The sequence below is a fragment of the Dipodomys merriami genome, unplaced genomic scaffold (assembly GCF_024711535.1).
Source record: "Dipodomys merriami isolate MVZ:Mamm:240054 unplaced genomic scaffold, mDipMer1.0.p SCAF_987, whole genome shotgun sequence".
Classification (NCBI taxonomy): Eukaryota; Metazoa; Chordata; class Mammalia; order Rodentia; family Heteromyidae; genus Dipodomys; species Dipodomys merriami.
The window spans coordinates 140,543-212,631 of NW_027206609.1; the positions used below are offsets into that span (position 1 = coordinate 140,543).

Genomic DNA, 72,089 nt, shown 5'->3' on the forward strand with positions numbered 1-72,089 from the left:
ATTCCGAGGTATTTTATTTTTTGAGGGGCTATTACAAATGGAGTTACTTTCCTAATTTCAGCCACACTTTTTTCATTGTTGGCATACAGAAAAGCCATGGATTTTTGAGGGTTTATTTTATACCCTGCTACTTTGCCAAAGTTTTGAATCAGCTTGAGTAATTTGGGAGTGGAGTCTATTGGATTCTTTAAATACAAGATCATGTCATCTGCAAAGAGGGAGAGTTTTATTTCTTCTTTCCCTATTTGGATCCCCTTTATGTTTGCATCTTGTCTTATTGCTGTAGCAAGGCGTTCTAATACTAGATTGAAGAGAAGTGGAGAGAGTGGACATCCTTGTCTTGTTCCTGAGTTAAGATGAAATGGCTTTAGTTTTTCACCATTAATATAATGCTGGCTGTAGGTTTGTCATATAAGGCCTTTATTGTATTGAGAAATGTTCCATGGATTCCTAATTTTTCCAAAACCTTCATCATAAAGGGGTGTTGGATCTTGTCGAATGCTTTTTCTGCATCTATTGAGATAACCATGTGCTTCTTATTCTTGCTGCCCTTGATGTGATGAATTATATTAATTGATTTGCATATATTGGACCAGCTTTGCATCCCTGAAATGAATCCTGTTTGATCGTGGTGTATGATTTTTTGGATGAATTGTTGAAGTCGATTGGCCAAAATTTTGTTGAGAAGTTTTGCATCAGTGTTCATCAAAGAAATGGGTTTATAGTTCTCTTTCTTGGATGAGTCCCTGCCTGGTTTTGGGATGAGGGTTATGATGGCTTCACAGAATGTGTTCGGTAGTGAAATTTCTCTTTCAATTTCATTGAACAGTTGGAGGAATATTGGTGTGTGCTCTGCTTTGTAGGCCTTGTAAAATTCCGCTGTAAAACCATCTGGTCCTGGACTTTTCTTAGCTGGGAGGCCTCTTATTGCTTTTTGTATTTCAATGCTTGATATGGGCTTGTTAAGATAGTTTAACTCATCTTGGTTTAGTTTTGGCATATCAATATTTGCTAGGAAAAGGTCCATTTCTGTCAAGTTCTCAAACTAATGAGCATAAAGTTTTGAGAAGTATTCCCTTATAATGTTCTGAATCTTGGTTGTTTCCGTGGTGATGTTTCCATTCTCATCTCTGAGTTTATTAATTTCAGTGTGTTCTCTTCTTTTTCTGATAAGATTTGGTAGGGGTCTGTCAATTTTGTTAATTTTCTCGATGAACCAACTCTTTGTTTTGTTGATTCTTTTTATAGTTTTTTTGGATTCTAATTCATTTAATTCTGATTTAATTTTAATCATTTCTTTCTGTCTACTGGATTGGGGTTTATCTAACTGCTCTTTCCAAGGAGGTTTAGATGTGTCATTAAATTGTTGGTTTCAGATCTCTCCAATTTGTTGATGTAGGAGCTCAGAGGTATAAACTTGACTCTGAGTACTACCTTTGCTATGTCTCAGTGGAGCTGGTAATTTGTGTGTTCATTTTTGTTGAATAGTATGAGCATTTGAATTTCCTTTCTAATCTCTTCCATGACCCACTCGTGATTCAGCAGTGTATTGTTAATGCATTCCATGAATGCCTTTAGTGATCTTTTTTATTCTTTTTCTGCTCTCTCAATTCCTGTATTACTCTTTGATTAGCTTCCTCCCATTCGTGGGATTCCTGTAGTTCTCTTTGAGTGTTCTCAGCCTGCTCACGCCATTCCTCCCTTTCTCTTTGAGTATTCTCAAGCTGCTCAGACAAATCCTGTATCAGTTTTTGAGTAGCTTCCTCACACTTATGATATTCCTGTATAAACTTTTGGATTGCCTCCTCTCTCTCCTTATCATGCTCATACAGAGTCCTTTGTAAGTTTTCAATCTTTTCATTTATCATGTTTGCCAACAGTGTTTGTAGAGCTATTTGGGAACTCTCCTCTTGATTATTCATTACCTGTTCTATCCCCTCATTATCAAGATTGGGAATTGAGATACCCGGACTTGCCATTTTTCTTGTGTTTTTCTGGCTTACTCTGCCCATTTGAGATGAAAATAGCACCAGTTTTGTGCTAGAACACTCTCTTAAGGCAAGCATCAACCAAATTCTGAATTTGCACAGTCAATAGTCTACAGATACAATAGTTCAACAGATACAATCTAGTTCAACAGATAAATCTATTCAATATCAAACAACTATATGTTAATGGGCTATGAACCGCAAAGAAGAATTTGGAAAACCAGAAATTATTAGGGTTAGGGAGCGATGTGGGTAAAAAATAGGAATAGATTGATGTCGGAAATCACAGGGAGTGTTAACTAAGTCCTAATCTCAAAGCAGGAAATAGGTTGGGTAGGATGAAAGTGGAGAGAGAGCAAAAATGAAGAAAGGGAAATGGAAAAGAAAAGAAACCAGAAAAAATAGAAAAATAAAAATTAATAATATTATGCAGGAATTCGACAAGAATCTATTTAAAGAAGACTGTGAATATAATGAGAGAATGGGACGGATATAAAGGAGATGTGAAAACTTAAAAATAAAATGCTTAAAATATTATATAGGTATAAAGAAGTATTACTGCTATTAAGGAATTTATGTCTCAGAGGTATTGAATATTGAATTGAGTAATAAATTTGTGGATTAAGTGTGTACACAATGGAGGATAGGGTCTAATATTCAACTCCAGGTTTATCTGAGGATGTGCAGGACAAGAGGTACATTCCATAAAGAAGAACGAAAGAGAGGAAAAGATGAAAAGGATAAGAAAGGAAGAAAAAAAGATCCGAATTTCAGTAGAGCTAAACAAAAAACAAAAAGATAAGTAAAAAAGAGAAAGACATCAAAAAAGAAGGAAAAATGCACACATGTATCCCTAAAATAAAAATTGTAAGAGGGAAAAAAAAGTTACTGGAAAACATTTTTTTTTCAATCAAGACAAAAATTAATGATTTAAAAAAGTTTAAGAAATGAAAATTTTTTTAATATAAGGTACCAAAAAAAAAAAAAAAAAAAAGGAAGAAGAAGAAGAAAAAAAAATCTTTGATTTTTTGCAGAGGGGTGGGAAAAAATCCTGGATCTCCCTTGTGTCCATAACCAGCCTCTTGTTGGAGTCTCTTGTCTGCTTTTGGTCCTTTGGCTTGGTTGGTTTCTTAAGTCAGTTTATTCTAACAGTCAGAAAAATGCTCTGCTTTACCCAGGATTTTGTGATCCTCCTCCCAGGCTAGTTCAATGGGAGTCAGATCTGCTTTGAGTATCACAAAAGTGGGAGATGCTGTGATGAGGCTAGGTTCTGGGTAGAGTTGAGGCCTTTCAACAAGCAGTAGCTTTTTCCTGGTGGCTAGTTTGTGAAAGACTCACAAAGCCCAGCCTGGAGCCATTCTCGGGTTTCTGTTTACTGAATTTCAATTGATTGTCGAGGCTTCTGTAGGGAGGGCCAGCCTCTGGCTCTGATTACCCAGTGAAGAATGCCACTACTAGGGCTGGCACCCAAGCTGGGTGACTTTTCCCTGGGTGGAGCTGAGTCTGGCAGGTCACAATGCCGTTAAGTTCTTGTGACCTGCTAAATGATTCATTTTATTCCAAGGCTTGAGTTGGAGCTCTTTGTCAGTATCCAAGATGGAGATCTCCAGTAGGGGGGGAGGGGTGGCATTCCCTCCTCTTCTCCCTGAGAAGGAGTGAGGACATCAGGCTTCTACTCACGCTGAGTCTTGGTTCCTGGGTCGTCTCTGGTCTGTGACCTGCAGGATGAAGATATCTGCTCCTTGTCGGTTCTTGCTGGTTTTGAGTAGAATCCGCTCACCTGCTGCATCTGGCTCCTTTGTCCCGGACTTTGTATGGCTCAGGTATGGCGCCTGCAGTTGCAGCTGCCACTGCGGCAGCTGCTCACAAGAGCTCAGATCTGTCTCCTTGCCTGGATTTTCCCTCTCTAGCCTGACTCTCTGTCCTGTGATGGCACACTTGGTGTGATTCTCTGGCTTAGGACTGTTCACTGGAACTCTAAAAGTGCTTTCTATGTGAGAGCTCGTTTAGACTCCAGCTTCTCCACCATCTTCCCAGGTCTGACTTTCTTATATTCAAGTACAGTGATCTTCTCCTTCATCCACATTGCTGCATATTTACCCAGATCCTGAGTACAAATTTAAAGCTTGGAAGATTAAACATCACGAATTGCAAGCCAGTGAGTTAATTTTTTATTTTACTTTTCTCAGTATGGGCTTGAAGTCAGTTTGTGGCAACTCTGCCTCAACTTGGATCACCCTAGGCTGGGGTGCAGCGACTAGACCTACAGCTGCTTCTGGGATCCTAGACCCTCAGGTCTTGCAGGGAAAGCAATGCACAGAAAAATGTGGCGTTTTTATGTTTCCTTCCTTTGCAAGGTGACCCTCATGGGTCTGAATGACACTGTTGCAAAGGGTACTTTACCTTGCATTGCTGAAGGCTGCCAGACTATCTGGGAACCCATAGGCCCACTTGGCAACATAGGCCCTGATTTCGAATCCCCCTCCTAACACCAACCAATGGCAGGATATACTAAGAAAATTGTTCCCAACCATAGGAAGAACAATGGAATGTTATCAATGTCAATGTTCAATGAGTTGATCATGAATGATGCTACTATAAATTTAGGCAGCATCATTTCAGGAGGCTAATTGATTTTTATTTAGTATTTATGAAGCATAAAAAGAATATTATTACTTACAGGAATGCAATAATTTCAGGACACTGTTTCATTTCATTAATAGTATAAGGATGAAAACAATAACATTAATGACATGGACGCATTATTAATACCCAGGAATTGGTAGGAATGTATTCTATATAACTGAGTAATATATAGACATCTTTAACACTCTATATAAATACATAGAAATATATATAAATACATATAAATACTTCCATCTGCAGGTCAATCTGTTCTTATTTTGCTAACACCTGGGGCTTGATCTCAGGTCCTGGTTATAGCCTTTCAGCTCAATTTGCCCCAGGATGGCGTACTGACACTCACCCATTCATGAATTGGGCCTAATTGGCTTGTGGCTGTGAGATCAGTTGCCAGCATTCCCTAAAAATGAATTGTGGAGTAAGAAGTTGATGGCGATGCATGTTTTCCTTTTCTGTGAAAGTCCTGAGTGTCGGGTATGAAGTGGAATACATATGCAGACCTATATCTTATGTAATCAATGTTTTATGTGCCATAATAATCAAAATAAATGGTCAATACATGAATAAAACAAATAAAATAATTGCACTGAATGCAATATGGAGTCAACATATGTATGTAAATATGAATCATATATGTAAATTGTACATGAATAGGATGTTTTCTAGTGGTGGGGATCTATTTCAGGCCTAAAGAACCGACTTGTATTTCTTGACTTCAAGGAGGCCAGCTTCCCCTTCCCACACAGTGCAAGAGAGTTACCAAGACCATAGGTTCCAATCCCAGTCCTGGCAGAAAAATGTCACCTTTATATTATGTAATAGTATAGTAATTCTTAGGTATTTCATTATGCCTCCATTTTATGAATGTGATTGTTTAAATGCTTCATAAAGCATTAACTAACATCGATCAGTGTCCTATAAAATAATTCTATATAAATTTATCCTAGAATCATTCAAGGACTGCTCTTTCAATCATGACATACATCATATTCTATTGGTAATCATATGGACAAGAATATGTTTCTTAGGATCTCCTTCCATTTTGAGGTGGCTGGACCAGGATTCCAACTGTGGGCTATAGCTCCTGCCACTTAAACAGGAGGATAGGGAACTTATCAGTCTGTCCAAGAACATCAGTAAGATCAATGATTAGGCAGGCACCAGTGGCCCTCAACAGTCTTCCTTGATACTTACAAGGCTGTGATGGGTGGATCATGGTCGAAGTCACACTAGGCAGGAAAGTCCAACTTCAGTGCCAATAAAGCCAGAATCCCTGTGGCTCTAGTGTGGATGGCCAGCCTTGAGCAAAAGCAGCTCACAGACTGTGCCCATATCCTCAGTTCATGGTCTGGGACTGGGAACAAACAGCCATACACAATGATCTGTGCAGCCATGCGGCTAAAGCAGGTCACCCTATTGTCTCCAACTGAATTGGACATTGTTCCCTGGGAAAAGGGCTGGGGGAGCTGCTATCTTCTTGACTCCGCCCATGCTGTTTGCATCACAGGATTCTGGCCACACCCCCATTCTTTCATTGTTCTTTCTGACCAATGAGATACAAGAATGGCGGCCACGCCCACATTCCATGCTGCCTGGTAGCACCAGGATTCCCTCTGTTAGTTTACAACACTACCAGCAGTTGAGGAAGGTATAGATGGTTGAGTGGTGAGAAGAGCCTCAAGGCGACTGGAATAGAGAAGGAAATTGAGATGCCTGCCTAGTCCCCAGCCCCCCGCCCCCCGCCTTCCCAAGGTTCAGAATTTCAAACCAGGCAATGGCACCCTGCCAGGCTGTGTAAAGCCCCAACTTGGTCAAAGGCCTTGGTTCTCTGAGGACATGTGTCTGCAATGCCACTGCCATTCCCATTCGCCCCACCTGGAGCAGCCTCAAGCAACTTCCCCCAGGAGCACATGTGAGTGGCTGCCCCAAAACCACCCCTACACTGGGTCAGACACCCCTCTGAGGGCACCAAGACCCGCTATTTGTTTCCTCTCCCTGGCTCTGAGGAGCCACCTTTCTGTTTTGGGCATTTCTAAAACAGAGCCTCTATATGCTCTGGCTGGGCTGGATTGATGTCCTCCTATCTGTGACAGGTATGCTCCACCGGGCCTGGTCATCTGTAGTTGGGGTGGTAGACATGTAGCAACATGCACAGTCATCAATTTAGATGGATTATCTCAAACATTTACTCCACAGCAGCCGAGTTTTTTTTTTAATTGTGAAAATACTGTCCAGAGGGGTTCAAATTACATGGGCAAGTTATGAGGACATATCTTATCAAGCATTGTAGCCTCCTCTTTTGTTTCCCCTTCCCATCCCATCCTTCCCCCACCCCCTTTCCGATCCTCCCCCTCCCCCTACCAGAGTTGTCAAGTTCATTTTCTACATACCACTTCTATGTCTCATTGTTGCAATAGGTCCAACTTTAATCCCTATTTCAACGATTTGTTTTTTCCCTTCCCCTCCATAAATTATAACAACATCAAATACAGTGAAAGCAGGGATTATACCGTGGGGGAGGGATATAAAAAGCAACAAATAAATAAATCTTATGAATGTACTAGAAAGAATCGTATGAAAGAAAAAAAATTGAATAGATATCTTAGGGTTCTTTTCACTGATATGTATTTATCTGAACTTTTATGCTTGACTCAGATATATACTAGTTATTGCAAATAAGGGAAACCATGGGACCTATCTTTCTGTGGTTCTGGCTTACTTCACTTAATATAATATTTTCCAAGTCTTTCCATGTCCTAACAAATAGAGCAATGTCATTCATTCTGATGGAGCCTTAGAATTCCATTGTGTATATATAACCCAATTTTTTGATCCATTCATCTACCGAAGGGCATCTGGGTTGCTTCCATATCTTAGCTATGGTAAAAAAGGCTGCAATAAACATAGTTGTGCTGGTAGCTTTAGTGTGGTCTTCTTTGTAAATATTTGGGTAAGTGCCCAAAAGTGGGATTGCTGGATCATAGGGGAGCTCTATGTTGAGTGCTTTGAGGAACCTCCATAGAGCTTTCAAAAGAGGTTGAACAAATTTACACTCTCACCAACAATGAAGTAAGGTTCCCTTCTGTCCACATCCCCTCCAGAATCTGTTATCAGAGTTCTTCATTATAGCCATTCTAACTGGGGTGAGGTGGTATCTCGATGTTGTTTTGATTTGCATTTCTTTTATGGCTAGAGAGGTTGAGCATTTCTTCATTTGTCTATTGACCATCCTTCTTTCCTCTTCAGAGAAGTTTCTATTTAAGGCTTTAGCCTTATTTATTGGGCAGTTGTTTCTTTGAGGATTTGTTGTTGGGGGATTTAATTTTTTGAGTTCCAAGTATATTTTAGATATGAGACCCTTGTCTCTAGTATGGCTAGTGAAGATTTTCTCCCAATCCGTGGGCTTTCTATTGATCTTGCTAACTATGTCCTTTGCCATGCAGAAGCTCTGCAACTTTGTGCAATCCCATTTGTCCAACCTTTCTTTGATTTCTTGTGTTTCTGGGTCTCTATTAAAAAAATTCAACCTGTGCCAAGGAGACCTAGGATTTCTCCTATTCCATCCTGCAATGTTTTCAGAGTGTCTGATTTGTCTCCGAGGTTTTTGATCTATTTGGAGTTGATTCTGGTGCAGGGTGATATATTCGGATCTAACTTTAGTTTTCTATAAGTAGTTAACCAAATTTTCCAGCACCCTTTACTGAAGAGGCTGTCTTTCCTCCATTCTATTATTTTAGCTCCCTTATTGAAGGGTAGTTGGCTATATGTCTGTAGGTTCATTTCGGGGTTTTCAATTGTATTCCATTGGTCCTGAGGTCTGTTCTTATGTCAGTACCAAGCTGTTTTGATTACAATTGCTTTGTAGTAGAGTTTGAAATTTGGTATGATATTCCTCAAGCACAGTTTTTTCTGTTGAGGATCGTTTTGCTATTCGGGGTCTTTTATTATCCTCTATGAATTATTAGATTGCCTCTTCTCTTTCTTTGAAGAATGAGGTTGGAATATTGATAGGTATCGCACTGAATTTGTAGAGAGCCTTGGGAAGGATTGCAGTTTTCACGATGTTTATCTTTCCAATCCATGAGCATGGGAGTTTTTGCCACTTTTTAAGATCTCTTTTGATTTCCTTTTTCAGGTTTTTAAAATTTTCATCATAGAGTTCCTTCACTTCTTTGGTTAAGTTAATTCCTAGGTATTTTATTTTTTGTGGGGATATTACGAATGTAGATGCTTTCCTAATTTCAGCCACACTTTTCTCATTGTTGGTATACAGAAAAGCCATTGATTTTGAGGGGTTAATTTTATACCCTGATACTTTGCCAAAGTTTTGAATCAGCTTGAGTAATTTGGGAGTGGAGTATATTGGATTCTTTAAATACAAGATCATGACATCTGCAAAGAGGGAGAGTTTCACTTCTTCTTTCCCTATTTGGATCCCTTTATGTTTGCATCTCGTCTTATTCCTGTAGCTAGGCATTCTAATATTAGATTGAAGAGAAGTGGTGAGAGTGGACCTTCTTGTCTCATTCCTGAGTTAAGAGGAAATGGCTTTAGTTTTTCACCATTAAGTATAATGCTGGCTGTAGGTTTGTCATATATAGTCTTTATTGCATTGAGGAAAGTTCCATGGATTCCTAATTTTTCCATAACCATCATCATAAAGGGGCGTTGGATCTTGTCAATTGCTTTTCCTGCATCTATTGAGATAACCAGGTGGTTGTTATCTTTGCTCCTGTTGATGTGATGAATTATATTAATTGATTTGCGTATATTGACCCAGCTTTGCATCCCTGAAATGAATCCTGTTTGATCAAGGTGTAGAATTTTTTGGATGAATTGTTGAATTTGATTGGCCAACATTTTGTTGAGAAGTTTTGTATCAATGTTCATCAAATAAATGGGTCTATAGTTATCTTTCTGTGATGTGTCCCTGCCTGGTTTGGGCATGAGGGTTATTATGGCTTCATAGAATGAGTTCAGTAGTGAACTTTCTCTTTCAATTTCATTGAAGATTTGGAGGAGTATTGGTATGAGCTGTGTTTTCAAGGGCTTATAGAATTATGCTGTAAAGCCACCTGGTCCTGGGCTTTTCTTAGATGGAAGGTGTGTTATTGATGTTTCTATTTCAATGCTTGATATGGGCCTGTTAGGATGGTATAACTCATCTTGGTTTAGTTTTGGCATGTCAATATTGCTAGGAAAAGGTCCATTTCTGCCAAGTTCTCAAACTTATTAGCATAAAGTTTTGAGAAGTATTCCCTTATAATATTCAGAATCTTGGTTGTTTCTGTGGTAATGTTTCCATTCTCATCTCTGAGTTTATTTATTTGGGTGTGTTCTCTTCTTTTTCTTATAAGATTTTCTAAGAGTCTTTCAATTTTGTTAATTTTTTGGAAGTAACAAATCTTTGTTGATTCTTTCTATGATTTTTTTTGGATTCTAATTCATTTAATTATGATTTAATTTTAATTATTTCTTACCATCTACTGGATTGGGGATCATCTTGCTGCTCTTTTTCAAGGAGACTCAGATGTCATATTAAATGGTTGGTTTCAGATCTCTCCAATTCGTTGATGTATGAACTCACAGCTATAAAGTTGCCTGTGAGTACTGCCTTTGCTGTGTCCCAAAGGAGCTGGTAATTTGTGTTTTCATCAACATTTGAATTTCTTTTCTAATCTCTTCAATGACCCACTCGTGATTCAGCAGTGTGTTGTTCCAGTGTGTTACAGGATTTTCTCTGGTGGCTTTTCCTTTTGAGTTTTAATTTTTTTCCCTTGTGGCCTGAGAGAATGCAAGGTATTACTTCAATGTTTCTGAAAAGTGATAAAATTATGAGAGGAAGAAAAAAATTAATAGAAAAAAATTAAAGTAAAAAATTAAAAATTAAAAAAAAACTTTTAGAAAAAAATTGTAAAAGGTACAAAAAAAGAGTTCTTTGATTTTTTTGTGGGGGATGGGAAAATCCTGTATCTCCCTTGTGTTCTTAACCTGTCTCTTGTTGGAGACTCTGGTCTACTTGTGTTTGATTTTCCTGTGGTTTAATGATTTCTTAAGTCAGTTTGAGCAAGCAGAAAAATCACAGCAGACGATTCTTGAACCACTGGTGAAGGTCTGGGTCGGTTCGTAACAATCAGACCTCATTCTCCTCACAGCACAGTTGTGAGGAAACAAGGGATTTATACAGAGGGATCTCTGGAGCATGGCTAGGAACAGAGGGAGTAGTCTTCAGATAAGGTTCTCGGCAATTCTGTGAGGAAATGACAGGAAGATAGCCAGAAAGGGCTCAGGCAGGGCCTGTTATTAATTGTGCAACAGATGTGGGATTATGAAACAAAACATGGCTCTCTCTCATCATTACCCTATCCCCATGAGGAAGAGGATCCTTCACTGTGTTGAGTTTTGCAGCTGGAGATACCAAGGCAGAGAGAAGCCAGGTGACCTACTTATGACTTCAACTTCAGAGGAAGCTCTGCCTGACTTTGCTAAAATGCTCCCTAGGACAATGGGTGCTATTCAGTCCGCTTCTTGTGGTAGGAAGTCCACTTCTTGTCAGTCGTGGGGCTAGAACTCTAGGCATGGGCGATGTTCCCAAAAGCCTCAGCAAAAGGCTAGTGTTCTACCACTTGTGCCCACAACACTACTTTTGATTTTCTGGTGGTTCTTTGGAGATAAGAGTCTCACAGACGTTCCTGCCTGGGCTGGTTATGAACCATGATCCTCATATCTCAGCGTCCTGTGTAGTTAGGATTAGAATTCTGAGCCACTGGCACCAGACTTAATTGTAATTCTGACTTTTTTTCTCTCTCTCTTTCACAAGAACTGGTCAAATGGGTGCTGGAGGAGGGGGCCCAGCATCCCCATGTGGCTGGAACCCAAGGTTGGCCCTCTCATTCTGGAGGTTGGCTGTGGGTCAGGAGCTGTCTCCTCAGCTTGTTGAAACAGCTCCATGAGATAAGCCCTTCTGTTACCTGGATAGACGGTAACAGTTATTCATTGTCCATCCAGCCTTACTAGACTTATTGTATTGCATTGCTTTCTACAACATTTTCTAGCACCTGGCCAAAATTATGATATGTATTTACAGAATGAAAATGTAATGCCATCTTAAGAAAGTTATTTAGGGCTCCGGGAATGTGGCTTCATGGTACGGTGTTTGCCTAGCATCCATGAAACCCTGGGTTCAATTCCTTAGTAACACATACACACACACAAAACCACTGGAAGTGGTGCTGTGCCTCAAATGATAGAGAGCTAGCATTGAGCAAGAGAAAAAAAGCTCAGGAAAATTCCCTACCCCTGAGTTTATGCCCCTCTACTGGCAAAAAGAACAAAAACAAATCAAATCAAAAGAACACAAAAACATTCAGTTAGTAAATGCAAAATAAATAACCCACACTTGGAATATATAATTGCTCCTTCCATACTGACCCCTGACAACAGTTCCTAATTCATGTCCTTTACTTATATGAGGATACTGTGTTGAAAAAATCTTGTTCATTAAGTCACAGCAATTAATGCCAGGGATGTGCTTAGATGTCAGGTAACGTTTAATTCTGGAAATTCAACCATTCCAGGATTTGTGTCGTCACTGTTAATCACAAAGGGAATGGTAGGCTATGTGTGATTTTGAAATCTTTTTGGACAGTTATGGCACCAAAAATGCAGAGGTTAATTAATAGTTGTGAAAGAAAATAAGGAATAACTCCAGATAGAAGGAATAAATGATAGTAATTATGGTATACCAGAAACTGTTCTTGAGAACCATTTTTGGTTATTGTAGAACTAATTGTTAGCTAGGCTGTTCCTCATTGCCTTTAGCATTCTAAATCTCTTAGGCTAGCTCTTAATCTCTGTGTGATAAATGTATCTCCTTCTAAGCTATTCTTTCATACCTTATCTCCTTTGCTTTCTAAAAATCTTATTCTGTCTATATTTCTCTATGAACATTTCCTGATACTAAATACACCTATACAGATGGCACAGGATGCTAATGTAAGGGTCCCATAGCTCATCAGTCATTAATGTAACAAAATGGAAAGGAGGACATATTTATTGCTACTTCAATTTTTCTGAATTGCTGCAATATCATTTGGTTAAAATTTCCATTCTTTTTCTACACAGTGTCATTCAGTGCACATAAATGCAACTATGAGCCAGGTGCTGGTGGTTTACTCCTGTCATCCTAGCTACTCAGGAGGTTGAGACCAGAGGATTGTGGTTCAAAGCCAGCCTGGTCAGGAAAGTCCACGAGACCCTAACCTTCACTTAACCACAAGAAACCCGGAGGTCATGTTCTAGCTTAGCACCCAGGATCAGAGTTCAAGCCCCACAACCAACAAAAAGGTGAAATATGACTTTAAGTTTCCCCAAAAGGAATGACAAGTTCAATAATCTTCCCAAACAAAAAAATTCCAAAATGATTCAGTGCACCTACTTTTGCTGAGTTATGTTATGGATTCTTTTCTGGACATATGCTCTAAAAACAAATCATTTAACTAGGGATACAGGTGGACCCATTTCAACAATGAGATTTACAAGTCATTATGTCGAAAAACGAACTTTACAACATTGGTGGGGGGGAGGATCGGGTTTGGGGAGGGGGGAATATGGGAAGGGATGGGAAGAGGAAACAAAGAGGAGGCAACAATGATTGATAAGAAATGTACTCGTTATCTTGCCCATGTAATTGTAACTCCTCTATACGTTATGCTCACAATAATAAAGAAAGAAAAAAACTTGTAAAATATTAGCTTTACAATAAACTTCATCTAATATTTCTCGTTTGAAAAGAGAAGTCTATACAGTTGATGTCACTTGGCTTTCTTACTATCTTAGTTTAAAGCCAAACCAGGCAGGAGAGGCTGTCAAACTCTTATTTGTAATTACACAGCAAAAAAGCCAGAAGTGGAGTTTTGGTTCAAGCAGTAGAGTACTAGCTTTGGGGGTAGGTGAGCAGGAAAGAAAACTGTTCAGGGACAGGGTTCAGCCTCTGGCTTCAAGCCTCAGAACCAACACAAGCTAAACACAAAAGCAAACAAAAAAACAGATATTTCATTGGACCCTCCTTAAAGGAGTATTGGTCTGAGAAATGGCTCCTTTTGCTGATCATACTCACTGGATGCTTTTTTGGAATCCTTATTGCTCTGGAGAACTCAGGACCAAACTAAAGTAATTGATAACTGACTTCTGCAACAAAAGAATCATCTCGGGGTGAAATATCCATCCAAAAAACACTATAAAACATCCATGTCTTTGTTTCATTGCAGTAGAATTTTTTTTGGGGGGGGGTCCAGTCTTGGGCCTGAACTCTGGGCCTGGGCGCTTTACCTCAGCTCTTCAACTCAAGGCTAGCGCTCTACTACTTGAGCCACAGCACCACTTCTGGCTTATTTTTGCTTATGTGGTGCTGAGGAAGTTTACCCAGGGCCTCAGGCATGCAAGGCAAGTGCACTAACACAGAGCCAACTTCCCAGCCCCTGAAGAAGAACATATTTAAAACAATGTTATTTCTTTTTGTTCTATGCTGGCCATCAAATGGCACATTATATCTTTTTGTAATACTCTCAACTAGAAGTTTACAGAAAAATTATATATAAGTAAAAACACACTAGAAAAATTCAGGGACAAAGTTTCCTTCAAGCTTTCAGATTCTCTTCATTTACAGTATAAAGGAAAGCACAAGTTAACTTGAACTTTGTCAATACTCTATGTTCCATTCCTCTACTGGGATCAGTTTCCATATCCAGTAACAGTTACTTCCAGGAACAATCTATGGTGCTGCTTGAGGTATAATGAATGATTTCTGGCTTCACCGAAATAATACAAGAACACATTTGGACCTGATGTAACACGTATTTCAGAGACAACTTAGTAAAGAGAAAATATGAAATTTATATTTCTTATAAATACATTATTCATGAGTATATTGAATTCAAAATTTGTAAATTCTCTGTAAATTAAGGCGCATTTTAAAGAGGAAGAAGGTTCCTAGATCATTTTTTTTGTGAGTATATGTGCTGCACATTATTTCCCAAGTGTACATGAATTTGTTAACTCGTGTTAACTATAGCAATAATAAGAGAAAGAGAAATTCTGTGTTTAAGTATAAAGGTTCAATACACTATAGAAGACTCTACAAATAAGACCACATTGAAACAATAAAGCCAAGTCCAATATGTAGATTTATGAGAGTGATATAGAGAAAGCATTACTCCTACGTGGAACCCGAAGTATGAGGCCACTCCCTTCCTAATCACGCTTGCTAATGACACAACTTTGTAGAAATTAGAATGGAAGAATAATTCTGTTTCCAATGCAAGTCAGATATGGATTTAATAAGGAAAAAATTCCATCTTGAGAGAGCAGGGATTATACTAGCCATCAACTGGTGGATAAGATCACATTTTTTTCTTTCCTTTACTTATATATTTTTTGTTGGTGGTGGTCTTGGCACTTGAATTCTGGGCCTGGGCACTGTCCCTCTGCTATTCCGCTCAAGGCTAATGCTCTACCACTTTATCCACAGTGCGGCTTCCAGTTTTCTTGCAGTAAATTGGAGAAAAGAGTCTCCTGGACTTTCCTACCTGGGCTGGCTTTGAACCCCAATCCTCAGATCTCACCACCACCCAGCTTAAGATCACATTTCTAACCGTGTACATTCAACATATGTAATGTGTATGTTCATCTATCTTTATATGAATTCTTGAGTTAAAAATCTGGGTTACAGCTTAGACTTTACACTCACAAAAATGTTTGTAGTTTAAAAGTTGTTTCTACTGGATAAATGAAACCTAAGTATGTAAAGGAGTCTGGGAAGTTCAGATTGTATCCAGCCTGGGCGGAACAGTGTTTGAGACACTATCTGTAATTAACCAGCCAAAAGCTAGATTGGAAGAATGGCTCAGGTGATGGAATAACAGTCATGAGCAAGAATGATGAATAAGAGCTTGAGGCTTTTGCATACATACATATAAACATACACATACACACAGAGGCACTTATATGTGCACACACATATACACAAATGAAGCAACTCTCAGAATATGTAGAAAAGTTAGAAAATAATAGAAAGTATGTCCTGAGTGAGACTAGAATCAAGTGGTAATTTTTAAAATTAGAAATTAATTTTTAAAATTAAAATACTAAAGTGAACTTTCTTCAAAAAAGTTTGAGAATATTACATAAGTAGGGACCAGAGATAGTAAGAGAGTCAAGTAATCAATATTAAAGGGATAGGATCCATGGAGGAATGAATCAGAGACCCGGCAGGTGCATTTGAAAATGTTCATACCCTGTGTCAAATGTTAGAACATCTTTGAAAATAGTGCATGAACAGTCTGAGAAGTCTAGTGGATAATATCACTGGAAAAGTTCAGAATTGATAGTCTGTATCTAGATTAAATAAACCAAGAAGGGGCTGGGAAGGTGGCTCAGTGGTAGAGTGCTTGCCTTGCATGCATGAAGCCCTGGGTTTGATTGCTCAGCACCACATAAGCAAAAAGAAAAAAGCCAGAAGTGGCTCTGTGGCTCAAGTAGTAGAGCACTTGCCTTGAGCTGAAGAGCTGAGGGACAGCATTCAGGCCCAAATTTCAGGCCCCATTACTGGACCCCAAAATAAATAAACAAACAAACAAACAGATAAAGAAATAAACCAAGAAACTATGGTGGGGCAATGTGATATAAGCCTTGAATTCTAGCACCCAAACTGACAGGAGATTAGAGACTGGAATTACTACTGAGAACTTCGCTGGACCAGGTAGTATAATTTTGTCTTAATGAAACAAACAAAACAAGAAAGGAATACACAGTTGGAAATTTGGGCTAATTTTTTCATTATGTTTTGAGAAGCCAAGTTTTCTATTGAAATACAACTAATCCTCAGTTTTGTTTTATTTTATTTTTTATTTTTTTACTCTTTTTTTTTTTTTTTTTTTTGGTTCCGGTTGTGGGGCCTGAACTCTGGGCCTGGGCACTGTCCCTCATCTCTTGAGCTCAAGGCTAGCACTCTACCACTTGAGCCACAGCGCCACTTCCAGCTTTTTTTCCTTTTTCCTTATGTTGTGCTGAGGAATTGAACCCAGGGCTTCATGCATTCGAGGCAAGTGCTCTACCACTAAGCCACCTTCCCAGCCCCTCCTCAGTTGTGTTTTAAATGCGCTCTTCATTACAGAACATTCCTAGATGCAAAGTGGTTCATGATTCCCATCCAAAATTTGAAAAAGGAAGTAATCATCATTCTGTTAGATTCCAAGGAAAGGATGAAGGATTACAAAAGCTTAAGCCTGGAGGAATAGCAAAGATTACCTAATGTAGGTCTTTATAGATCTTGCTAAATTGGAGTTTAGACTTCAAAAAATACTTTGGTTTCATTTGTAATTTCATATTCTATAGGATACTACAAAATTCTTTTTAGGTAGAGGGTTTAATTGACAAATTTACAGATGTTTCTTGCATTCTATTTACCTAGCATATTGTTTCAAGCGAGTTATAATTAGAACTCAGTTAATAGATAATTCTAACTTCATGTAGAAAATGATAATGTGAATAATTTAGACAGAGTTGCCAAGAAATTGATGATATTAATTTATAAATTTAGAAAAAGCAATTTTTGAGGCTTTAATATAACATGGTATGAAGAGAATAATTGTGTGACATCTTCTTTCTTCTACCTGTATGTAACCCAGGAAGCAATTTCCTTAATTACGTGCCTCTGTATACAGTGAGAAAAATGCTAGGATTTGGGTTTGTTTTTATTTTTGTTTTTGTTTTATTGCTTTGTCATAGGGCTTGAACTCTGGACCTGGACACTGTGTCTGAGCCTGTTAAGCTAAAGGCTTGTGCCCTACCACTTCAACCTCAGTACCACTTGTGTCTGGCTTTTGCTGAGAAGTTTATTGGAGATAAGAATCTAGGGAACCTTCCTGCCTGGGTGGGCTTTGAACTGTAATCTTCCAATCTTTAGCATCCTGAATATCTATGATAGTAAAAAAGTATAAATATAAATAATATTTGCAAGAATACCAGTGGAGGAAAAATGATGCAACCCAGTATGTTGTGGTGTTCTTTCCGGAACATGGAGGGCACCACATTAGCAAGGTGTAATATTTTTCCCAATACAGATAATCTATTTGTGATGTGAATTAAGGGAATTTTGAGGTGCACCCTACAAGTTGGAAACTGTTGGTCTAGGATGACTTTATGGCATAAATTTTGGGATTGATGTTCATAGAAATAATAGCTTAATCTGATAAAAAAAATTGCTTACTCTTGAAGAATTAATTATAACCGGTGCTTTATAGTTTTATCCTATACCAGAATGTGGCTATTTTTCTGTTCACTTCTCAATCTGTAACACCCCATTGGAAAATGCATCTATTGCAGAATTACATAACATGGAAACAGGAACTATTTTGAATCTCTCAGGTATGGAATGTTGAGAATTTGAAAGTGAGTAGTTATTAGTCATAGGAATTTTGAAGAACACACATATTCTGTCCTCTTAACAACTTATTTACTTTTAAAAGTTATGGGTTTCCATAGAATTAAATGTTTTCCGGTTTTAGTATGAGAAAGTACTAATTTATTCTTTTTTGAAAATATTGGCAAGTATATTGTGAAAAAATTTTCTAGTTGGATAACATTCAAGTTGATGGCCTCTGATAAAGAAGGGGTAATTAATTCAAATTATATGCCAAATAACACTGAATTTTTAGAAAGTTACTACATAAAGAATAATATTTACTATACCAATACAGTGAAATTTTATTTCATGCAGCTTATTTTTTAAATTTAATTTTAATGTGAAAGTGATGTGGGTTAGCAATTGTAAGGCAGTGAATACATAACTTTTCAAACTTGTTATGCCCTCTCTCATTTTTTCTCACGTTTTTCCTTCACACCCAAACCCCTCACAGGTTGTAATGTACATTTCCAACATATTGTCTTCTGAGTATTGCTATTGCATTGGTTTGCTTTTTGTCCTTTATCTCGCCATTTTGTTGTTTCTCTTCCCTTCCCTAATTAAGGTAAATGTATACACAATACACAGGGTACCAAAATCAAACACAGTAGGAGTTATACCATAGGGGAAAAACCCAAGGAAAATAGAAATCACATAGTACATTAAAAACAACAACTGCAAATAAATATCTCTTTACATATCTTGGAGTTCATTTTGCTCCGCATCAGCTTATACCTTCATATATATGAGTAACAAAGCCACTGGAAAATAATAGTTTCATGGATACTATATCATGAAAACAACATGTTAACTGTTTTTGATGATAAACGTGGAATTAGGATTGGTAAATTTGAGATTCTGATAAAGGAATTTCAAAAGTGTTTTAAAATTATGACAGGTAAATTTTAATTGTTCTAACTTTTAACTTAGCCTATTCAGAAAATTTAAAATTTCCTGGGAAAATAGGCTTTCATGCAAAGAAATCCATGGAGACTTAGCTGAGAGGGAGCAATGTGGGTAAGGTGGCTCATTTTCACAGTAAACAAACAAACCTCTCAAACCTTGCTGTAAATCCTGTATAGGTTCCCATGAGAATTGTCCTTACCCAGGAAATATACTCTTACTGTGTGAAACAAGGTTGTAGTGGAATTTAAATTCAAAGTTTTTTTTAAAATAAGACATCAAAATTTGTGAATTGACCTTTAATTACTAAACAGTAATTCTCTTAAAAAGCTTATTTGGGTCAAAATATTTAGGGAGAAAGTGTCCTGCACAATGAAAGAACGTATTGAGTTTACACTTCTCTGTTTTAATACTTTCCACAATGTCTTTGCACGTGAAGCACTGAAACACAGAAAAAAATCTGATTGGATACTTTAATGATTTCACATTTCTAAGTAGCTCAAAAATATAATATCCTTATTAACATGAGATAGTGAAAACTTCTCCTATTTCATAAGCCCAAAAGATCGGGGATCAGAAAAGATTAGAGCAAATAGAAAAGGTAAGAAAACACGATATTAGAAGACCTAGCTAAGCGTTTTGGTTTCAGCAATGGAGGGGGCCAAAACTATTCTATATAGTGATATAGATTGTGTTAATCTTTTTGCTACCTAAAGTAATTTTACAGAGCTTATTTGGTTCAGTATAATGCAGAATAAATTGAATGAAGACATGAAAATAAATTCCACCTCCAAATAAAAGAGTTTTCAAAGAGAAACCATGAAGATGTAGCAGTGGGGGAAGCCTTATGGTGCTTCAGCTTCTCTAGAATTGAAGCCAATAACCTGTGATTAATTGGAAATCAGGCAAGAGCTAAGAAGAGGACATAGAAGTAGGACATAGAAGTATTGTCCTTTGTAACAGACAATATCATCCAAGGAATTGGTGATTTAACTCTATTCTTCTCATACATCTTGTTGAGCAAATACAAGACCAAGAGGAAAATAACCTATTGAAATAATTTTGCAAAGAATAACTTCACTGTTCCTGATATGGTATCTAAGGAGATTCTTACGAGAGAAGATAAAAGTTTTAAGAGAGAAGATAAAAGTGGAGTATTCTTAGGATTCCTCTAAGCATCTTGTTAGCAAAATATCTTTGAGGTTAGAAGTGATTGAACCAAAAAGTGGTGGAATACTTATTTTTGCGGGCACTTTAGACACAAGAAGATTTCAAGGTAAAAAAAAAGAAAAATTATAGCTAAATATTTGTGATTATAGGTTCTTGGACTGGATTTTTGGAGACAAAGTTTTGCATTAGCGTTGGTCCGCATTAACATAGTTGTTGGATTTTCGTGGCAACCAAATGAAAAGGGGAAGTTTAATGGACTCGCTTGAACAAGTAAACAGCATGATAGAAAATAATGGCAAATAATATTTAATGAATTATTTTGAACAATTACTTTGTGAGAACAAAGAAGGAAAGATATAATTCAAAATTACTTGACGTTGTTAAAAGTATGAAAATGGAGTAGTGAGGAGATTGAGAGAAAACAGAGAGGACTGTTTTCTCTCCAGTGGAGAAATAGGTTCTTGATCTTGTTTCTTCCATTCTGTCTTCACAAGCTATCAAGTGTGACTCAGGACTGGAGTATCCAGTTCAGACAAAGAGCACTCGCAGAAGAAAATATTTGCAGAAGATATAGGTGATTTATAACCTTAGACAATCTTTCTAAATCTGGTCAAAATTCTCCCCTACCCCAAACTGCCCTCTTTGAACAGATTGTTTGCTTTTCCAAAGACTGCCCTTCATTAACTGCTTAAAATTTTGAGAGGTCATATTCATACTCTCTAGAGATTGCTGTTTGGTTGTCATTTTTGTGTGTTTTTGTTTGTTGTTTTTTTAACTGAATTTCAAAAGGTTGTACAAGTGTTTACAATTAAATATGTCCATCTGATTGTCTAATGCTCCTGGATCAGAGTCACTCCTTCTATCAATGTCAACCAACTCTTTCTCCAAGATTGAATTCAGATTTAGCACTTCCTTCATTACATATGTACATTGAGTATTCTAGCTGTACTTGCCCCGTGTTCCATTTTTCATTCATTCTATTTCTTTATTATTGTTCCTCTCTGGTTTCAATTTCCTGATAGTCATTCTGTTAAACTGCCTGTTAATACTTTGAAACGTTTATATACATTCCATGGAGTTTCACTCCCACATATACTTGAACTGATGTCAGCTTATATTTCCATAATTCATTCATCTGCAATAACAACTAGCAAGACTGGAGATGTGAAGCATTTAGACATGATTTTATATCTTTAGTCAACAAGAAAATTTAAAAATGGCTTAGAATGTATTTCTAACTACCAGTTTTTATAAATTGCTTTGTAAAATGGTGTATGATTATTTTATTTTACATAGGATAATTTTTTCTACTACCTATAAGTTTTGGAAAAAGAAGAAAACTAAAATTTACTACTTAGAGGAATATGATACAAATAAATGACAGATTTTATTTTTGTCACATTTCTCATTAGTACCCATATTCAAAACTTAAAGTCATATTTCTTACTATGTTAGACAGATAGGGAAAATATAAAACAACACATGATAAGGCAACTATTAGTGACTTTTTAAAATGTACCTTCTTATGTGATAAAATTTACTTTATTAGCTAATATTTGGGTTTGAAATATGGGAGGCTGATCTATTTAACACATTTCTGGAAGGCACCTACTGAACAACACAAATGGTGGGGAGTACTATTTCTACACTTTGATGAATGGTTGAACTTGTTTGCTATTGGTGCTGGGTATGTAAATCAACTCTATTGTAACTAGCTCCCTACACTTGAAATCCTGGTAATGTCACTATCATCTACTTGTCAAGTGCTATTTTGGCAAATGTGATTTTAAATAGTTTATTTGAAAATGAATATACTTTCAGGAGATTAAATATAGGTTATCTTTGGTTTGAGAATGACAACATTTTTTTATACTACAGAACCTCATTTTACTGAAGTACCAGTGTTTTGAAGCACTAAGGATCTTCTCAATTAATGTTTTTCTAAATTATATTTGACCTCTAAATCAAGTATTCCTAGCCTTGTTAGGCCACTTATGGATCTATCATTACAGAATCTATTTTTTGGCTGCACTAAAATCTTTCATTAATCATTAGGAGAGGGGTATTAAAAATAATCTTGTTCATTTGTAATTTTGTTGACTCATATGGGCTGATCATCTGTAAATTGAAAGTTTGAATTATAGTACTTTCTCTCAGATTTTGTGATCTCATCTTTCATTTTAACTTGCCTTGCATTTCACAATTGAATTCTGCTAATTCTTGTAAGGAAGTGGGGTCCTGAAATATTATAGGAAATGAGAAATTGAGATGTCTTCAATTATTTTCTGTTGGCATGTTGCATGGGCCTATGTGAGAAGTCTTGCCCTTGTTATCTGATGATACAGATAACTAGGAACTGGTATCCTCGGATCCGTGGGTCCTTCAGAAAAATAATAGATTTTAGACATCATATCAGCAAAATTTGGGTATAATCTGTAAGAATGCTTCAGAAATATGGAGAAAAACACTTTGGGACCAGCGAGTTAAAACAATAAACAGAGCATCAGAGTAAAATCCGTTATAGATTAGCAGAAAACAATATTGTTATTTTACCATGTGATTTCAGAAGATCACGAACACATAGAACGTATCACAAGTTTATACTGAAGATATTGCATTGATACTTTTTATATTCTAATATATATCCTAAATCTAATTATTTATATTCCATTCTATTTATCAGAATAAGTGTCAATATATTTGTCAAATTATCAATTCTAGTAATATTCATTGTGTGAAATTTAAAATCAGCACATACTTTATATTTATAAATATAAAATATATAAGTATATATAATATAAAAATTGTTTTGCATTGTTGTGTTGTGGTTAGGGAATCAAAGGCAACTCTATTTTAAAGTTTTCTTCCATTATCTCCACCTCAGTGTTTGGTAGAGTTAGACTTAAAGCTTTACCATTTGTAGATTTACAGCCTAGAGGCAAGAGGAAACACTGTGATTAAAACATTACCAATTTAAGGGCTAATTTCGAGGAGAAACATATGGACTTTTCCAGGAGCTATGGAAATATTTGGTGATAGAGAGTCAGTAGTGTAAGTTCCTGCCTGGTTGGATGATAGACAGGCCAGGACAGTAGGTAATCATGCATATGAAAATTTTTTCACCTTCTTGGCTTTAGCTACTTTTGAAATGATAAGTATAATAAACAATTATATTTTGATAAAATACCTTCTATTCTGAACAATTCTGTCTGAACTGTTCATCTCTCTATGATCCCTTGTAACTAAGATTAATTTTGTTCCAGTAAGACAATCTATGGTGTCAGGGTGAGATATTCTGGTTGGTCTGTTCCTACAAGGAAGAAGGGTAAATGTTCAGGTAGACATTTGTCCCAGCAAGACCTAATTTGGGAAATTTTAAGCTGCAGAAGTTTAGAAGTAGCTCTCAAGCAAGGCTTACTTTGAATCAATTAGCTCTACAAAGCTAACTCAGTTGATAAATAAGTACTTGAAAAGCCATCACCTTTGGACTTAGCTTTAAAGGCTTCAAAGTATGATCAAATTTAAAATGAAAACGACAAAATAGTCATTGACAAAAAAATTGTAAATATGAGCAATCGACCAAATGATATAAGCTTTTCCACTATACACAGAATTTTAGAGAAATAAGATCAATCGCAATTTAAGGAACAATAAGTGTTCCTTGTTACAAATAGGCAACCATGGATATATGCCTGTATAAAGATTGCATCATTAAGTATTTAAATTTAGAGGGTACTTCATGCTTCAGCAGCAGGTCTACCCAAATTACAATAACACAGAGATGAACATGGCACTTGCACAAGGATTATATGAAAATTTGTGAAGTATTCTATATTTGTCATTCTTCTTATGCAAGAAATATAAAAACAGTTATTAAAAAGTTGATTACAAAAATACAAGTGTAACAATACATGTAATTCATAGAATTAAAGGTTAGTTTGACATCAGTATATTAAATCTTCACCTTAGAAAGGCCTTTACATAGCATAACCATTACAAAACTGAAATTAGATAACATTGTCATGTAATCCCAAAGAAATAAAATAATATAAGGACCTAGGATAAAAAGGAATTTTAAACTTCTTCTATATGGAATGCAATCTGAAAGGACACATTTATTAATGAAACTATACATTATATAAAAATGTAGAATTCAAAGTATTATATCTAGGAGCGAATGAAATAGATTATGGATATTGTACAAACATAGATATACTTGTTTCCCAAAAGCACCATTTCAACAGATAAGTTAAAATTATTTCTGATAAAAAAAATCACAAACTCTGCAGAAATCATTATAGATGTATACAAAAAACTCTTGAATGCATTTTGACATCAGAGTCAGGCAATTCACTTGGAAGAATACCATGGAATAAATGAATTTTAAAAGTAAGATATTGCTGTTGCTTTTTATTGTGAAAAAATGTGTAGGGCCACAGAGGATGGACTGGCATTTTTGAAATTTAATAAACTTAACCAAACCATTACGACTTATGAGAACAATTTGTACAGCCTTCCACAACTTCAAAGAGGTAGTGATACATACTTATTCTTTTGGCAATATTAAATGCAGTTTCTTCCAAGCTGTTCTTCAAACCTGGTTTGATATAATGGTTCAACAGAGTATCATTTCGATTTATATTCCCAGCAGCAACATGCAAGGAGGACCAGAGGCCTTTAATTTGGGGATTGGTATCTGCCACTCTGGTATTATTCCACATATAAGCACTGTGCAGGGGTGTCAGCCATTCAGAGTTATTGCATGAATATCTGCCTTGAGCTACCAACTCATGGACAATGTCTAAATGTCCACTCTAGGCTTCCATATGAAGAGGGCTATGCTCATCCTCATCCCTAGTATTCATCTGGGTGGCCTTTTTGGAAAGTAGTCTTCACACCATAGTAAGAAATTTGCTTGGATCCTACTCCATTTTTTTCTTGAAATTGATACCATTCCTCACTTTTTCATCTTGTTCCTTGTCTGAACATGAGGACCCTTGGTGTCTTCATGTGCAGCTTATTCTAGGAATGAGAAAATAGGAAACAATGCCTTCTTTGTAAATGATTTGGGAAATATCATGTTATAGTGTAAGAGAACTCACTATTCAACATATGGGCTTTAAGAGCTTACTAGTAGCTTTCTAATGTTGGTATCCAACATTAGAAAAAATGTATAATGCAGTAGTAAAATAGAAGTCCTTGGTATGACTACCTAAATTCTTGTTTTTTTATGTTTTTTTATTTTTATTTTTTTTAATTTAATTTTATTTTATTTGAGAACATACTGTACAGAGGGGCTACAATTACATGGGCAGGATAATGCATACATTTCTTACCAAGCATTGCAGCCTCCTGCTTTGTTTCCCTTCACCTCCCTTCCCAGCCTCCCCCCTCCCCCCACCCAATTATACCCCCCTCCCCCCCACACCGACATTGTAAATTTGGTTTTGACATGACATTTTGTACTTCTCATTGTTGCAACAGGTCCACCTGAATCCTTAAACGACTTGTTTGTCCCCATCTCCTCCACATGTTATACTGACATCAAATATAGTGAAAGCGGGGGTTACACTGTGGGGGAGGGACATACAAAGCAACAAAGAAATAATCTTATAAAAGACAGTTGTTTTCATCTAAAAATAGGCCTGTCTATTGCATTCAAGTTATTTTGATTATTGAAGATGCTTAATGAGAAGTCAAAATGTATTAATAGTCCTTTACTATCAATTAAATTTCACTTTTTCTTCTTGGAAAATATAATGATCAAAGCAATAGTTCAGAATCAGCAAGCAATAGTTCTGATTCATGCTTCAAATGCAAGTGAATCACCAGTAAGTAGTCCTCGATTCCATTTTCCACAAAGTTTTGTCACAGATACATTCTGCCTGCCTTTTGTAGCTGCTTTCCTAGCCTGGACCTATTCCTTCATTGTACAGGAAAAATGTGATTCAACTGATTTCAGTCAGATCTGTTAGTAGAATTATCAAGTATTTAGATTCTTTTTTTAAATTAGTTGTGGGGCCTGAGCTCAGCCTGGGCACTCTCCTTTAGCTCTTCAAATCAAGGCAAGCGCTCTACAACTTGAGCCACAGAACCACTTCTGGATTTTTCTGTTTATGTGGTGCTGTTCTGGGAAATGGCAGAGCAGAAAGTGAAATGATGAAACTAAAAATATAAAAGCAAAATAAATTAGGATAATTATGGAGCAACCATATTGTCTATGAGAACCATGAAAGAGAAAGAGGAAAAGAGATACATATGTGAAATGACATAGCTAGCCACAAAATCCATGCATCTAATCAATTTACAGAGCAAACAATTTTTTTTATTTTTTAAAAGAGATGGAAATAGAATTTATGTATTTACTTGAAATTAGTAAATACATTTTTAGTCGCCTATGTAAAGAGACATAGCTTTGACCAAATTACAGGCAAGAACCTTAATCCTTGGGCTGGGAAGGTGGCTCAGTGGTAGAGTGCTTATCTTACAGCTTACTACAGTGTGGAGAGTACTTTCCAAAAGGGCCACTTATATGAATACTAGGGATGAGGATGAGTATACCCCTCTTCATCATGAAGCCTAGAGTGGACACCTAGACATTGCCCATGAGTTGGTATCTCAAGGCAGATATTCATGCAATAACTGAATGGCTGGACACCGCTGCACAGTGCTTATATGTGGAACATATTGCAACAGCACACACACACACACACACACAAACACACACACACACACACACACACATGCACATATACACACACAACATCAGGTTTCTTCTTAAGTATTTTTTGTGTATGGTCTTAAGAATAAATTTACATTACTAACTTGAATTTCTGACAGGACAATATCATCACTGTACATCTTGCTTCTATGCTCTCAGTTTTAAATTACTATCTAAGTATGTGCATTACATATGTACAGGAAAAATTAAGATCCACACGGGTGGTTCAGGTCTTTAATCCTACCTAATCAGAAAGACGAAATCTGATGACTGTGCTTTGAAACCAGACAAAAAAGTTCATTAGATTCTGGTTTGAAAGTAACCAGCAAAAGCTAGAAATGGACCTGTAGTATAAGCAGTAAAATGCTAGCATTGAGAAAACTAAAACAAAAACATAACAAATTCTGGGACAGAGCCAAGCCTTGAGTTCAAGCTCCAGTATTGGCAACAAACTAGTGAATGATGAATAAATGAATGAACTAAAAATAAATTAAGTGGTCACATGTGGAGAGACAGGTAAAATGTAACAACCGTGGTGATTAGATTATGTATTATTTTGTAATAAGTCAAATTATCATTTTTCTAATCACTAATATTTTAATTGAACTTTTATGTACAATAAACCCTGAATTTGGCATTCATGTATATGTGTGTGTACATGTGCGCACATGTGTGTGTGTGTGTGTGTGTGTGTGTGTGTGTGTGTGTGTGTGTGTGTGTGCGGTTGCAATGTTGCTTGCCAATGTGGACAGTGAGGCTGAAAAGAGCTATGTTGCAATATTGTTATTTATCAGTGTTCCGTCCTGTCATTTCAGTGGAACCACCCTTCTGTACATTTTATTTGTAAAATAATAACATCATCATAATCAAAGCATTTACACCATTAAGTTAGATAAAAGAGATCACTTTAAGCTCTTAGCATATGCTAGGAAAGAAAATACACATATAATTATGTAGTAAGTCATTGCTGTAATATGACTCTCAGTACAAAATATGTATTTGACCTCTTAAATTGGATATACTTTTAAGATATACTCATAGAGTAATTTTGACCAACTTGACCAAACAGTTATTACTCTCCAGTTATTCCTGTGAAACTCAAGGTGGATAAACTCTTTCCGGATTTCTGTTGAAAATAACTTTCTTTGTAAGTTTGAATCTATTCACACTAAGATAATAAACCCCGTATTTTTAGGTTTGAATATCCCATCATATTTACTGAAAATCAGTATTGTGGATATGTTTGTTAGATATACATTGCAAAAACAAACAAAAAGCATGTGGATGCATTTGAAGTTGTATTATACATACAAAGGTTTCTTCATTAATAGTACTTTTGTGGGAGTAACTATCACAACTTTAACAAATAAGGCTTTTTGAATATCCTTTCCAATCTAAATAACATCACAGAGCGAGTCTTGCAATTTCTGAAAACCCTTTGAATATTTTAGTGTTATTTCAGTTCATTGACTATACAGCTAAAGACATTTCTGAAATAAACATTGTTAAAATCTGAAAATGTAAGTGGGTATATAGGCTTTTTATGCATCATTTTATGAAAAGCCAGTTTTTATGAAAATAAAAGATATAGAATAAAAGAATGGAAGTGAATTGGCTGAGATAATTATTAGTATAAATTTATTTTCTATTAGCAAAGTCCTTTGAATGTATACGATGCAGTTAAATTATGTCCTTCGTTACACTATGCTTCAGTTATTTTTAGAATCTTTGTAGTTACGAGAGTGAATTTGTAGTATAAATAAATGTCTTTGAATATGATTAGGATTAACCTTGTGTTTTGTTTCCTACTCCCAAGAAAATGAATTATTTTCAAGTGTTAACAGTTTACAATTGAATCTTCAGTATCATAAGAAATTTTGAACAAATATAGTAGTATTGATATCTTTTTTTGGGGGGTGGGGGAGTCTGGTAGTGGGGCCTGAACTCTGGGCCTGGGCGCTTTTCCTCAGCTCTTCAGTTCAAGGCTAGTGGTCTTCCACTTGAGCCACAGCACCACTTGCGTTTTTTTTTCTTTTTGCTTATGTGGTGCTGCGGAATCGAACCCAGGGCTTCATGCATGCAAGGCAAGCGCTCTACCACTGAGCCACCTTCCCAGCCCTTAATGTCTTTTTAAACCAATTGTATTCACAAGTTGGAGAGGCTTTAATTCATGCTTAGGCCTTCTTGTCTATGATTTTTTATCCCCTCATTCCTAACATTAATAATAGGTCAGACTGCATTTTTGGGTACATGAAAGGCAAATTATTTATCTGGGGTCAAAGGTGATTTTTATATCAGTGTTGCTTTAATAGCATTTTAAAGTAGTACCTTTGTCTCAAAATGTTGGGTATAAAAAACTATTAAAATACTTCTAATGGTAAACAACTTACTTGAGCTACAATGTGGAAATGATTGGTCCAGAAGACCTGCAGTCTGTTTCCATCAGGAATTGGGGAGGTCATTCTTTCAGTAAGACAGTGTTAAACAAAGTTAGGCTCCCCAGGCAGTGCAGTGTTGAGTGAAGGGATAGAATATGATTTCTGCTATTTTGACCTAGAAATCAAGAATGTTATATTTTAGCAGTTCCTTTCACCAGGGAGGTATACATTGATTCTGAACTTCAAGTTTTCATATTACAGTTCCCTATTTTCTAACAAAGATAAAATGTAATATTATGAGTGTACACAAAAATTCTAGGAATTTTTCCTAGAATTTTAGTCATAAAATAGAATGAGGTTAATTGATACAGTCGGGGATGGACCTCAGGCTAACACTTACATGTGTGCAATGTTGTACTAGTAATTACAACTCTGAAGACTTCAATATCATCATCAGAGAATTAAAAATGTAAGTAGTTCCACTTTATGGAATTATTCTGAGGATTAAATTAGATACCATAGGTAAAGTACTTGGAAAAATAATCAATTAGCATTTGGCACATTCTACCTGTTATTTTATCATGTGGTGAATTCTAACATTTTTACTGTGATTTTTATTGTGTCTCTTTCTGATGTGCAATGTGATGTATTGATATTCATTGCATTGATCATTTTTCTGTCACTATGAGGAAAATACCTGCAAAGAAAATTTCTGAGGAGGAAACTATTATATTGACTCATGGTTTAAGAGAACACAGTTTAAGATCAGATGTCTCCATTCTTTTTAATTATATTTTCATTATGTTAACTAGTTGTACAAGGGAATTTCCATTAAATAAATCATGATTTAAGTGTAATGGATCTTTATATAACCTTTCCCTATACTTTTTTCTTTTTTATTTCTTTTTTATTTTATTTTATTTTTTTGTGAACATACTGTACAGAGGAGTTACAATTACATGGGCAAGATAAGGAGTACATTTCTTATCAAGCATTGCAGCCTCCTCCTTTGTTTACCTTTCACATCCGTTCCCAGCCTCCCCCCGCCCCCTCATCCAATACTCCCCCCCACCAAAGTTGATTGAAATTAATAGCAATTATCCATTTTGTTAAAGTAGAGATGGTTTTCCCAAACTGATTCTCACAATTCATCTTCCATTCAACAAGTAGTAACGTGTAAAAATTCCCTTTGTTTTGCTCCTTATTAAATTTGTTTCCATTTTATTTTATAATGAAGGATGATTTCATAAATCTACTGTAGATGCAAAAATATGTCAATGTATTTCTAACTGTATGCATTGATCTATATATACACATATATTACACAGGTTACAATGATAATTTATAACTTCTGTAACTATACAATTTACTGAATTATTAAAAACGTCAACGGCTCATGCCTGGAATCCTGGTTACTCAGGAGGCTAAGATCATGGTTTGAAGCCATCCTGGGCAGGAAAGTCCATGAGCCTCTTATCTCAAAACAACCAACAGAAAATCAGAATTGGAACTGTGGCTCAAAGTATTAGAGAAGTATCCTTGAGAGAAAAAGCTCAAGGACATCACCCAGGCTCTTAGTTCAAGAACTACAATCTACCCAAAAATTCTAATTTACACCTCTGTAAGTAGAGTATTTCCATCACCCAAATGTACATCCATGCTCATTTGCAAGGTAACTCTGTTTTGTCTCAAGTACCACAAAATATTATCACTAAAGTAGATTGGAACATGGGTTCATTCTATCTCTCTAATGGATTTTTCTCCACTCAAATACTCAAGTATTACAATTGTTCTAATTATTTAAATCATAGCTTTTTTTTACCCCTAATACTAGAGTTTGATTGAGTGTTTTGTGCCCCTTAAATGGATGTTCTTACCACTTTGTCATGCCCCCAGCCCTAAGTTATCCTGATTATTTTTCAGCTAGAAACTTGCTTCCTACTTGTGTATGAACTTGGTCTCAGTGCACTTCATGTTATTCTTCCTGGAATTTAGAATAACAGGTGCATGGCATTGTGTACAGAACTTTCTGTTCAGTCTGGGCTTTAGCCACTATCCTCCCAACTGCACTCCCATGTAGTCACGAATTTCATAAGCTTGTCATAGCTGATTTTTTTAAATCTTTAATTTCCTGCAGGTTCTTGAGTACTGAATTAATTTTTGTTTTCTTGGGTTGTTTTGTTTCATTTGAATCTATGTGTTGAGTTGTTCCTCACTTTTCCTTTTGTTTCTTTCCCTCAAGTTCTTACTTAAAGTGCTAAGAAACCAATGCTTCTTTTTCAAGATAGTCAGGGTGAACATTATTTATTCCAAAGCAATTTCAGTATCTATGAATGGTATACACATGCTAAGCGCAGACTTTGGCATACACAGAGAGATCATGAAATATATGAAGAAAATAAAACTACAGATGAATGCCAGGAGGAGAATAAGCTATTATTAATTGTTTGACAGAGGTTTCTGTTCTAGTAAAAGAAATATATTGCTTGATGCAGAATTTCAAAAAACCATATTGCTAGGAGGAACCTAAACAATCAACTAATACTATAGACTTGAGAGTGATGAATTGACTTCCTGAATAATTTACTTTTGGGACAAATAAAAGCAGGCTTCCAAAAAGAGAGTAGATTTTAGAGAAACATGATGAATTTTATGTAAATAGGTCCTTAGCTGATTTTGTTAATTTGTGAACTAATACAGGGAAATAAAGTACAGCAAGGTAAAAAAATAAATAACTTCACATTGAAATATTCATTTGTGTTTGTATATGTATGCATGCATGTACAAGTACGCACACGAACATGTGCATATGCTCATGCTTGCATTCATCATTCTTGAGGCTTGATAGTCCCTGGGAACTATTTCTCACCTTTTGTGCCCAAGGATAGTGGTCTACTACTTCAGCCACTGCTACAATTCTGTTGTGTGTTTTTTTTTTAGATAATCGCTTGTATTTTCATGATTGAACAGTGGTCTTCAGATCTCAGACTCCCGAGTAGGTAGCTAAGCTTATTCAGCCTCTGAGTAGCTAGTTAAAATTCTACCTATCCTCTGTGCTTCACTGCTCTTTTATTCTTTTCCTGAGGTATTCACAAGCCTAAGTCATACATATATATGTTTACTTGCTTTAAAAATATTCTTACTGCTTGGCACCAGGGTATCACATGTATATTCTTAACTACTTAGGTGGCTTGAGGACAGAACCCAGGCCAAAATTTAGTGGACTTATTTCTCAATCTATAGCTGGGTGAATTGGATCATTTCCATCATCCTGCGCTATCTAGAAACTAAGATTGGAAGGACTGAGGATCCAGGCCAGGCAAAGTAGCAAGCTAGAAAAGTTGGTGTGCAACTCTGATGCCATTGATGATGGGAAGGCTAAAAGGACAGATCAGGTGCATGTTCTTGTGGAAAGGGAACTACTATCCTAAAATTAACCACAGATATGATGCCGGCCTGCAAGAACAATATACCCCAAGTTGAAATCCCCACATTTTCCACAACCAAAATAAGTATATACATTAACATCCAAAATCTTAATAAATCTGTTCTTTGTTCTAATATCAGCTTTGATTATCATATGATGTGACAGAATAATTTCTTCATTAAACTTATGATAATTTTAAAAGACCTAGAAAATTCTTTTCACTTATTAAGTGCAAATGAATGGCAAATTGCCTCATTTCTTACATATTTGACTACCACTATAAATTCATCATATGATTATTATTAATGGTAATATATTCTGATTTATTACTTTACTTTGTAACAGTTTTTAAACTTTTTGCTTTTCTGCTGAAGTTGAAGCGTTTAAATAGTATCATCAAAGTATATTTCTTGGATATTTAGGAAATTTTTTACAATGTTTTTCACCAATGGCTTCTAAGAATTCTTAATTGGTATATTATTTGGTTTATTTTTAATTTCAAATTAATTTTATTGTAATGGTAATGTACTCAGTGGTTACAGTTACATAAATGAGGTAATGAGTACATTTCTTCGGGAAGGAACATTGTTATATATTTCAACGATATTTTTTTACACTCAAAACAAGAACTATTGATGCTTTTGCTGTTGCCATTGATCAATGGGTACTTTTGCTGTTTTTGTTCATTTTTTATTATAAAATTGATATACAGAGAATTTACACTTAATTAATTCAACTAAAGAGTATACTTCATTTTCTTTACTTTTTTTGGGGGGGGCGGGGTCCGGTTGTGGGGCCTGAAGTCTGGGCCTGGGCCCTGTCCCTCAGCTCTTCAGCTCAAGGCTAGCGCTTGAGCCACTTGAGCCACATCACCACTTCCGGCTTTTTTCTTTTTTCTTTTGTGGTGCTGAGGAATCGAACCCAGGGCCTCATGCTTGCAAGGCAAGGGCTCTACAACTGAGCTACCTTCCCAGCCCCTACTTCATTTTATTTTCTAAATTTCAAATTTTGAGCTTAAATATTTCTTTTTCTTTCTTTAGAGTAATTCTTTTTTCAAAGTTTAGGATCAGTTAATTTAATTTTGCATGATTTTTACCCATGTAAATTATTCAGACACATATATTTTGCTTTTATAATATTTAACATGTGGCTATTTAAAAATTAATTTCTTAATTTTACATGGTTAGTGAATCTAAATACATTTATTTTCTTATAGTATAAAAATATTTGTGCAGGTAACAAATACTTACAGTATTTTCAAGAAGCACATACTTTACTAAGAAAGGCTTCATTACTTGGTCACTTTTTGGAAGTACGTTTACTTTGAATTAAAAAAAAAAAAGCTTTGAGCTAGGCATGGTGATTTGTGACATCCATTTTCCAGCTATGGTGGGATGTGTAAATAGAGTTTGTAATTTGGGAGAGACTGGTAAACTATGAGGCCTTAGAATAAAAATATTCAGAGTGAAATAATTATGGATATAACCATCCCTAGCGTTATATACAGCACCTCGCTATCATATTCTAAATCTTGAGTTAAAACACCAGTAATATCAATCATTTGTTAAAATAAAAGGACACATGTTTCAAATGTTTATTGTTTAAAACTTATTTGCAAAAGTTCTCATGTCTTCTATTAATTCTCAATTTACTTAATCTATTAAAATCCAAGTATATTGCGACTATTTTCTTTCTACCAAACTTTTAAATACTACGAGCAATATTATTATTTCATATATTAACATACTTTTACTGTTTGTGATAATTTCCTCCGTTTAATATGATAATATCAATATTGCAAATATGTGTAGGTGGTGTGTGTGTGTGTGTGTTTATGTGGTTTTTGTGTGTTTGTGTGTGTGCTTTCTGTGTACTTTGTAATGCTTGGGAGTTCACACCGTTGCTTCACATATGCAAAGCCAATGGTTTACCACTGAGCTATACTGTCTAGTTATAATCCAAATAGTGTTTTAAACCATGACTTTCATTCCTAGTATGCTTTTTCAAAATTATATATAATAACATGTCATCCATATTCTATCCACGCTAGCAATTTTTATTGTAATTTAGAATATTTCCACTTCCAAACTGTTGTGTGTGTTATTGATAAAGGTTTAACTTTGCTTCTTTTCTCTCTTCATTCCTTCTCCCTTTAGAGTTTAACTATTCTCTCTTATTTCTTTGAAAATTATCATATTCCTATTACAACATGTATATACAATGCTTTAATTTCTATTTTAATTTTTCCCATTTCCACTGATTTTAGTACAAGCTATTAGATGGATTGAAAAGAAACTTGTCTCAGGACACTTTATTTTTCTCCTTCTCTACTCTGAAGTCTTTCTGGTTTTTGAAACACAATAGCAATCACATATAGCTCCTACGTGGTCCATCATTTTTTCTCCTCTCACTTTCCTCTGTTGTACAGCTCAAGTTGTTATCATTCAGCTTTGTTATGCTACAGTGTTATCTAAATCTTAACTAATTCCTGAGTTAATTTTAGTTGTTTCAAGTATACTCTGAAGACATTTTTCTATATATAATATCTGGGATCTTGTGTTTTTTGAAGGTACAAAATATGAGTGACTATCAAACATCTAGATATCTCTGTAGAATATTGGTCCACCTGCTCAATAAACTCCTATGTAAATTCAAGGAATACAGGTCAGTCAGAACAATCTTGTAAAATGGTGTAGCTTCACCCTGCATACTAGCTTTGAATCTTTTTATCATGTTTAGTAGTGGAGGCAACATAGTTCTACTACAACAGCAGACACATAGAAGAATGTAACAGATATGTTAAAAATAAATTCTCAGTTGTATGGTCAATAGATTTTGAAAACTATCCTATGACTTTATGAAATAAAAATAGAATCTTAAATGGGTATATTGGCACTATTGTCTTTCGGGATTTACAGAATGATCTTAGACTACTACCTCAATCCTTTTTTTTTTGTTTCTTTTTTTTTTTTTTTTGTCACTCATGGGGCTGGAACTCTGGGATCAGGAGCTGTCTTTGTGCTCTTCAGCTCAATGTGAGCACCCTACTACTTGAGCCACTGCACCACTTCTGGATTTCTATTGGTTTATTACAGATAAGAGTCTCATGGACTTTCCTGCCCAGGCTGGCTTTAAACCGTGGTCCTTAGATCTCAGACTCCTGCCTAGCTAGGATTACAGGAGTAACCTACAGGTGGCTGGCCTACCTCAATCCTTATACAAAAATTTATAATAAAAAAAGATTATCAAACTAAATGTGAGATGTAAAAACCTATAAGAGATAAACGTAAAAATTCATGACATTGTATCAATAAAGGTTTCTAATGGAAATCATTAGTGGCTAAAGAAAGGCAAGAATATACTGGATTATATCAAGTGATAGTATTTCATAATTCAAAGGACACTGTACTCATAATTCAAAGGACACTATAACCGAAGTGAAACATATCCAACAGATAGAGGGAACATATTTGTTAATGCTACAATGTGAATGCTACAATGATTCCGAATCTTAAGTATTATTCTTCCATTCTTGTTTTTACAAATTTGCATGATTAGCTACCATGATTTAGAGCTAGTAGAAGAAAGGGAGTGGCCTCATCCTTCATGTTCCATTTAGGAGTAATGCTTTCTCTATGTCCCTCCCATAGGTCTAAATACTGGCCTTGGCTTTATTGTTTCAAAGTTGTCTTATTTGCAGAGTCTTCTACAGTGTATTGAACCATTATACTTAAACATAGAACTTCTCTTTCTCCTATTCCTATTGTTTATCCTTCTGTTAATTTATGTACACTTGGGTAATAATGCACAACACCAACACTGACAAAAAAATGTTTCTGAGAACCTACTTCCCACTTAAAATTGGTCTTAATTTACAGAGCATTTAGGAAATTTGAACTTAATGTACTCCAGGATAATTTTTTTTCATGTTTTTTTTAATTGTGAAAATGGTAGACAGAGGGATTAGAGTTACATAAGTAAGTTAGTGAGTATATTATCTAACGAACATTGTTACCTTCTCTTTTGTTTTTCCCTGCCATCCCTTTTCTCCCCACCGCCCCAACTCTCACCTTTCATTCCCAACTAGTAAAGTTCATTTTCAACATAGTGTCTTGTTCATCTCATTGTAACAATGGGTCATACTGTGTACTTCTTTCAGCATTTTATTTCCCTTCCCCTCCCCACATTAGAAATTTGTATATGCAAGTTGGAGCTCACAGACCTCAAATACAGTGGAAACGGGTTATACCATGGAGGAAGAAAATAGAAGAGAAACAAAAAATCACATAATATATGGTAGATTGGCAGTTAGGGTGGCTTTGCTAGGGCATGTTAGCTTGGTGAGGAGAGGAAGAAGTCTCGAGTCCCACCCAAACCGATAATGAAAAATGAGACAACCAATGGCTAAAGAATTTCAAGAACAAAGGCAGGGACTTATAGGTAACCTCTAGGGGCAGTGAGGGCAGCAAGGCTGGGCCTGTGGTTGTCATGCCTCTCTCGATGCCTTTGGAAGTGAGGGCCAGCTCTGCTGTGGGCTAGCCCTGGCTCTTGCCTTGAAGCAGGCACCAGGCAGGAATTGTCAGCACAGCTTCAGCCTGCCCCAAGGAGGTGGCCTGTTGTGGGTGCTGTAGCCTGGGCAGCTGCTAGGATGCTATACTCAGCAGGGCAGAGGAAGCATGGCTGGTAGGCTCCGCTCCAGCCCAGCCAAGCTCAGGGCCACTTTGGAAGTTCCAGCTCTGGATCAGGACCAGGAACTGCTCCCCAGACAAGTAGGGCCTCTGGGGACCTGTGCAGTGGCCACTACGTGTGGGTTGTGAACCTCCTTAGAATGACCGAGGAGTTTCAATGGAGAGGTGCATTTGCTTCTGTGCCTCTCACATCTTCTGGATTCCTGCTCTCCTCCTGCCTCCTGCCATGTGCAACTAAAGGAGTCAATTTCTCCAAGCCACTGAGAGGCCATCCCGGAGATGTTCACAGGGCTTTCCAGGCTGCTTCACCATGCATGCAGGGCTCACAGGGTGCCACCCTCCAGGCAAAGTTTACCACCATTTCAGCTTGGCTACCACTGCCTAGAGGATCACAAACTGCTTTCTTACACATAAATCCAGGGGTACACAAGGCTGTCCTGCAGTCTAAGGCATCCTTTCCTTCCTCCTGCTCAGGTGTGGAGCAACTGTGGAGCCAACTGCAACATCATGATTGATTATCTAAAAAGAAGAGGAAAAAAGCTTCATTTTTCCAGATACAGCTGCCCCTGGGGTTCTCTGTGTACACTAGCCTTGTGCTTAGATAAGGATCCCCAAATACCACCATGGATCCAGTTCTCATGTGACCACATTAGAGTCATTTATTGCAAGGTCGAGCCTGGACTCACAACTGTCACCATTGCAGTGGGTCAGAGTTGAGATCCCGACCCTTCTGTTAACTGGGTAATCATATAAAAATCTTATGGGCTAGCGAGTGCAGGCTAAGCAAAAAGAAATAATTTGTGGAGGAGAAGGGGAAAAAAAACAAATCGTTTAAATAAGGATACAGGTGGACCCATTGCAACAATGAGATGTACAAGTTCTTATGGAGAAAAACGAACTTTACAACTTTGGTGAGGGGAAGTGGGGAGCAGGATTCGATGGGGGGGCGGGGGGGACAATGGGAAGGGATGGGAGGGGGAAACAAAGGAGGAGGTTACAATGCTTGATAAGAAATGTACTCATTATCTTGCCCATGTAACTGTAGCTCCTCTGTACAGTATTTTCACAATAAAAAAGTGAAAAAAAAACATTAAAAAATTAAAAATAATCTGTAGCTTTAGGTACTTCCTGTCATCCGCTGATGGCTGTTGCTAGGGGAGTTATAGGCAGAACTTTATTGTGACATTTCACGGTTTTTCCAGGAACCTGAGTTCTAACTTTCAGTAAATGTCTACTTACAATGGGTACTTTCAGTAAAGGCCCTCACAGTGGATAGTTTCAGAGTATTCGGTGTCTAAGTCCAGAATGCCTGTCCTTTGGCAAAGATTTCTCACTAGGTGTGTGTGTGTGTGTGTGTGTGTGTGTGTGTGTGTGTGTGTGTGTGTGTGTGTGTGTGTTTGTGTGTGTGTGTGCCTGTGTGTCTGTGTGTGTCTGTGTGTGTGTCTGTGTGTGTTGTGTGAGAGAGTAAGACACAGCTGAGGTTTGCGGTAAAATTCTCCTTCCCTTCAGCATTGAGCTTTGATATCTATTGTTTGTCCCACCTCCCCAATTTTGAGTTCTAATGTTGTCCTTCTAAATACTTTTATCCTTTCATCTTCTTGATATTCAGTTTCCTAAGGTATGCTTGTGAACTTCAACATTTGCTTCATGAAGGGGATGCCTTTCTTCGATCTTTTATGAAGCTCTTTGCTCTCTTTAAATGCAGTTTATACTTTGTTAGTGGTTTTACTTAGGCCAGACTGTGGTGGCCCAGGCTCTGACTGTTAATTCTGAGATTAGTTTAGGCCAATATGAGATACTATACTTTCAGTATATCAATGAAAGAAGTTCAGCATCTTTATTGAAACAATTTCCTGGCTGTAAATACAAACAAAACATCCAGTGATATAAATGTACAATCTGTTGTTTTTAGTTAATTGTGCACCACTGTAATGAAAAAAAATCATTTTACTAACTGAAATGAGTATTTGTAATGGGAAAAAATCAAATGTTATAAATCTTAAAAATTGATCAAATACCAAAGAAAAAGAAAGACACTACTCAGGAATGAAGTATAAATGTAAGTATTTAATAAATAAATGAAATTTTTGAGATTCATATCCACATAGCAAATACGAAGGAAAATAAAGAGGAAAGTCACTGAGATCCTATCTTACACACCAGAATAGCTACCACCACTCAAATAAATAAACTGCTGGAGAGGTAAATAAATCAGGAACTATTTTTGGTTTTGTGGCATTGTAAACTAGTGCAACCCATAGGGATATCTTAATGGAAGTTTACACAATACCAAAAAGACAGATATGTTGATGACGTTTACTGCAATTGGATACATATTGAAAGAATATAAATCAACATGAACATACATGTTCATGGCAGCAATATTCTATAGCAACCAAGCTGTGTAATCAACCTAGATGCACCAGAAAGAGGGAATGAAGAAAATGTGCTATTCATAGCTATAAACATGTTCTGGTATATGAGAAGTGAATGTTTCTACTGTATCATTGCTAAATATTTTGAATATATACCTAATCCTACTTTCACTAAGTTTTGTGGCATTGTGTTTTTGCTTTAATGAGGAACATCCATATTGATTTTCAGACCAATTACAATAGGTTGAGATTTCCTATAATATGTAGATATTAGATCAAAATTTAAATATATCAATGAACACATAGAGGACCATCATATATAGTTTATAATTTGAAGCAATTTTAAGAAGGCAACTGTTGGGGGAAAAGACGATGTTAGAAGCTTAAAAAATACACAGACATGGAAAAATACCAAAAAAATGTGCAACTAATTACTGGTAATAGTAAAATATTTTTCTCAAGTATTAACAATGAAACTATTAAAATAATACTTAATAACATCAAATAAATATGCCATAGAAGAAAATGTACCATAGATATACGTTTCCCCATAATTTGTTTTCCTTTATAGCAAATGGATTAGAAGATGATAACACATTCAAGTGTCATTGATTGCATGCAGCAAAGGAAAGTAACAGAGAAGTAGAGAGTAAGAACAACCTGGGGTATGGATAAAGATACTCAGTAGAACTTTGTAAGGAAAGAATGTGCTCTGTTTTCCTGATCAAAATAGAGCTAGGACAGCTAACTTTTGACAGAACACTTGTAATGTAGAGTAGTGGAATTAGTAATTTCGGTAGTAATTTATTACATTAATTCCCTAATCTTATGATGTGATTCCCTAATGATCTGAGTGATCTTAGGTTTTCTTTTTTGGGGGGAGGGGTGTCCGGTCCTGGGGCCTGAACTCTAGCCTGGGCACTGTCCCTCAGCTTTTCAGCTCAAAGCTAGCGCTCTACCACTTGAGCCACAGCGCCACTTCCAGCTTTTTTCTTTTTGCTTATGTGGTGCTGAGGAATCGAACCCAGGGCCTCAGGCATGCAAGGCAAGCTCTCTACCACTGAGCAACCTTCCCAGCCCCTTGATTCTAGATTTTCTGAGCCCTATTTTTCACCCAAAATCTCTAAATTCCTCACCCTGCCAATGGTTCTTCTGCTTCTCTCATTTCTCCTTGTTTCTGAACTAAACTCCTGTAATCTTTTGGTTTATGAGAAAGAGCTAGAGAAATATGAGGATGGCTTGGAGTCTGAGCTAACATCCACTCCAGCTTGGAGGATCTGGTAAAGGACTTTCACCTGGGTCTCAGAATCAGATATTAATTGACCTCTTTGGAAATGGAGAAACTCACTCACTCAGACAGAATCTGTCATTCCTTGACATTCTTTGAAGAGATTCGATACTAGGGCACAATGAAGAGAATGAGCTTTCCCATTGTCAGAAGGAACAGGTTGAAAACTAAAAGTGGCCTCAGGTCCCAAAGGGCCAGTCAGAAGCCAAGAGATCACACTTTCCTCCTCATCAGGGACCTTCTAGTAGGAATAGAGTCTGAGCAAAGTCTGACATAAACTGAGACTGGGCCTAAGGTGGAAACAAAAGGATGACCCTCTCTTTGATTACAAGGGAGTTATGTAGTGAGACATGACAACTTCCTTCATATAAGAAAATTAATGTTATCTCATTGCCATTTTGCAGGAAGTCAGTTTCCCCAAAGCAGAAGTTGTTAAATGTTGTGACTGCCTGTTTGCTCTGTAGGCTGTTGTCTCTCTCACCCCTTCTGATGTCAGGAATGCATTGCTTCTTTCAGGCACTCAACTACCTGTACTGACTCCTAGGCAGGAATACTGTAGGCTGTTCTTTGGCTAACCTCTTGCATTTAAAGTAGATTAGGCCCAGGCTCTGCTCATGCCAAGAGGTAGATGCAAGAGGTGAATATAATCTCAGATTTGTACAGAACCACGATCATACTGAAAAAAATTAAATGAAATTAATAGTTGAGTAATTTAGGGTTTATAGCCACAAAATTTAGGTAATTATTAGTAATACATCTAGAATCATGGATTAGGAAGAGAACTGTGAAGTAGGTTCAGAATACAATGAAAAGACACACAATAGCCATAACAGGAGATAAGAGTATGAAGGAACTATTGGCATATGTCCATTTATTATCTTAGGAGTGACCTTGGATAGGAGGCTTTTAGAATAATATCTAAAAGAGAGGGAATTGCTGGGCGCTGGTGGCTCACAACTGTAATCCTAGCTACCCGGGAGGCTGAGATCTGAGTATTATGATTCAAAGCAATCCCAGGCAGAAAAAGCCAGAAGTGGTGCTGTGGTTTAAGTGGTAGAGCACGAGCCTTGAGCTCAGGGACAATGCCTAGGGTTCGATTCTTCAGTGCCACATAAGCCAAAAAAAGCCAGAAGTGCTGTTATGGCTTTAGTGGTAGGGAACTAGCCTTGAATTGAAGAGGTGACAGAGAGTACTCAGGCCTAGAGTTCAGGCTCCTTGTCTGGTCTAAATAAAAACAAAAAAATAAAACAAAAAAACTTATAAACTTATCTTTTCTCATAATTGAAGAGAGGCTGTTTTTACAGAAATTCTCCTTATCTAGCTCAAGGTCATCAAAACTTCAATAGAACTTTCCTGTTGAGATGTAATGCACCTAACTCTACTGAACCTAATCATGGCTGGGAAAGTGTGGACATAGATACTTTTGTTGTATTTTTCCTTATTAATATATAATACTCAGTTATTATATATAATATATATTATAATATAGAATATATTATACATTGTAAAATATATTAAATAGATTATAACATGTATTATGTATTAACAGACTTCCTCATTTTAGATGTAGGAACAGGCAACATATTAAAAGAAAAATGTTCTAATCTCCGAGTTATTTCTCTACCAGAGAACAATACCAGGTTTCATTCTTTTTTTTTTTAATTTTATTTTATTTTATTTGTGAACATACGGTACAGAGGGGTTACAATTGCATGGGCAGGATAATGCGTACATTTCTTACCAAGCACTGCAGCATCCTCCTTTGTTTACCCTTCACATCACTTCCCAGCCTCCCCCCTCCCCGCCAATTCCCAGCCTTCTGCTTTCCCCCCTCCTCCCCTCCTGCACCAACCTTGTAAAGCTCATTTTGGACATGACAACTTGTACTTCTCATTGTTGCAACAGGTCCACCTGCATGCTTAAACAACTGGTTTTTCCCCATCTCCTCCACAAGTTATACTGACATCAAATATAGCAAAGAGATAATCTTATAAATGCATTAGAAACACATGCATAAAAGAAAAAAAACATTAAAATACACATCTAAGTGTTCATTTTCCTGACATCACATTATCTGACCTTTTCTGCTTGACTCATACATATACTAGATATTACAAATAAGGGAAACCATGGGACCAATGTTTCTTTGGGCCTGGCTTACTTCACTTAATATAATGTTTTCCAATTTTTTCCATTTCCTAACAAATGGTGCAATGTCATTCTTTCTGACGGAGGCATAGAATTCCATTGTGTATATATACCACATTTTCTTGATCCATTCATCTACTGAGGGGCATCTGGGTTGGTTCCATATCATAGCTATGTTAAATAAAGCTGCAATAAACATATTTGTGCTGGTAGCTTTAGTGTGGTCTTCTTTGTAAACATTTCGGTAAATGCCCAAAAGTGGGATTGCTGGGTCATAGGGGAGTTCTACGTGAAGTCTTTTGAGGAACCTCCATCCTGCTTTCCAAAGTGGTTGAACAAGTTTACATTCCCACCAACAATGAAGTAAAGTTCCTTTCTGTCCACATACCCTCCAGCATCTGTTGTTGTTAGAGTTCTTGATTTTTGCCTTTCTAACTGGAGTGAGGTGATATCTCAATGTTGTTTTGATTTGCATTTCTTTTATGGCTAGCAATGTTGAACATTTCTTCATGTGTCTATTGCCCATCCTTCTTTCTTCTTCAGAGAAGTTTCTCTTCAAGTCTTTCTCCCACTTATTTATTGGGCAGTTGTTTCTTTGAGGATTTGTTGTTGGGGGTTTAATATTTTGAATTCCAAGTATATTTTAGATATGAGACCCTTGTCCGTTGTATGGCTAGTAAAGATCTTCTCCCAATCCGTGGGTTTTCTATTGATCTTTCTAGCTATGACATTTGCCCTGCAGAAGCTCTGCAACTTTATGCAATCCCATTTGTCCAACCTTTCTTTGATTTGTTGTGTTTCCGGGTCTCTATTTAGAAAATTTCGGCCTGAGCCAAGGAGACCTAGGGTTTCTCCTATTCCATCCTGTAATGTTTTCAGAGTGTCTGCTTTGACTTCAAGGTCTTTGATCCATTTGGAGTTGATTCTGGTGCAGGGTGATATATAAGGATCTAGCTTAAGTTTTCTACATGTAGTTAACCAATTTTGCCAGCACCATTTACTGAAGAGGTTGTCTTTCTTCCATTCTATTGTTTTAGCTCCCTTATCGAAGATTAGATTGCTGTAGGTCTGTAGGTTCATTTCTGGGTTTTCAATTCTATTCCATTGGTCCTGAGGTCTGTTCTTATGCCAATACCAAGCTGTTTTGATTACTATGGCTTTATAGTAGAGTTTGAAATTTGGTATTGATATTCCTCCAGCAGTGTTCTTTCCGTTGAGGAGCGTTTTGGCTATTCGGGGTCTTTTATTTTTCCATATGAATTTTTGGATTGCCTCTTCTATTTCCTTGAAGAATGAGGGTGGAATTTTGATAGGTCACACGTTGAATTTGTAGATACCCTTGGGAAGAATTGCCATTTTCACAATGTTAATCTTTCCAATCCAGGGGCATGGGAGATTTTGCCATTTTTTAAGTTCTGTGTTGATTTCCTTTTTTAAGATTTTAAAGTTTTCATCATAGAGGTCCTTCACTTCTTTAGTTAAGTTAATTGCTAGATATTTTATTTTTTGTGGGGCTATTATGAATGTGGATGTTTTCCTAATTTCAGCCACACTTTTCTCATTGTTGGCATACAGAAAAGCCATTGATTTTGGGGGGTTAATTTTATAACCTGCTACTTTGCCAAAGTTTTGAATCAGCTTGAATAATTTGGGAGTGGAGTCTATGGGATTCTTAAATACAAGATAATGTCATCTGCAAAGAGTGAGAGTTTTATTTCTTCTTTCCCTATTTGGATCCCCTTTATGTCTGCATCTTGTCTTATTGCTGTAGCTAGATATTCTAATATTAGATTGAAGAGAAGTGGAGAGAGTGGGCATCCTTGTCTTGTTCCTGAGTTAAGAAGAAATGGCTTTAATTTTTCACCATTGAGTATAATGCTGGCTGTAGGTTTGTCATATAGAGCCTTTATTGTGTTGAGTAATGTTCCAGGGATTCCTAATTTTTCCAAAACCTTCATCATAAAGGTGTGTTGGATCTTGTCGAATGCTTTTTCTGCATCTATTGAAATAACCATGTGGTTCTTATTCTTGCTCCTGTTGATGTGATGAATAATATTAATTGATTTGCGTATATTGAACCTGCTTTGTATCCCTGAAATGAATCCTGTTTGATCATGGTGTATGATTTTTTGGATGAATTGTTGAAGTCGATTGGACAAAATTTTGTTGAGAAGTTTTGCATCAATGTTCATCAAAGAAATGGGTCTATAGTTCTCTTTTTTTGATGATTCCCTGCCTGGTTTTAGGATGAGTGTTATGATGGCTTCATAGAATGTGTTCGGTATTGAGCTTTCTCTTTGAATTTCATTGAAGAGTTGGAGGAGTATTGGTGTGAGCTCTGCTTTGAAGGCCTTGTAAAATTCCACTATAAAAACATCTGGTCCTGGACTTTTCTTAGCTGGGAGGTCTCTTATTGCTGTTTCTATTTCAATGCTTGATATGGGCCTGATGAGCTGGTATAACTCATCTTGGTTTAGTTTTGGCATGTCAATATTTGCTAGGAAAAGTTCCATTTCTGTAAAGTTCCCATACTTATTAACATAAAGTTTTGAGAAGTATTCCCTTATAATGTTCTAAAACTTGGTTGTTTCCGTGGTGATGTTTCCATTCTCATCTCTGAGTTTAATAATTTGAGTGTGTTCTCTCCTTTTTCTGATAAGATTTGCTAAGGATCTGTCAATTTTATTAATTTTTTCGAAGAACGAACTCTTTGTTGATTGTTTCTATAGTTTTTTTGGATTCTAATTCATTTAATTCTGATTTAATTTTGATTATTTCTTTCTGTCTACTGGATTGAGGTTTATCTTGCTGCTCTTGTTCAAGGAGGTTTAGTTGTGTCATTAAATTGCTAGTTTCAGATCTATCCAATTTGTTGATGTAGGAGCTCAGAGGTATAAACTTACCTCTGAGTACTGCCTTTGCTATGTCCCAGAGGAGCTGGTAATTTGTGTGTTCATTTTTGTTGAAAAGCATAAACATTTGAATTTCCTTTCTAATCTCTTCCAAGACCCACTCTTGATTCAGCAAGGTGTTGTTCAGCCTCTATGTTATACCGGACTTTCTTTGGTGGCTTTTGGTGTTGAGTTCTAATTTTATTCCCTTGTGGTCAGAGAGAATGCAAGGTATAACTTCAATGTTTCTGAATTTAGACAAGATTGGTTTGTGGCCTAAATTGTGGTGTATTTTGGAAAACGTTCCATGTGCTGCTGAGAAAAACGTGTATTCTGATGCTGCTGGGTGAAATGTTCGGTAGATGTCTGTTAAGTCTATTTGATCTATGCAGCTGTTTAGATCTGCGGTTTCTCTGTTGAGTTTTTGCCGAGTTGATCAATCTAGTGGGGAGAATGGTGTGTTAAAATCCCCAACAATTAATGTCTTTGGATCTATATGGGATTTGAGGGAAACTAGTGTTTCTTTGATAAATTTGGGTGCTCCATTGTTTGGCGAATAGATATTTAGAATTGTAATATCCTCCTGAAGGAGAGATCCTTTAATTAGTATGTAGTGACCTTCTTTATCTCTTCTCACGAATTTTAATTTGAAGTCTATTTTATCTGATATTAGGATTGCAACTCCCGCCTGTTAATGGGGGCCGTTTGCTTGGTAGATTTTGTTTCAGCCTTTAACTTTGAAAATGTGTTTGTTTTTACGGGCAAGATGTGACTCCTGCAGGCAGCAGATAGAAGGGTCTTGTTTTTTAATCCAACTAGACAGTCTATGTCGCTTAATTGGAGAGTTCAGTCCGTTAACGTTAAGAGATAGGACTGAGAGCTATTTGGGAGTGTCTGCCATGTTATCCACCTTCTTGGGGGCTGCGAAAACTGGGTTCTTCCTATGGTTCTTGGATTCTCAGTTTGGGTGCAGTTTCTTGGTCTTTGTTGCGGTCTTGTTGGTTTTCTATGTGTAGGACATCTTTAAGAATCTTTTGTAGGGCTGGTTTGGTGGAGATGTATTGTTTCAATTTTTCTTTGCTATGTAAGGCTCTTATTTGGCCTTCAGTTATGAAGGAGAGTTTAGCTGGGTACAGTATTCTTGGTTGATAGTTGTTTGTTTTTAGGGCATGGCATATGTCATTCCAGGCTCTTCTTGCTTTGATTGTCTCTGCTGAGAAATCTGAGGTGATTCTAATTGGTTTCCCTTTATAGGTGATTACCCTTTTCTCCTTGACAGCTTTAAGGATCTTTTCCTTGGTCTGAGTTGACCCTGTGTGGATTATAATGTGACTGTGTGATGTCCTATTCTGGTCTGGTCTATTTGGGGTTCTAAAAACTTCTTGTATCTGAATAGGCCTATCTTTTTGTATGTTTGGGAAGTTCTCTGCTAGGATCCTGTTAAATAAATTTCCTAGACAATTAACTTCTGTTTCTAGGTGCTCCTCTACACACATTATCCTTAGATTAGGCCTTCTGATGGTGTCTTCCAGGTGTTGGATAGATCTATATTTCTTGGACTTGTCTTGGATGGTTGTATTTTCTTTCTCTATAATATCTAGGCTGTCTTCAATCCCTGAGATTCGATCTTCTGCATGGTCTAACCTGCTGTCAAGACTCTCTACTTTGTTTTTATCTCTTTTCCTTCTAATTGGTCAGCTTTGATGGCTTCAAGTTCTTTGTTGAAGCTCTGTTTTAGGTCTTGTAGGAATTTCATTACTTCCTTAATTTGGTGTTCAGTGTTTGTTCTCAAATCACTTAGTTGATTGGTTATGGTTTCTTTGGACTCCCATTCCTTCTCTTGGGTTCCATTCAGCATTCCCTTTGTGGTCTCCCTGACTTCCTTCAGCTCTTTGTTAATGGATTCCATGAATGTCTTTAGTGATATTTGTGTATTCTCTACCTGGTCTCTCAATTCCTGAATTACTCTTTGATTAGCTTCCTCCCGTCTGTGGGATTCCTGCAGTTCTCTTTCTTCCCATTCGGGGGATTCCTGCAGTTCTCTTTGAGTGTTCTCAGCCTGCTCACGCCATTCCTCCCTTTCTCTTTGAGTATTCTCAAGTTGTTTACGCAAATCCTGTATCAGTTTTTGAGTAGCTTCCTCACGCTTATGATATTCCTGTATAAACTTTTGGGATGCCTCCTCTCTCTCCCTTTTCACGCTCATACAAGGTCCTTTGTAAGTTGTCAAAATTCTCATTTATCATGTTTGCCACCAGTGTTTGTGGCGCTATTTTTGAACTCTCCTCTGGGTTGTTCATTATCTGTTCTGACCCCTGATTATCAAGATTGGGAATTGAGATACCGGGATTTGCCATTTTTCTTGTTTTTCTGGCTTACTCTGCCCATTTGAGATGAAAATAGCACCAGTTTTGTTCTAGAACACTATCTTAAGGCAACCATCAACCAACGTTTGCATTTATACAGTCAATAGTCTACAGATACATTCTAGTTCAACAGATACATCTATACAACATCAAACAACTATATGTTAATGGGTTTCAAACTGCAGAGAAGAATTTGGAAAACCAAAAATTTTTAGGGTTAGGGAGAGATGTGGGTAAAAAATAGGAATAGATTGGTGTGGGGAGGCACAGGGAGAGTTAACTATGTCCTAATTTCAATGCAGGAAATAGGTTGGGTAGGATGGAAGTAGAGAGAGAGAGAAAAGGAAGAAAGTGAAAGGGAAATGAAAAGAGACCAGAAAAAAATAGAAACGTAAAAATTAATATTATTATGGAGATTAAAAGACCATCTATTTAGAGAGGAATTGATTATATTAATAGAAGGGTAGGGACATAGAGGAGAAGTGCAAAACTTAAGAAAATGCTTAAAATATTGTAGAGGTATAAAGAGGTAGAACTGCTATTAAGGAATTTAAGTCTCAGAGGTTTTGAATTGAGTAATAAATTTGTGGATTAAGTGTGTACACAATGGGGGATAGGGTGTAATAGTCAACTATGGGTTTATCTGAGGATGTGCAGGAAAATAGTTAAGTCACATACAGAAGATCAAAAGAGAGGAAAAGGTGAAAAGGATTAGAAAGGGAGAGAAAAAGATCAGAAGTTCAGTAGAGCTAGCCAAACAAACAAAAAGATAGTTAAGAAAGAAAGAAAAAGAGAAAGAAGACAAGAAAAGAAAGGAAAACGCACATTCATGTATTCCTAAAATAAAAATTATAAGAGGAAAAAAAAGTTACCAGAAAACAATTATTTTTTCAAAAAAAGGCAAAAATTAAAGATTAATAAAATTTTTAGAAAAGGAAAAAAAATTATATATATAAAAGGTACCAAAAAAAAGAAAAAAAAGAGAAAAAAAAAGAAAAGAAAAGAAGAGGAAGAGAAGAAAAAAAAAGTTCTTTGATTTTTTTTTTGATTTTTTCGGAGGGGTGGGAAGAATCCTGTATCTCCCCTTTGTCTGTAAACAGCCTCTTGTTTGAGTCTCTGGTCAGCTTGAAGTCATGTGGCTTGACTGGTTTCTTAAGTCAGTTTGTTCGAACAGGCAGAAAAATGCTCTGCTTTACCCAAGATTTTGAGATCCCCCTCCCCGATTAGTTTAATGGAAGGGTGATCTGCTTTGAGAATCACAAAAGAGGGGGATGCAGTGGTAAGGCTAGGTTCTGGGTAGAGTTGAGGTCTTTCAACAATCAGTAGCTTTTTCCTGGGGATATTTTGTGAAAAAAAAAAAAAAAAAAACTAACAGAGCCCAGCCTGGAGCCGTTCTCAGGGTTTCTGTTTTTCAATTGATTGTTGAGGCTGCTAGAGGGAGAGGCAGCCTCTGGCTCTGGTTAGCCAGTGAGGAATGCCACTCCAATGGCTGGTGCCTGAGCTGGGTGACTTTTCCCTGGATGGAGCCGAGTCTGGCAGGTCACTTCGCCGCCGTTAAGTTCTTGTGATCTGCTAAATGACTCGTTTTATTCCAAGGCCTGGGTTGGAGCTGGCAGCTCCTCCGAGCTTTGTCGGTATCCAAGATGGAGATCTCCGGTGCTGGGGGGGGAGGGGTGGCCTTCCCTCCTCCGCTCCCTGAGAAGGAGTGAGGATGTCGGGCTTCTACTCACGTCGAGTCTTGGATCCTGGGTCGTCTCTGGTCTGGGAACTGCAGGATGAAGTTGTCCACTCCTTGTCATTTCTTGCTGGTCTTGAGTAGAATCCGCTCGCCTGCTGTGTCTGGCTCCTTAGTCCCCGACTCTCTGTGTGAGCGCTCAGTTATGGCCCCAGCTGTGCCGCGACCCTGCCGCCGCCGCCCCCGCGGTGGCTGGCAGGCGCTCAGATGTGTCTTTTTGCCTTGGCTTCCCCCCTCTTGTCTAACTCTCTGTCCTGTGATGGCACACTTGGTGTGATTCTCTGGCTTAAGACTGTTCACTGGAACTCTAAAACTGCTTTCTATGCTAGAGCTTCTTCAGATTCCAGCTTCTCCTCTGCCATCTTCCCCCCAGGTTTCATTCTTATTACCCAAAGAGCAACATAGGAAAGCTATGCCCATGGATGTGGTTCTCTGGATTTTGGAAATTGTGATCATATGTATATATATATATATATATATATATATATATATATATATATATATATATATATATATATAAATGAATAATATTGAATATATAAAACTATAACAACAGATAAATAAGTGAATAACTATGTGCACACACTCCCAGTCACTTTCATGTATAAGACTTTTTTTCTTTGCTCTTATTCACCTACATAGAGAGTACATGAGTTGCCCTTGAATTGTCCTGGAAGTTCTTTATTGGGATACTATAACTTCACATCTTTTGTTCCCTAAGTAGTCAGATGCTATGTATTCAATAACAAAACTGTTACAAGCAAAAGTATCCACCCTGACACACAGAGGAACTTGGATTTCAGAAATGCCACAAATAAGCGGGAGGTACAGCAGTACTTTTCAAAATTGAATAGACTACATATTTATTAGAAAGCTTGTAAGAAAAAAACTTCAGCATAGGATGATACACTTGAAGAAAACTACAGTTTAAATTACATATAGCCGGGGGCTACAATAGACAATAAATAAGAATTAAAAAAAATAAATTACATATGACATCAAATTACAAAGTTCCAGGACATTTCCCTACTCTTGAAAACTAGAGTAATACATATTAAAAATAAATAAATGAAAAGACAAATGTTTTATACCAAATTTCAAAACATACTAGATGTTATACAAAGGAAATGCAATAAGCATGCATTTTACAGTCTAGTAAAATCATATGGCATGAAGAATCTGATTAACTGATTCATAAAAGTCAATACAATGCAGTTAAACCTTCCGTTATCTCACGTGGTAACTTAGCAGAATACTTTCAATCTATGGTGTCTATTTTGCATGTTATCCAGCCCTATCCATCCCACAATGGCAGAAGGCTTTTCCTGAGAAAGTCCAGAGACCCGTCTACTGTGAGTGCTCAATGTAAACCTGTTCCAATTCTCTTTTATTTGGGCATGTGATAGACTGACTATCTGTTAACTTGCCAAAGGCACAATTTGGACAGGTTTCCAGTAGTGATATTTTAGCTCTCAGAAAAAAAGGGAAATTGAAGTCAGAGGGAAAATCTACCAGATCTCTGAAAGATTTCTATCATTGTGCTAAACCTGTAGCTTTCTACTGACAGTTGAACAAACTGCAGTAATTGCCACTCCAACGACATGTCCAAAAATTGGCTTTCCAAATATTGACCTATTTTCACTTTGGTAAATCAAGACACACTATTGTGGCTCCGTTTTACTTAAACTATCAGCTATGGTTGGCCCAAAGGATAGTTGAACTTACGAATTTCTTAAATTTTAGGTCATCACACAATCACTTCATAGCCCTTAAACATTAAAAATACCTACCCATATAAGTCTGCATTACATACTTATTACTGTTTTTCTTCATTTGTCATGTTTTACATATTTGGGTATCCCTGGGCTTAGCTCTGTAATATTCCTTCTCATGTTTTTTTTTTTTACCACTGAGTACAGTAATTATTTCTGTAGTTTTTCTCCATCTCTGTTTACTTTAATTCAAGTCCTTAATAGCATCCTGTCTACTGACAACTCCTAACAACTGATTTTAACAAACTCAAAATATCCCAAAGTGAGCTTTGATCTCTATCTACAAACCAATCCCTCATTACTATTTGATTAAGTGATAACTCTTCCAGCTGTCTTCTCAAAATACCTTGGAGTCATTTCAGACTTACATACTTTTTCACACCTCATGTTTAATCTATGACCAGGTTCGACAAATTAACTCACTGTATATTTTAGGAAGCATATATATGTGTATACACACACACACACACACACACACACACACACACACACACACACACACAAACACACACACACACACACACACACACACACACACACATATATATATATATATATGTTATATGAGTGCTAGTACTATGACTAAAATTTGCGGCCTAGGTTCTTTTATTTTTATTTTGTTTGGGGGGGGTCCGGTCGTGGGGCCTGAACTCTGGGCATGGGTGCTGTCCCTCAGCTCTTCAGCTCCAGGATAGTGCTCTACCACTTGAGCCACAGCACCACTTTCAACTTTGTTCTTTTTGCTTATGTGGTGCTGAGGAATTGATCCCAGGACCTCATGCATTCAAGGCAAGCGCTCTATCACTGAGCCACCTTCCCAGCCCCTTACTTTTCTTTTTGGTTCAGTCTTTATTTGGTATAAAGATCACCTACAATGTCATTACCCACACCCTTTTAATTTAAAAATGTGTATATTCTGTAGCAATGTTATTGCCATTATAACCATAATTAGGAAGATATTGTGGGTTCATCTGCTCCATACATCTTGAAAGGTAATGAATGTGAAACCTACAGAATATCCTCAGATATGCCTGGTGGAAACCTGGATTTGAATTATGGTTCTGCAGCTGATCCGTATTTGGTACTTGGGAAATTTGTTTGGCCTTGTTGCCTACTTCTGTTTTTAATAAAATAGTTAATTCATTTCCTAACTGGAAGAACTATCTTGAGCACGAAAATTACCCTAATGCAGGTGCAGTGCTTGGAATGGTGACTGCACACTGTGTAGTAGGTCCCAAAGAAGTCAGCTTCCATCAACATTGTCAGAGAATCCTTCCTGAAGGCCTTAAGAAATATATACCCAACTGCTGTTAATATCTGTGAAAACTTATCTTTACAAAAAAAGGTCTTGTCTTCATATGAAACAAAGTAATGTTGGGGCTGTCCTGTGGCTTTTAGTCTGAAGGAGTTTTGCCTAAATTTTATTCTTACACGATTAGTAGTAGCAGTAGCATTCTTTAGTGCTACCCTTCATTTTTCTAGTTCTGTGTTCCATTTGGAATACTATTGTAACAATTTATAATCTTTGTTATTAGAATAAATAAACTAAAACTGCTGAAGTTTTAAATAAAGAGACAATTTTAGGTGTGCATTACATTTTATGTGCTTAATACTTTCCTGAAATTATTCCTTTTAGGTTATATATCCCTAACAAACTATTTTTTAACATTTCTTATATGATTTATAGATTTATTTTATGATTCTTATATGATTTCTTAGAGATCCATAAATAAAACATCTCAGAACAGGAAAAAAGTAGGTAAGAAGTTATAAAAATACTATTATGGTGTCTTAATGGCTAAGTGTAAAGAACATGTAACAAAACAGTTGGAAGATTCATTTGTTCTTTTTTCTATTCTCTCACCCTTCATTGTAGAAACTTTCTCACTATGAAGTGCCAAGTTGTCTGGACATTTCAAGACTCATCTCAGTGACAGAAGTGATGGGATTAGGACATGTGCTCCTATGACTGGCTTTTAGGAAGTTCACAATAAAGCAATACCAGTACATATAAAGAAACTTTTGTGAGTGATGTGCATTGACTTCCTCAATTGCCAAAATTAAATTCATATGTCAAAACATCAAATTACTTACATTATAATATATGCAGTTCAACTGGCATTACTAACACTTCCATAAATCAAATGCAAACTAAAAGCTCTATATCAAAAACCAACATCTAAGGCAGTGTTGGAAATACAAGAAGAAACACAATAAATCTTATAGAGTGAGATCTTTAACACTGGCAATGAGCAATGATATCTGAATTTTTCACCAAGCTTGGAAAGTTCAGGTGTCCACTAATGATGTGATTAGAGTTTCGGAGTTGACCTTGGTATTAAGATTAGAGGTAAAATTCAAAGACAGCTAAGGTTGCTGCAGTATTGTAGCTCTATACAATGTGACCCTCCCTGATAATGGTAAAGCACAGAGTAGAAGCTAAGTCAGTAAAATGTATAGGAAGGATTTTCCACTGAGAATAATTGCAGGGGGTGATCATCACTCTTCCATTGAAAATGTACAGCCCATCATTCTACTTTAAACTCTAGAATATTTCTGATCTGAAGACAATTATAACACACCGATGTGCTGTGAGTGCTGACCAGTTTAGGTGTGTATTACTATAATATATGTAAAATCTTTAGAGGTATGGAGTGACCTGTGTTGTTAAGTTTCATGGAAAAATGTTCACAATTATGCAATTCACACTCATCTAAGTCTGAATCAGGCAACTGAGATAAGACATTTGGGTCATCACTCCAGTGACCAGGTTTGTGACCTATGAAATAAATAACATTATTTCACAATGTATATGTGTTTCTGAAAATTTATGCAATACCAAATACCAAATGTACAAAAGGGACAATTGTCCATCTCTTATATATATCCGAAGTAAAGGTACACCAGAATTATACTTTCTTGTTAAAGGATCACAGAATGACTGCTGATTTTAGGTTTCTTTCCAGGTGCTCCTATACATTTGTGAATCTTCTCTGAGGAAGTGTTTTCCATAGTTTGTTTTGAGGTGTTCCGAATATCAGTACTGTCACTAACCACAGCCATGAAACAGCAAAGATGATTGGATACCTGGCCAAAGAACTGAGAAATCACAGGAAGTGATAGGAAAGAAGATACCAGAGGACCCAAAGCCTCATTGCCAGCTTCTGGATCCCCAAATCCTGTTTTAAATGCTTTATATTCATTCTACTACAGGGGTGGGGTAATGAGTGGCTACAGGTATGTCCGCAAACTGAGGCATCAATCTAGTTGGTGGTTACAATTATTAACTGAGGTATTGTTTGTATACATAGTGATAATTGAATCCCTTATTATTAAGGAGCAGAAGGGAGCAATAATCATTACAACCATAGCACAGACATCCATCTTGTTTCCAAAGTCTTAAACTTTTAGTGTCCAACAGCTCTAACTTAAATACTTTTGAGGTAATAACCCATACCCCTGTCTTCCCTTAACTGTTTGACCTTTCCAGAGCACAGCTCTCAGCCTTTTGATTACTGTTTGAGATGGCTTCCCAATATATCCCTTTCCAGGTATAACAGTTTGACTCTAGAATCCCTCACAAGTACTATTACAGATGGGTTATTTTGAAAGGGATATTTTTTTCTAGGGTAGGTTCACTTTTTTAAATTTTATTTTATTTAAAGGTACTGTACAGAGTGGTTACAGTTACATGAGTAAGGTACATTCCTTGATGTATATTGTTACCCACTCCATTGTTGTTCTCCTATCCTTTCCCACCTCAACCATACCCCCCACCCCAAAGTTGTAAAGTTCATTGCCGGTATATTGTCTTGTGAATATCATTGTTGCAATGGGTCACTTCTTTCATCATTATGTTATTTCCCTTTCCTTCTCCAAATCAGATAATGTATATACAAGATAGAAGGTACCAGAATCAAGACAGAGATGTCCAGAGATAAATCAAAGACAAATGAAATAAAATAACATCTAGTTACACTTCTTTACCGACATCAAGGTTGATATCTGAAAAAAAAAAGTAATTGTTGTTTCCATGTCTTGGAGTCCATTTCAATTAGCATCATTTTGTATGGTCAAATGTACATAGCTCTAGAGCCAGCATTCCCATTCATGGGCATTTGTCGAAATTATCTCTAGATAGCTAATGGATGAAAAATAGAATTGAAAATAGCAAAGGAAAACAAATCACCATTCAGGTATTATGATTTTATAATTCTAATATGAAAGAACTGAAGCTTTTGTTTAATGAAGAAGACAGTTTAGCCTGTAATTTCAATGCAAAGCATCAGTTGAAATGAGTCTAAAGTCTTTTCCTCAAAGATATCCAAGAGTAATATACTCATCCTCTAAAGAGTAAAAAAGTAATTATTTTAATTAGCTTTGCTTAATATTAATTTACGTGTAGAAAATAAGTTAAAATATCTTCTCTCAGGCAGGGAAGGTGGCTCAGTGGTAGTGTTGGCATGCAAGAGTCCCTGGTTCAATTCTTCAGTACCACATAAGCAAAAAGAAAAAACCCGGAAGTGGCGCTGTGGCTCAAGTGGTAGAGTGCTAAACTTGAGCTGAAGAGCTGAAGGACAGCGTCCATGTCCATAGTTCAAGACCCACGACCGGACTCCAAAAAATAAAACACTAAAACTACCAGCACAAGTATGTTTTTGGCAGCATTATTACCATATCTAAGATATGGAACCAGTCCAGATGCCCCTCAGTAGATGAATGGATCAGGAAAATGTGGTATATATAAACAATGGAATTTCATGCTTGTATGAGAAAGAATGACATAGCTCCTTTCTTAAGAAAATGGAAAGACTTGGAAAAAAATCATTATGTGAAGGAAGCCAGACTCAAAGAAACATAGGCTCTATGGTTTCCCTCATTTTTATTAATTAATATATGCTTAGGATAGTCCTGTAAGATAGGTTCATTTTTTACACTCTTAATATTCGCTGTGTGTGTTTGTGTGTGTGTGTGTGTGTGTGCACGTGTGTGTGTGCACGTGTGTGCACGTGTGTGCAGTAATGAAACTGACTCAGAGCCTCAAAATCTTGCTTGGTTTTTTTCACTCATGTCTGACTGAATCTGTACTATTTTAACCAAGGTTTCACTATGTGTTTGATTGAACAATTGAACATAAATGTCTCGTGGATTGCTACCCCAGCCATCTGTGAACCATGGTCTTACAATCTCAGCCTCATGAGATGAGATACTGGCATCTAGCTCTATTGCCAAGTGTCATTTCTTCGTTTTGTTTTGTTTTGTTTTTTGTTTTTGTGCATCCAAAATCTGTATGGAAAACAAATCATTTATAATCAGGACTAGTCACATAAAATTGTGTGTTGTTTAAAGATTACCTTAATAATGTAATCCTTTTGCATACACATTATGTGATTTGATTTTTTGAACTCTTCTTGTCTTGGTTTTATAGGGTGTTAGGTGTTTAAAAACAGAATTTATCAAGGTTTAACTCTAAACTACTGAAACAGGACCTTTATTATTACTCAATGTCCTGTAAATCATAAGTTTATCACTACTTGAGGCACCATATGAGCACAAATAGTTTCCTATAATACCTACACATATTTTAGACCTCAATTCCATACAATGCACACTTCTGTCAAATATGCAAGGGCATTCTTTCTGATTCTCCATGGATTTTCACTGTTCTTTTCTCTATTCTCCAGTGCTAAGTCTTGTGATGGTCATGTTGATTTTCTCCCCTATTATATTCATCATTGCATCTTGGGAACTACTGGTATGCATTACTATACTTCTGTCCATTCTCCTTGTGCTTCGGCTTGTACCCCTCTGACCTCGAAGGGCTAAGAATTGGGGATGTTTGCTTTACTCTTTATCTCAGACATCTATCTTTACTTTCTAGAAATACATTCATTGAATTCCTTCTGTAAAGTCTAATGTCTTAAAATTATTACTGCATTTTCATGGCTTTGTTACTTGGCATTAGGGAAGAACATAGATCAGTACTGTAACTTAGGTAAAAGATTATTGCAATCATGCTTCACTAGATATTCTTCATTGGATAATGTGTATTTCAAGGTCTGCCTGCCTGCTTCCTTTTCACTGTTTTGTTTATTTTTCAATGTAGTCTTTTCTTCTGGAAAATATTTATGTGCCTAGTGAAGATCAATTCTTACTGTAACTATTCATTAATTTTATTCCAACCTCATTTCACAGATCCCTCTGAGTTTCTTCAGGGTCTGTATAGTGCTTCACATTTTTAAATATGTTTTAACATCGATGCATCCAATGATGAAGACACATTCCTTAAGTCACCATTTTGATGACTGAAAAGAAACCATGCTGCAATCTCACTATATGGCAATTTTCTGGTTTTAAATTCTTTTAGATTAAAATTGATGCTGGACAACAAATATTCTGTGTACAATTTTATATTTTCCTAATTATTTTAATATACTTCCCATATTATATAAAGTTAAAACATTATCACTTACTTAGTTTTAGGATTTCTAAAACGGTCAGAGTAAAAGTTCTATTCATTCACAATTTTTTTTTTTGGGGTCCGGTCGTGGGGCCTGAACTCTGGGCCTGGGCGTTGTCCCTCAGCTCTTCAGCTCAAGGCTAGCGCTCTATCACTTGAGCCACAGCAACACTTCCGGCTTTTTTTTTCTTTTTGCTTATGTGGTGCTGAGGAATTGAACCCAGGGCCTCGAGCATGCAAGGCAAGCGCTCTACCACTGAGCCACCTTCTCAGCCCTTCATTCACAATTTTAAGATAATAGAATATCCATTATGACCAAGTGAGATATTTTAAATTTTTTTTGTAGTCCTTAAAGGTTGTGCTGGGGAATACAGCCCAGTGCTTCATATTTCTTGGTCTACTGTGGGCCTCTGAGCCTGATGTGACCTGTGGTTTTATTTTCACTCAACAGGAATTTAAAAAAAAATTTAATAGGAAAGAATTATTACTTGCTTACTTTCTCCAATATCTCTCGCATACATAAAAGTAATATAATTCTACACTGACTGAAAATGGTGTTCCTATTAGAGTAATTGTTTATTTTTTGTAGCCCCACTCTTCACTAAGTCTTGTCCCTTTCCTATCTCCCCTTCCCATAAAACTTGACTGGAACCACTGGAAACCCACTTCCAGTCAGCCTGGTACTTAAAAAGCCAAACCTTAACTAACCTACCCCCTGATAGTCCTGCTATAAATTTTCAAAGGCCTGACTGCAACCAGAATCCTTCCTGAAAGTCCTCCTCTGCTACAGGGAAATCCTTCTTCCACTCCACCACTTCCTGGAATCCCTGCTCTGCACCACCAGAAACCAAGCCACATCCATATCTCCTCCTAAGATCCACCTTGCTGCACCAAGAACCCCACCTACATTGGGCTCCTCCCTCTACTCCTAACTTCATCCACCAGATACCCTGTCCCTAACTACTCTATTCCCTCAGAGTCCCATTACTCCCATATTCTATTACTTCCAAGCTCCTCCCGTCCCTTTCATACCCCACTCCCAACCAAACTTCTCCCTCGACCCCTCCTGGTTTCATCAGAAACTCGATCCATAACTAGTCTAAGTAGCCGAACTTTTCAAGCACAGCCCTGAACCTACCTCTTCCCACAATTCCCTTCATGCTACACCAAAAACCCTCCACCTCTCTATAACTGCCCTTGTAGCCCCCCCTTAGTTGACCAGAAGCTTCTCACACAGCCCATCTCCTGCTTAGAAAGCCAGCCCTGCTCCACCATGGGCCTCTCTACCTCCCATATCTACTCTCTCAATGGCTTCATTGTTCCCGTGATGAATCCTCCCCTTACTGGCTCCTCCCACAGATCCACATCCTACTCAACCCTGCCCATAATTACTCTACACCTTTGTAGACCTTCCACTCCTTCTCAAAGTCCCTCTTCCAATTAACCCCATGGCTCCAAGCCCTGACCTGCTCTAGAAAACCCCCACCACACTATCCCATCTCTCGACACCCACATTGCTCCACTGCAAACTACTGCATCTGTTGGCCTCCCTCTGGAAGCCTCACCAGGCTCAACTGTAAATCCCTGTCCCTTCATAATCCCTTTTTGAAGTTTACCTTGCCCCACTGGAAACCCTGTCCAAGTCTAATGTCCTGCCTTGCAACACTGAAATCCCCACCCAAACTCACTGCTCTTTTCGAAGTGGTAACTGGCTACACCAGAAACCCTGTCCTAACTAATCTAGTCCACTGGATCCTATCTCTGCTCTCACAAAGCTCTGGTCCTGAAAAATTCCTCCATACATTGTTACTACATCCTGCTCTGCCAGAAACCCCACCTCCACCCTAACACACTTCCCAAAGGCCCGCCCCCTACTAGCCCACTTCTTTCTAGCACCACTCTGCCCTCTCACAGACCTTGAAAAGCCTCTCCCTCATAGCTCTGCATTCCTGCACCAGAATCCCCACCTTTTGTCAGCCTCTTGCCTTCATTATCTTCCCTGTCTTATGGGAAACCTCACCCTACATATCCCACCAGGGCTCACAGTGCTACACCACAACCCCTCCTCTAAGTAACCTCTTCCTCTGTAGCCTTGTTCTTCCTTTTCAAAGCTCTGCCTCAAACAGCCTCTTCCCCAGTGACCATGCCTTCTTCCACTGAAAACCCATCCACCTGCCAGTCTCCATCCTAAAGTCCCACCTACTCCACAAGAGACCCTGCTCCTAACAAGTCTAGTCTTTCCTGTCCCCTCCCTGCTGTCTCAAAGCCTTACACAGACTGGCTTTCACCCTCAAAGCCCCGCCCTGCTTTACCACAGAGGCTGTGCCAATACCAACTCCTCCCTTGAACCAGACACGGCTCCACCAGAAACCCCACACCACCTCATCCTTGAAGTTCCCACCTAGGAACTTTTATTACAAATGTGATTTTATAATGGTCACAGAATTCATACTAATCAATATGATAAGAAAGCAGTATTGACAAAAGACAACAAAAATTAGATAGCTATTAGATGCCTTAGTCTAGTTTGGGGTTCTGTTAACAGTGTAGGGCAGACCTGTATTTAACCCAAGTTTTGTATGCAGTATGCTATGGTTTTTTTCAGGCTTGATACAAAATGTCTCTGCCCAGAATTAAATGAAGGCATTTAAAGCTAAAATGATTTAGGGTCATTGTTAACATCTAACACATGTTGAGTTTTTTCTTTATACCTCTCCTTTTCCCTTTCTTTCTTCCTCCCTTTCTTTCTTCCTCCCTTTCTTTCTTTTCTTTTTTTCTTTTCTTTTCTTTCTTTTCTTTTCTTTTCTTTCTTTCTTTCCTTCTTTCTTTCTTTCTTTCTTTCTTTCTTTCTTTCTTTCTTTCTTTCTTTCTTTCTTTCTTTCTTTCTTTCTTTCTTTCTTTTCTTCCCTTTCCTTTCCTCTTTTAGGAAATGAGTATGAATTTATATATTTTGTTTGCTGAACAAGTATTCTACCATTAGAATAATCCTTTTTCGATTCATTTACTTTGTTCATAGGTTATCCATTTTGCTGAGGGCTGAACACAGGCTAAGTTCCTCACCTCTGTCTGCCAAGTAGCGGGGATCACAAATGCATTCCAACATGAGAACCTTTAGGATGATATGAGACTCTTATTACTTTCCTTGCACACTGGTTCTGATCTGTGATCCTCTCAAATTCTACCTCTTCCATTAGTGATGTGAGTTCCAATAGCCTGCCCTCAGTTTAGATCGTCTAAATGAATTATTGAAGGCAATTTCACTTTAATCTCTTTTTTTGCCAGTCCAGGTGCTGTTATAGTTTTATTTCTAGACAAATTCTGTGTATATATGCACATTAGCGTTAAAATATTACTTTCCCCCCCTTTTTTCCTTTTTAATTTTCTTGGTCAAGGGGCTTGAATTCTGGGTCTGGGCGCTGTCCCTGGCTCTTCAGATCAAGGCTAGCATGTTACCACTTGAGCCACAGTGCTACTTCTGGTTTTCTGGTGGTTAATTTGAAGTAAGAGTGTCATGGATTTCCTGCCAGGGCTAGCTTTGAATTACTATCCTCAGATCTCAGCTCCTGAGTAGCTAGGATTTCAGGCATGAGCCACTGCCACCCACCTAAAAATGTTACTTATTTTAAGTTCTGTTTTTTAGTTGAGGGAGTAACATAAGTGTGTAGAAATTTAACTTTCAAGTTACCTCTCTAAGTAATTTCAGAGTTTCATTTTCATATTTATTGCAGTTATTAATAACAGAAACTCTCAAAGTAACAGAATAATCCTTCATTTTCTCCTTCCCATAGGTACTATTGGAAGAGAATGAGTGAGATCTTAGACAATATGTACTTGAAATTATAAAAAAAGTTATATTGATGATACATAAAGAGCCAGATAACACAACGTGCTTTGCATTTTCTAAAGAAAGGAATGTCATGAAAGTATTTTTATTGGCAGGCTTTTCACCTGTAAAACAAAGAAAAAACAATTTCACAAAAAAGCTGAAGGGGATCAGCTGCCATGAAAGTGTGATTTAGCATTGGAGACTTTACGAAATGAACTGGTTCAGGTAAAGTAATACTTTGGAAAAGTTATCTGTTCACTAAATTTATTCATTATATTTTTTTTTATTTTTATTTACCTGTCACTTAAAATATAAATGCATACATGTGTGTGGAATATATATATATATATATATATATATATATATATATATATATCAGCAGTATCTGTCCAGTGAACTGTATGTGGTTATGTATGTTTAGGTAATTTCATCATGTCAAGTCCATCAAAAAGATGGGCTTAGATAAACCTTAACCACCCTGCAACACCAATGCACATGCAAACTTAAGTGTTCACCATTGTAAGCTAAACCTGTGTTCTACCAAAGCTTTATATATATGGTGTTAATTTTTCATTTATTCTTGACACAAAATGTGTGTGCTCCTAGAAATAAATGATGGCATTTATAACTACAATAATTTAGTGTAAATCTTTACAATGAACACATGCTCAGTATGAGTTGTTCTTTCTTTCCTCGTCTTATTTTATCTTTAGGAAGTTGATTTGAGTTTTGATGTTGTTTTCTAGATAAGTATTCCACCACTGGAGTCACTCCACCACTCCTTTCTAGTTTAAGTTACTTTACGCATAGAGTAGCAATTTTTGCACCCAGCCCAAAAAGCAGGGATCAGGATTGCATTCCAATATCCCTACCTAGTAGGTTGATATGGCTGATACTTTTTTTCCTAGACCTATTCAGATATGTGATCCTCTCAAATTCTACCACTTTAGTTAATTGTGTGAGCTCCTGTTCTCCCTACTGCTAGAAGATAGGACAGACATAAATGATTACAGGTAATTTGAGTGAATCATTGGCTAAATATAAGTGATTTGATATTAAAGTGTAGGGTAAGTTTGAAAGTATAATCACAGTAGTCAGATATTTTGCTAAGTAATTTTGTTTCACATTAACAACACATCTTAACCAGAATTAAGGACTTACTTTTGCTGTCTGTCTAGTTGTATGTCATTTGGTAAAATAAATTTCTTGTCTTCCATGTGGGATAAAGAACTTTGAATGGTCTGATGTGCTGGTTCACATCTATAATCATGGTTAGCAATCAGGAATAAATAGATCAAAATTTGAACATAGCCTAACCAAAAACTTTAAGAAGTCCCAATCTCAATAAACTAGTGGATCATGTTGAATCATGCTGCCATTAATCTCAGCACCACAAGAAGCTAAGTCTCTGCCTTGTATCTGTTTCACTTGAGTAACTGGGACTCTTGGAGGCAGTCACCTCTATAGATGCAGAATCTGGGCTGAGATTTAGCAAGAGAAGGGAGGAGTCTGCTCCACCTTCCCAGGGTGAACCTCACAGAATGAAGTGAGCATGCTTGCTTTCCTCCTCCAAAGGGCTTGAGATGCCATGCTGCTGAGTGTTCATTATGTGATTCCAGTGACCTGTGGTAGAAGTAGAAGGAAACATTAAATAAATTTCACATATGCCAATTGAGCTGCTCTCCCAGCCTGTGAGTTCAACTCAGCAAGTGTTCATTATTTGAGAGTTGAGAATGCTGAGGTAGGGGAGATAGGGAGGGTGAGTGAAAGAGAGGAGAGATAGAGAGAGAAAGAGCTGGGCGCTGGTGGATCACACCTGTAATCCTAGCTACTCAGTACGCTGAGATCTGAAGATTGCAGTTCAAAGCCAGCCTGGGCAGGAAAGTCCGTGAAACCCTTATCTCCAATAAACCACTCAAAAACCAGAAGTGGCGCTGTGGCTCAAGCGGTAGAGTGCTCGACGTGAGCTCAAGAGCTGAGGGACATTGCCCAAGAACAGAGTTCAAACCCTACGACCAACCAATTAAACAAAATAGAGAGAGGGGAGGGAGAAAAGAAAGGAAGGAAGGAAGGAAGGAAGGAAGGAAGGAAGAAAGAAAGAAAGAAAGAAAGAAAGAAAGAAAGAAAGAAAGAAAGAAGGAAGGAAGGAAGGAAAGAAAGAAAGAAAGAAAGAAAGAAAGAAAGAAAGAAAGAAAGAAAGAAAGAAAGAAAGAAAGAAAGAAAGAAAGAAAGAACATGACTGAGAATGAATTGTTTGGAGTCAGGAGTCATATGTCAGAAGTACTACCTGTATTTGTTGTTAGGTCTGCCCCAGGTCATGCAGACCCTATGCAGCCACTTCTTGGCTAAGTTTCCCCTTCTGTGTTGCCTAGTATCTGGCACACCTGGAGGCAGCCACCTCCCCATCCTGTTAAGTCACAACCTGGTCAACCTCTGGTCCCACTTTCCTTCTGACCAGAGGTGAGTCCCAGAACTTGAAGTCACATCCAGATCCAGTGTGGCCAGAGTTTCCCACAAACAGCCACACCTCATCTGGTCCTTCACATAGATTCATCCTTGCCAGAGGTTGGATCGCCCCATTTTTTTTTACATGTATTTCCACCATGTATGGCATGGGCAGCAGTTCAGTAAATAAACTTCTTTACCTGACTGAAAACCCTGTGGTGTTCTCTTCATTGGCTACCTAATGAAACTCACCTACTTAATATACTTTACACTTCAGAGTTTCTAGTTATGAATCCATGGATATTTTTGTGACACATGTGTGATCAGTATCTACAAAACATATTTACTAACATCATTTAACAGTATAATTGTGCCTAGAATCTTTAATGGCAGCTTAATTAACGATAATGTCTATTTTGTTTGCTTTGCTTTGCTTTGTTTTTGCTTAAAGTAATAGAAGAGTTGGTGAGACAATCTCTGTGAAGACTCAGGGTCTGTGATGGAAGGGCAGAATGATGCTGGCTCCGGCCTCAGGATTATCTGAGGACTGTGTTTGTGTATGTGGAAAGCTCTTGGCATGCCGGCCTAGAGAGGGAACATGTTCTCTCTCCCTATCTCAAAGCTATCATGTCTCAAAGCTGAGGAAGTAGCTCTTCTGCTTACTTATGCATAGACGAACAGCTAGCCAAGCATCTTCCAGAGTAGGGGGAAATGGTTTGAGCTTGCTCTAAAATAGTTTAGATAAAAATATACAAAGACTTATCTCATAGTTTAAGCAAAATTGTATCTGTTGAAATTCTTTTTGTGAATGTCTCCTGAATAAATCTTGGCAAAGATAATACTTGCTTGTCTTTAAATACCCACTAACAATAAAGCACAGCATGCAGTGGCAAATGCTGTTTGCACTCTGCAACCACTGTGTCCTGGTGATTTTGCGACCCTTACCCAGGGACCCCAATGCCTGAGACGTTGACAACTGGCACACAAACTTGGACCCTGCAGTGTTGATTACAGGAAAGGATATTCAGGTAAGTACTTTTAATTACAGGGTGATGGAACAAGTTAAGTTTACTCCGTACTTACATATGCTAAAATATTTACTTGCTGCTTATGGTGTAACTATTTCTTCTTTTGACATAGAAATGTGTACTGATGTAGTTAGGGAATGGAATCCTTGGTTCCCCGTTGATGGGGCATTAGATGTTGATAATTGGAAATGAGTAAAATATTGTAGAAAGAGATGTTCGAGAAGGGGAAAGGATTCCTGTTACATTTTGGTCCATTTGGGCTATTTTACATACCCTTTTTAAAGCTTTATATGAGAAAAGATTAATAGCGGACTTAAAGAAAGAGGCAGTGCCTTCTATTGTAGGTTTACTATTGGACTCGGAGGTTAAGGACGCAATAGATAAGGCTGCATCACAATTAGGAGAAAAAACAAGAGGTAAAGAAAGGTGAAAATGAACAAACTGAAAGCGTAAATAGAATGTCTGAGCAAATGGAATTGATTTTATCAAGATTACTACATATGGAGTTAGAAATTAGCAGAGTGAAAGGATAATCTGAGAAGGTGAAAGTAAAACAGCCTTCCTCTCCTCAGCTTGCGGAAGCAATTTTTACTGCATCACTCCTTCACAAAACAGAAGGCTCAGTGAGTTTGATGAAGAAATGCATATTTTTTCTTAACCTGCAATTTGACCACCTCCTATGAATGGTATAGCTCAACCAACCAGATATGAGGGTGTTGCTGTCGATGATATTGGTAAACTTAACAATCAGTGACTTATGGTCCTCAGTATCATTATGTTAAGGAATTACTTAATGGGCTTGCCCGATAATTTTGCTTCCGAGGATTGGAAGACGCTTTGTAGAGCCTTGCTTAAGGAACCTGAATACCTACAATGGCAAATATAGTTTACTGACTTATATACAGAAAGGACTAGACAAAATGCACAGAGCAATAATCCACGCCTGCAGATCATAACCTGTCCTATGTTGAGTGGAACAGAACCATATGCAGATGCTCATATGCAAGTGAACTCTCCTGAAGAGATCAATGAGCAGTTATGAGACATAGGTATTGAGGTATGGGGGAGGATTCGGCTGGTAGGAGAGCATTATGGCTCCTGGACTAAAGTAATTCAAAAACCTAATAAACCCTATGTTGAATTTTTATCACGATTGACACTGACCTTGGAACATACTGTTGTGGGAGAGGCTGCACTGCAACAACTACTAGGCATGTTGGCTTATGAGAATGCTAATGAGGACTGTAAACGAGCCCTATTGCCTATTAAAGAATCTGGGGATGTAAATACATATTTAAGGGCATGTAAAGACATTACATCCGAATCCCGGCGTTTGCAGTTGTTTGCTGAAACTATGCCCACTACCTGGAATGCTTTACAAACCATCTAATCTAAAATGTTTTGGATGTGGTCAAATGGGACATATAAAGAAGAACTGTAAAAAGGCTACTGATGTTAACAAGAGAGGACCAGGAATTTGCCCTAAATATAAAAAGGAAAGCACTGGGCAAGAGTGTGTAGATAAAAAATAGACAATAAAGGAATTCCTATAAAAATGCTTACCCTATGCAGGGAAACTCTCCATCTGGCCAGCCCTGGGACCCAGGATTAATAACCGAGGGTAGCCAACCTTTTTCTTCCTCGTCCCTGCCACAGCCCACAGCACCGCAATGGACATGCCAATTCATTCATCTATTGAGAGGCATATTGGTTTAAAACATGCTTGCATGTAAGTATCAATTATGGTCATTCAAAAATGACAGATGTCACCTCCCCAGACATACTAAAATCATGATTTCTAAGTAGGATAGGATTTTATGGTGGTACAAGTGTTGAGATATATGGATGAGTCTAATGTGTATCTTGCACTGAATTAGGCAGGTAGATATCCAATATCATATGGGATAAAAAAAATGGTACTAAGAAGATATTCCCTTGAGAAAGATATAGGAGGCTGAGAGAAGTATGGAGAAATTCAGATAATTTTGAAGGATTTAGAAATGCATGCTCAAGTATGTCTCTTTAAGTGGAAGGACAAAAGAAGGGGAAGAGAAGAAAATAACTGAAAGCAGATCATTGTCCCAACGTAGAGTATAAAAAAAAACATAGCCTATAACTTCCAAGTTAGAGACCAATATAATTCGTTCCACTTAATTTAGATACATACAAAATATTTACTTTGCTTTTTCCCACTTTAATGCTACAAAATAATTGAAAACAAATGAAACGTTATGTGATTGTCGTTACTTCAACCTGAACACTAATTGTGATGAGCCCTCTTTTTCTCAGTATGCTCTTGGAAAATACTCCCTAAATTGATGACGTTGTGAATGATTAGAGAGTCAGTGTAACAGGTTTCTACTTGTATGATAATCCCAGAATAGTTTAATGCAGTTTTTTCTCAAGGTATACAAGTATATTGTCGGACGCTGTACTTTGAACACACCCTCACACCTGAGCACATTATTTGAAATTGTACATCAGCATTTCCTTGGCACATTCTATTTTGTGCCTTTGTTTTTTTGCATGTTCCTTTTGATTGCTCTCTTTCCATTTCATCTGTACAAACTGCTAAGAACATTGTTCAGCTACCACTTCTTGTTTGCAAACACCCAGTCTATTTATGAAGGTACTTTGTCCATGTTAACCAATAGGGTAGTACTCACTCTCTGAGGATAAAAGTTCCACAGTGTAACTCTATGCCAACATTAGAAGATGTAGAATTTAAGGCATTTTGAGACAAACAGTGATATTTGAATTGAAAGGCTTCTTAGAGACATTTTCTTGGAGCTCATTATTATTCTAAGGTCAGAATAAAAGCATTTGTTCCCAACATTTAAAATAAAAAGGATCTATTGAATTAATGGATCTGAATTTTATGGCTTCACATTCATATGTCAAAATTTTATCAATATGAATCACATCCCTACCAGTTCACCAAAACACTGTTCTTATTGAACTTGTCTATGTCCTTTAAGTTTTCAGATCCAAATAGCATATTTCCTTCAATGTCTCTGTAACAGTTTTGACCTTTTCTTCCTGCAAATTCTTTCTTTTCTTTTCTTCTGTAAATCTGTTTCTATAACTTTTTTGTTTCCTTATCTCTTTCTTCCAATCTTGTCCACACTGGTGCTCACATTGCTACACTTATATCATAAGTTTTCTTTTCTTCTCCCCTTTAATAATGCCCCCAATTTTATCATACTTTTTCATATTCATGGTCATGGATATTTTGATGATATCTAAACAGATCGATCTTTGTATCTGTTTAATATAAACGTTAGAACTATCAGAGAGTTTTTTCCCCTAAATCGATCATTTTCACCTGTAATCCTTATCACCAAGAACATGACTAACACATTTGCCTGGCCATACATGTAGAAACCTTTAGATTTCTTGTTACCCTTCTTCTCCCACCCATTATATAAGATGAACGATCAAGGTTTTCTCAGTTTCTGTTACTAATTTGATTTATTTTTTTGTTTTTGTTTCTGTTGGTCATGGGGCTGGAACTCTGGGCCTGTGTGCTGTCCCTGTGCTCTTCAGCTCAACGCAAGCACTCTACCTCTTGAGCTACAGCACCACTTTCGGGTTTTCTAGTGGTTTTCTTTTTACTTTCCTAGCGAGTCCATTAAACTTCCCTCTTGAATTTGCTTGTCATGAATACCCAACTTCTATGTTAATGAGGACAAACTCTAATGTAAAACTTTGTCTACAAAAACCGATCCAAGAAGCTGTGATCACAAATATTTCACTATACTTTTTTCTTTTCTTCTTTTTAACCTTGAAAGTCTTCTTGTGTCTCAATTGCCAACAAAAATAAGTGTTCCACCACTTTTGGGTTCAATCGTTTCTAACCTCAAAGATATATTTTGGTAACAAGATGCTTAGAGGAAACCAAAGTATACTCCACTTTTTATCTTTTCTCTTAAGTCTCTCCTTAGATATAATATCAGGAAAAGTGCAGTTATTCTTTGCAAAATTATTTCAATTGATTATTTTTCTCTTGCTCTTGCATTTGTTCAACAAGATGTATCAAGGAAAATAGAGTTAAATCATCCATAACTTGGATGACAGTGTCTGTTACAAAGGACAATGCTTCTATGTCCTTCTTCTATGTCCTCCTCTTAGCTCTTTCCTGATTTCCAATGAATCACAGCTTCTTGGCTTCAAGTTTAGTGAAGCTGAAGGACTACACAGCCTCCCCCATTGCTCCATCTTCATTGTTTCTCATTTAGAACTCTTTTCAGTTGCCTCATTAGGATGTGTAATTTATTTTCATGTATTCATTCAATCTGTTCTTCATCGTAGTGAGGCAAATAGGCTCTGTAAAATCACTTTAGGTAGCTAAAATATTAAGAGAATCTATATCAAAAAGTTTTGGCCTCTCTCCACTGTTGAAGCCAATATGCTTAGCTAGGGTCCTAAAAAGAGTTTTCTTACATTTTTCATTTCCTCAATTCTTTTCTGATCCCAAAATTTTTTGGCTTATGTAATAAGAGAAGTGTTCACGATCTCATCTTAATAAGGATATTATTTTTTGTGAGCCACATAGAAATGTGAAATCATTGGTTTGAATTATCCTATCAGATTTTTTTTCTGTGTTTCAGTGCTTCATGTGCAAAGACATTGTGGAAAGAATTACAAACAGAAAAATGTAAACCCAATACATTCTTTCATTGTTCAGGACACTTTCTCTCTAAATATTTTGACTCAAAATATATTTTTCAGAGAATTACAGTTTGGTAAAGGTCAATTCACAAATTTTGATGTCTTTTTTTTTAAGAACTTTGAATTTAAATTCCACTACAATCTTGTTTCACGAACTGAAAATATATTTCCTGGGTAAGGGCATTTTCAAGGGAACCTACAGGATTTCCAGCAAGTTTTCTGAGGTTTATTGGTTTGTTTGTTTGTTTGTTTAATGAGCCATCTTCACCCACATTGATCTCTCTCCACTAAGTCTCCATGGATTTCTTTGCATGAAAGCCTCTTTTCCCAGGCAATTTTAAATTTTCTTAATAGGCTAAGTTGTTAAAAATGTTGAAGAATTAAAATTTACCTGTCATAATTGTAAAACTCTTGAAATTCCTTTATCAGAATCGTGAATTCACCAATCCTAATTCCACCTTTAACATCAGAAACAGTTAACGTTGTTTTCATGATATAGTGTCCATGCAACAATTCTTTTCCAGTAGCTTTGTTATGCATATATATTACAATGTAAGCTGAAGCAGAGCAAAATGAACTCCAAGATATGAAAACAGAGGCTTTTTTTCTTTTTGCGGTTGCTGTTTTTAAGGTAGTATATGATTTCTATTTTGTTTTGGGTTTTCTCTCTATGGTTTATCCCCCTTATTTTGGTACCCTGTATTTTGTGTATACATTTACCTTAATTAGGGAATGGAAGAGGAAAAACAAAATGGTGAGAAAAAAGACAAAGGGCAAACCAATGGAATAGCAATGCTCACAAGACAATATATGGGAAATGTACATATCAACTTGTGAGAAGTATTGAGGAGAAGGAAAACTGTGAGAAAAATGAGGGAAGAGGTAACAAGTATGAAAAGTTATGTATTAAGTACTTTTCAGTTCCTGACGGGATCATTGCAAGATAATGTTAAAGCATGCATAGATGCCTCACCAGCAGTCATTCAAGGAATGGCATATGCTGCAGCAATGAAAGGAGAACCATTCAGTGCTTATGAACAAAAATTACATAAGACACGACCTCAGGCCAGAAATGGGGTCTGTTTCTCATGTGGCCAGTCAGAACACATGAGTAAAGATTTTCAACAAAAGCAAAATAAACCTAGTAACAATAAAAAGGGTAAAGCGCCTGGACCTTGTTCACGATGAAAGAAAGGCAATCATTGGAAAAATGAGTGTATATCAAAATATCATAAGGATAGAATTCTCCTAACAGCAGAAGAAAAGGAGACAAAAAACAAGAAGAGGCGTGCTCCCTCCGCCCCTTAAACGAAAGAGGGGAAACACCTACTGTTAAACAAAAATCCCCTAAGGGATCAGTTCCATTAAATCCCTTGTCTCCTCCATTTACAGTATGGGATTTGCCAAGAGCTACTCCAGGAAATGCAGGGTTTGATCTGGCAGGAAAAAGAGATTACATCATCTCTATCATGCATGCTGTTCAGCTAATAGAAACTCAAGTTTATGGTTCTGTAATTGAAGGAACTGTGGGCTTGATAATTGGTAGAAGCTCAAATTATAACAAAACTTTGAGGTATTACCCGGAGTAGTTGATGCAGATTACCAAGGGAAAATTAACGTAATGGTAAGGTCTTTAAAAAGTATGCAAATACTTATGGATCAAAGATTAGCTCAAATCTTAATTTTAAATTATGTCCATCTTCC

General features: G+C 37.0%; 1 long non-coding RNA gene and 1 pseudogene across 1 annotated transcript; both read left to right on the plus strand.

Annotated features, from left to right (window-relative positions):
* The first annotated feature begins 6,257 nt into the window (after positions 1-6,257).
* LOC138822096 (uncharacterized) lies at positions 6,258-53,974 on the plus strand. The gene is made up of 2 exons (XR_011370346.1): positions 6,258-6,543; positions 53,832-53,974. It is a non-coding gene; the product is annotated as an uncharacterized lncRNA (long non-coding RNA).
* LOC138822098 (U6 spliceosomal RNA) lies at positions 23,906-24,005 on the plus strand (annotated as a pseudogene).
* Positions 53,975-72,089: the final 18,115 nt, after the last annotated feature.